At 39.9% G+C, this 72,089-nt stretch overlaps 1 protein-coding gene across 1 annotated transcript; it reads right to left on the bottom strand.

Moving 5' to 3' along the window:
* Positions 1–16,000: 16,000 nt before the first annotated feature.
* On the bottom strand, positions 16,001–39,089 carry RGMB (repulsive guidance molecule BMP co-receptor b). The gene is made up of 3 exons (XM_059063494.2): positions 38,460–39,089; positions 32,842–33,350; positions 16,001–19,409 (listed from the first exon to the last, which is right to left on the bottom strand). Exons 1-3 carry the CDS (start codon positions 38,605–38,607, stop codon positions 18,741–18,743), a joined length of 1,326 nt encoding a protein of 441 aa, XP_058919477.1. The 5' UTR covers positions 38,608–39,089; the 3' UTR covers positions 16,001–18,740.
* Between the last annotated feature and the right edge of the window lie 33,000 nt (positions 39,090–72,089).

Raw genomic sequence — 72,089 nt, 5'->3', positions numbered from 1 at the left:
GAAAAAAAAAAGAGTTCAAAAGTTTCAAAAATAAAGTAAATGGAAGTTTTATAAGTCATCACTGAGGAAACAAAGAATTGCCCTTTGAATCACTTTTGCAGTTGTTTTCCATCTCCTATATACTATATACTCACCACCCCCAAACCTACCTCAATTTTCATGCTTCTGTACCTTTGCATGTACATTTCTGGGTCCTAAAATATATCTATTAGCAAAGTCTTACTTGTCCTTCAATTCCCACTTTATTTCCTATTTTGTTTGTAGCATTTTCACCATTTACTTCTTAAAAAAAAGATATTTATTTCATTTTGAACAGTTTTTGTAAACTAACAGTGGCTGTGGGCCACTTTATAGCCAAAGTTTAGCCACTAATTTTTAGGCAGATCAAAAAACAAGAATTCATCACAGCTTACAAAAGGGGAACAATACTTAAAACATGAATGATCTTTGTTTCAAACCATGAAGAAGAATGACAGTGTATACAGTCTTCATGAAGGTAGCACAATGAGGTTCCACATCTGGGGTATTTCTTATTTTGATCTCTATTTTAACTGGATTAGAAAATCACATTTGTGTATCATGAAGAATGGGAAAAATGTTTTGATAATCAGTTTTCCATGTTTGTATTGTACATAACATTGAAGTTAGATTGCTCACTGAAAATAACTTTCATCACTTTGCTGGACACTGTGTAGATGAGTTATTACACTGAAAACAACACCAGCAACAATAAAAACCTATAAAGTTGATTGCTTCAACATATAAAGTTGAACTTATAAGTTTCATTTAGCTCTGAAACATTTCTTCATGCTCTGTTTTAGCATTTAAGTAGAGACAAGGTTTGTACTGTAATATATCATTGATTTCATTCTCTGAAGGATGAAAAAAAATCAAGTGCTTGTAAACAGTCAAACTCAGCAATGCAATGATTTGAACCCAAATTTTGTCTTCTTAGGAGAATTTATCTTCAACATTATTTTCATTCAAATTCTTATTTTCAACCTTAAGTCTTGTGGAATTTTGGTCTTGAATTATTAGATTCTGGCTAATCACTAGAATAATAACACAACATGAAAGTAAAAATACTGTCTTCACTGACATTTTCATTGTCATGATGAAGTGTCTTATTTCATCTCTCCTTTTACAAACTCATGAGAGCAACTTTCCCTTCAAAAGCCAGTTTACTGTGATATGTAAAAGCAGAATCATTTACTTATTATTTCTTCACATAACATGAGAAAAAGCAGTTATAGTCATCACAACAATTTAATTATATTAATAATTTTCACAACTTCATTTAGTGGCAAATCATGATTGAATGTCATATATTCTACATAACTGTTCTCTGTAAATAAAGCAGTGGGTAAATTTGCATTAATGTATAAATTATTTTCAATTTACGTCTCTTCCTTCCTGCATATCAGCTGGAGTGTTTTGATCTACATTTATACTCTGTATCAGAGGGTCAGCAAACCCTCTGTAAATGTCCAGAGACTTAACACTTTAGGTTTTGCAGGCCTAAATGTAGCATGAAAGTAGCATAAACAATATAAAGACAAAAGCGCTTGTGTTTAAAAAAAAACTGTATTTATGAACACTGAAATTTTAATTTCACATAATTTTCACATATCAGGAAATTTACTCTTAAATTTTTTTTTTCCCATTTAAAAATATAAAAGCTACTGCTAGCTGGTAGGCTAATAGGTGGTGAGTCAGACTTGGCCTGTGGGCTATAGTTTTCTAACCCCTGGCCCATATCATGGCTCAAAAAGAAACCATTTAACAAAATGAAAAGTCTGTTCTTATGTAGCCTGGGCTTTCAGTAAAAAGCAAATAAACAGTAAATCATCAAATACTTCTAGCTTATAAGTATCGCATAGATGCCAAAATCTGAACCATACTTTGACCACTGGTGATCAACAATGAAGTAAACGATCTACTAGCACCCAGAAGAAAATGATTGCTCACCCACATTACGTTCCATTCATATTATATAACAACTAAGTGTCATTTGAATAAAGAATTTTACCAGTAGCCATTTGTTCATTGGCAGGCACATGAGAATATTTAATTTTGGTATTCAAGTTTCATAATACATTTGTTATGTCCCATCCCAGACACTTTTATTCTCTTGGTACAAATTGTAGCCAAAAAGATCTCAGCTCAAACTCAATTTCTCTTTTAAAAAAGTGTATATTCATAAGAATTCATGAGAGGGTGTGTATATATTTATATCTTGATTCATGTCTTTCATCAATTTTAGAAAATATTCAGTAATTATCTCTTTGAATATACCACTCTTCCATTCGCTCTAACATTCCCTTCTGGAACCTGTGTTTTACATATGATGGACCTCACATTCTATCAGCATTCCTCTTAAGCATTCTTTAATTTTTTTTTACTATAAACTATTTTAAGCATAAAATAGAGAAGTTATAGAAAACAATACAACCCACAACAGTAAGTCAACTTTGTCAGACCATAGCATTTTGCCATATATGCTTGTTATACATATTGTTGAGAGATAAATTACAGATCTAATTGAAATCTCCTGGATACCTTCCCAGAATCTTTCCCTTCATGCCTCTCCCAAGTTGACAATGATTGACTTTTTAATATTTTTGTTCACATAACAAAATAATATGTCCTAAAATTTTATGTCAAAGTTAAATATTGCAGATGTATCAATCTTTTTTTATGTAGTTTGCTTCTTGTGCTTTTAGTATATGGTTTAAGAAATTCTTACTTAATTTAAGGTCATGAATCAATCAATCTATATTTTCTTCTCAAATTTAAAAAGGTTTTTCTTTTAACATTTATGTCTTTAAATCATCTGGAATTTATTTTCATCTAGAGTGAGGTAAGGATACAATGCCAATTTTTGCATGTGAATAAGCAACAGTTCAAGCACACTTTATTAAATACTTCCTTCTCTTCTCACTGATTTGAATGATCAATTCCATTATATATCAAGCTCCTATTTATGCTGGGGTCAACTTCTGACCTCTATTCTGTTTTCCTAGCTTATTTTTCTCATTCTGAGGTAGTTTCACACTGTTTTAATTGTTATGGTGTTATATAGTTATAGATAGCTGGTAATCATGCTGTTTGGACATGCTTTTCTTCCGAATTATTCTGCTTTCTCTCTAATAAAGCATACAGTATTGACCTTTTTTGGTTTTAAAGTCTTCACAGCAACAAAGGGTAGGAGGTATATAAATATGGATAAATATCAGTCTGTGATATTGGTCATTAACCTGCTTTCAGAAAAAATTTCAGCAGTTATGTAATGAATAGCATTATTTTGCATAGTTTTGTAAAACTGTGATTGATTTTACAAGACTAGTCACTATACAAGAAATCCCCTAGGGCTATATGTCACTACAGACAAGTGTTTTAACAGTTAATGCACTGGGACTGGTGGCAGTGGATCAATTTTCCAATAAAGTTCATTAATCTTATATTCATCATCGTACTTAATCACACTTTTCTTTATTGGCTGCTTGTGCAAAATCATTACAAGTTTAATTTTCCTTGCTCTAGCTTATGAAGCTTCACTTTCTATATTCACCCTGGAGTTCTGCTCCCTATCTATATTTCCACTTTTATTCTTAGTTGCAGTATTTATACTACCATTTTCATCATTCCTTTTAATCTTTAAAGAACTGTTTTTAAGCTATGGATATACTTTGAATTAGAATGATAGCAATGAAGAATGAAAGTTTAACAGATTTAAGTGATGATACTTAATTGACTTGAAAATACCATGAGCATTGAGATAATATTTCAGTTTAGTTGAATAACAAGCAAGAGTTTCTTGATCAAATAGTCCAAATAGCACATGTACAGCCTCTAAAAGTTTAGAAATCATTAAAATGTAATGAGATTTTAGCAAAAATTATGATTAATATTACATTTCAAATTTATAAAATATATGCTAACAGCTGTACTGTGTTTCAGAGAAGTAGAACTTTAACAATCTGCAGATAATGAACTCAGATAATTACATATGAACCAATAAGACGCCAGGTCTCCACTCAAAAACTGGCTGAGATGAACAACTTGGAATCACCCAGGCCTTTCTTGGTACCTGGTTTCTCCCATTCCTGAGCATTTCAGAAGAGCTGCCGGGCAAACTGACTTGCTTCCCACTGGTATCTACCTTTACCTTTATCTGCATTGGGTGTTTCTTCACTCTGGTAGATGAGTGACCGTTCCCCTATTCACTTCTGACTTACACCGGCTTTAGGAAATACGGATTTATTTTAGTATCATCAAAAACTTTGTTTCTTTTCTGTTCTCATTTTTGGGCTGATTTTAAAGTGGATAACAGGCAAAAAGATTTTTTTTTTTTTTTTTTTTTTTTTGCCATTTTGTACCTGGTAATGAGATTAGTCTTGTCTGAGATGATAATGCCTCTTTCAGCCTCTGAATTGTCCAGAGCCAGACGCAAGGGTGTAATATCAACCCAGCAGGAGAGGAGCACTGCACTTTGGGAGTAAAGAACTCATTCAAGTTTACTCAGCTAATCAACCCAGATGTCCGTGATTTTCAATAATTCAAGAAACAATTTACAGCTGCTGCACTAAAAACCTCCAAAAGAATCCTTGAAACAATCATGGAAAATCTGTTCCTCCGTTCTCAGGAGTTTTGGAGACTTGGGTTACTTATTCTCAGGCAGCTAACAGCACTATTAACCGTAAGATAAGATGAACGACTGAGGCCATTCACTAGGGCTTGCATGTACTATAGCCTGCTAAATAAAGAGGTGGGAAACACATCCCTCAGAAGGCCAGGAGGAAGTGTGCCAGGGAGAAATCGCTGCAGCGATTCCCCACCCAGGTGTCTCTGATTAGCTGTTAGCTGCCTGATTAGATCACGGTGTGTCTTAAGGATCTCAAGAATACAATAAACACTTTAAAATCACATGAATGTAAGCATACACCTCTATCTATATCATACACCTCTGGTATATTTGACACTGCTGGGAAATAAGGATACATTTAAGTAAATTTTCCAGTTAATTTTATTAGCTAATTGTTTATGGATTGCAATATATTTTCTTATTTTCCAAAACAACTTTGTGTAGATTAAAAGATACATATGATAACGAATCTCTCAGTGTCAGTTTTTAATGATCTATAAATGGATATCACATAGCGTAATTATGAGAAATAAATGAGTTAATTTTGTAAAGGGCTTAGAACAGCATCTAGCGCATGACAACTTCCCTACAAGTTTTTAATAAATGAAACAAACTATAGAGCAAAAAGATATACATTCAAAATAAGTGAAAAGGATGAGGCAAATGGAAAACAAAAGGTATAGAAAGAAAACACAGTGCACAAAATAACACCCATGAAATCCCTTCAATAGTGAGAAGTCTTAGCTTGCGCTTTCTGGTACCAAGGCAAAAGCAGTCAGTTATATGACTCACAGAGCCCATAACTTAAAAAGAGATAGTCTTATTCCTTATATTAAGGACAGAGAGACTGCATCCCCAGGTCCTAATATCTATTATTTCCACTAAGTTTCTCACAGTTAATAAAGCAATGGGTTTTACTGAGCTGTGTCGCATCACTCCATTCAGACACATCAAGCAATCCACTGACAGCAATCTGAGGCTGCAGCAAACCTGCAGAAGGGAGAGCACTGGGGCAGTGATGCGCTATCTTTATGGCCTGGCTTAGTCTCAACAATTTTGAGAAAATTGTTAGGAATGAGCAGATAGCTTATCTTCCAGGCCTCAGCTATCTAAAATTAAAAACAAAAGGCAGGGGATGGAAGTCGAGCTCGGGACATAGTAAGCACTCGATGTCTATTTAATAAATGAATGAATTGAAATCCTTTATTGCAGCCATTTTTATTGAAAAACTTTATGTAATGGGCAATACACATTCTGCCTTCTTACTGGAATTCAAACTATAATTTAACCTTTCCTTGATGACTCAGTTCCACTGTACCGGAACATCAGTGATGGCCTCAGGGGATGTTGAGATGCTCCCACGCACTGATTTAGAATAATGTATCTTTTATTCTGATGTACACTTTGAAGTTCTCGCTTTTGCATCCAAAGCAGTTGTCAGGTTTATTTTGGTTATTGCTAGCGTGCCTGCTTCTACCAGTCTTCTTTCTTCCTTCTGCATATTTGTTGGTTTTCTTGTGATGTTGAATAAGAAGTTGGTTGATTATCATGTACGAATTGCATGTAAAATAGAAGTAAATAAGCCCTGAGCAATGGCTTGAGATTCTTCTCTGAGTAAAATGAGCAAGATTTTGTGTACATATTCTGTAAGTTTCCTTTAGTGGCTCAGATGACTTTTTATCTTCCTATTTACTCTTGGCTGTGTTCTGGATAGCTGAGTTTTCTAGATAACTGATCTTGGGACAAATACATTATTAATCTACACAGGATACAGTATTATGCTCAGAAAGGTGTCAAAGGGAGAGCTGTCTTGCAAAGCATTTCACGAGAAAGAGATTGCAGAAGTGTTGGTGGGAAATTCACCTTCTTATACATAATAGATTGGTTAAGCAAGAGCTGCAGGTGAATGGGGACCAGAAAAACCAGGCTGTAGCACTGAGTCATCCAAATGAAGGAGATAGAGGCATTGAAGGCCCAGGGCCTGGAGCTTGAATGTTCTAGATACCCGTCTGTACCCATCTGCAACATTGTTGGCCTGCCCTTGGGGCAAGAGTTTGGGGGTTAGTCAATGCCTCTTTCTGTCATTTTCATACCTCATAGGTGGAGTGAAAAGAACATTCCTTTCTTTTCTGAAATTTGGGCAAGTTGCATCCAATTTTCATTTAGTGACTTTATTGTCTACCCTAGACATTTTTAGGAACCTAGAAATATTTGGGAATGGTACAACAAAATGCATGGACCATATAACACAATATAACCTTAAGGAGTTCAATTTTAACAGCATGAACAAAGTTAACTGAGGTCAGTTTAGTTTTTTAAGTGGATCAGTGTAGTTCAGTAAACTTGAGAAGTGGAGTAAGATTCTCAAGAGAACAAGGGATGCATAGTCTGTAAAGAATAAGCAAATCCTTGAGACGTTTTCCTGACGAAATGGTACCCCACGTACTACTGATACAGTCGAAAAGAATGCACTAAGGGTATTTTAAATCTTATAAAATTTAGTCCACACTCCCTACCTATTTGGACATATTTTTCTTGCCATTTTAATCAGATAATCATTTGTTAGCAATTGAGTTTGTTGATACTGTTGCCAACTTGATTAATGAAATGGAGTGTTTGGAACACTGACCCATTTATTCCTCTAAAAAACAAACCATTTATCTTTGTTTCTGAAATTTCTTCCCACACTTCCACCACCTTGGTCCCTATCCAGTTCTTCCCAAAGATCTAAATCCATCTTTTTCTTGTAAAAACTGGGCTTCATAGTGGCCTATCATTGCATTGTGGACTGGCTTGTTCAATTTACTGTAAGGTCATGTTAAAACAACATTGTCCCAACTATAAATAAATTGCTTAAATTGAGGTCAAAGGTAGCCCAAGGAAGTAACCTTCATTGAGCCACCTGAGCCCACTTCCAGAAATTCATTGACCTACATACACAACACACGTTCACAATCGATTAAAAGTGCCCTCCAGTGAACTAGCCTCTTGCTACATTCTTTGTAACCTCATCAGAGAGCTTGGGGGCTATCAGGACTATCCCTACTGATAAATGGCAAGGCACATGCTGGGGATGGGACCTAGGAAAGGACTGAATCTTTGCTCTCCATCGTACCAAAAAGTGAGACAGGAGGAAGATCTTGTCAGGAAAAAGTGCAACTTTCTAATACCTTTATCTCTCTTCCTGCCATGCCAGAACCTGTGTATTAACCATCTGGGATTTTCTAGGTCCCCACTCAGGTACATTTTCTTTTTAAGAAGACTAAAAGATGCAGGGACATAGAAATTTTTACGCATTGGGAGAACATTTGGGGGTTTTCCAAGCCTATCTAATGACCATATTCAAACATGAAGAGTTAACAGTTTAAAAAAATTAACTTATGTCAGTTATTGTGAAAATTGTTCATATTTCTCTTTTATATGCAGCACTATGGAAAAATGTTGAGACTTTTACCACAATCTTATCTCTACTGATGGTAAACAAGAGATGCTTGAACATGTTTCTAAAGTAATGCAGGTTAAAAGGCAGCCTATGCAAAATTAATTCTGAATTTTGTGCAACTTATTCTGGTAGCCATTTGGGGGAAAAAAGCCAAAAACCAATAACACTCAAAAATAAGGGACACATCAACCACTGCTGAGACTAATCATGAAGAAGAGACAATATTTTTCTGCCCTTTGGCATAAGTTGTAAATTCCAGGAAGACATGGTTTCTGGATTATAAGCTTTTATACAGTCTAAAACACTTAACAGTATCATAGAGTTGATTTCAATAGATTAATTTCTGTTTGAATTGATGAAGAGCTGAAAGGACTTGACACTCATAGATAAGCATTTAGGTTTATTATCACCGAAGACTGTCTGGATGTATTATCTTGCCCTGGATATTAAAGACTTGTTTCTGTGCTACTTGGGGGTGTGGGTGTGCACGTTAGACCTACACTAGTATTTGTCTCACCATTGGTGAGAAGTTCTTTCCCCAAATGTGGCATTTCCTTCTTTCCCTTAGGAGAGAGTAGATGGGAACAACCTTGCTTGTCAGACAGATAATGATTTACTGCATTTGAAAGTTTTAATGCTAGGTAAACATAATTTGGGACTTCCCTGCTGGTCCAGTGGTTAAGCCTCTGTGCTCCCAATGCAGAGGACACAGGTTCCATCCTTGCTCAGGGAACTAAGATCACACGTGCCATGTGGTGCAGCCAAATCAAAATTAAAAAAGAAAATTGAAATGAAACATTGCTCAAAACAATGACTTTTCTATCTGTGGCAGATGATGTTTTCCAAAGATATATAAAGCTAACTCTAATCCCACATTATTCTACAATGTGGTTTTGATACTCCCTCATCAAGAGATAGAGTTTATTTCTCTATGTTTCTAAGTTTGGATAAGCCCTGTGACTGCTTTGACTTATGACATACAGTCGAAGTGAGGCTGTGCTAGTTCCTGGTGCAGCCCTTAAAAGTGTTTGATTTCTCTAAACTGCTTTTGCATCATGCTCTCTCTCCATGTGCTCCCTCTTAGAGCCTCCATGCTATGTATGAAAAGCCCAAGTCAAAGTCACACGGAAAGCCACGTGCAGGTATCCTAGTGTCCAGCCCAGCTTACCTCCCAGCGAACAGTCACCTCTGACTGTCAGCCAGTTGAGCGGGCCATCTTGGATGTCCAGGCCAACTGAACTTTCGGATCACTGCATCCCTGAAGACTGCTAACCACCACTGCATGGGAGATCCGGGGAAGAACCACCCAGCTGAGCCCAGCCAATCTGTAGAACCATGAGAGAAAGTACTTTACTTTATTGAAATTGTGGATTGATATTATAGAAATAAGTTACACTTGATATATGAAATACATATTAGCCCATTTTAAAACATTTCATTTAAGGTTGAGCACTGAGTGATATGATCACAGCCCTGTCCAACACCATCATTGCAGCTTTGTGAGATCCTAAGCAAAGTACCCTATTAAGCCATGCCTAGACTCCTGGTCCACAGAAAATATGAGATGATAAATGTTGGCTTATGTAGGTTTTTTGCTAACAATCTTATTCACATGTAATACAACTCGCCCATTTAAAGTATACAATTGAAAGGTTTTTATTCTCTTCACAGCATTGTGAAACCATCACCACAATCAATTCTGTAATATTTTCACTACTCCCAAAAGAAAGCCCATATTTTTTAGCTGTCACCCACCTTTCCTCTATTCCCTTAGCCCTAGGCTACCACTAACCTACTTTCTGTCTCTATAAATTTGTCTGTTCTAGACATTTCACATAAATGGAATTACACAAACAAAGGTGAGCACTGAGGGTTGAACATAATATTCCTTTTTGCTAAACTGTAAGTTCCTCTAGGTAAGGAAATATCACTATTCGGACTTGAATCTCTAGCATTCAACAAAGTTTTGAACTTAGTAGATACTCAGTATACGTTTGTTAAATGAATAACTCTTCCTTTTTATACCACACTCAGTCCAATTTTCCTACTCATTAAGATTCCTCTGCAATGTCAGTAAGTTATTTTATAAATTGAATTCATAATCCTACCCCATGATTGCCAAAGAATGTAGTTCTGATGAGTTGACAAGTTTTGGCACCTTTTTGTCAGGTGATTAGTAATGTTGAAACTTATGTAAGGTTTTATCAATGTTATACACAGGCATATGTATTTATATAGGTATTTACACATAAAACAGACTAAACATTCTTTCATTTTTGACCCCACTGATTCAAATAAGGGTGATAAACTTCCTTTTTGTAATAATTAATTAATTAATAATTAAGCAAAGTGTTTGATAAGTAAGATTACAGATGTACTATTTACTTTCTAATGACAATATTCTCAAATATTTTAGATGTCTTGTTAGCAAACAATTAAAATGGTAATTTGTAGTATTTACTATTCATAAAAGGTTTGTTTAATAGGCTGTTTAACCAGACTTTGTTAGCATTTCCTTTCAAGCAAGTACTATAATTTAATGTAAACCATACAGCAACAGTAAAACATTACTGGGCTCGAGCATCATCTCACTGGCAAGTGTGGGCTTTCTGGTTCCAGTGAGCCTGGACGTTAACGTAAGCTCCACCCCCCACTGCTTGGTGATCACAGTCTAACAACTCAACCTCTCCCCTCAGTCTTCTCACATCTCATGGAGTTTGCAAGGTGCCTGCATTGTGTCTGAGACATAATAAATGATCAACAGCTATTAGATCTCTGTTGGATGCAGGACTAGTCCAGCTCTAGAATCAGCTCCTCCCCTTTCACACAGCCTCCATCTTGATATTCCTAATAGGTAAGTGTCAGAAAAAGTGGTTACCATAAGCTTGAAGTCTTCTTGATTATAATAATCACATCTGTCAGCTTATTCTCAACTCCTCTGGTCTTTGTTTCTCCTAATTTCAGTCCTAGCTCTACTCTTGAGGGATCATTAAGTTGAATTTCAGCATATCTTCCTCCCTCCCTCCTTCCCTCCTGCCCTTCCTTTCTTCCTTCCTTCCTTCCACAAATACTCTATTAATACATAGTGAGTGCCAGTCTTCTCTAGGGATGAAACAGTAAATAGTAAAAAAAAAAAAAAAAAAAAAAAAATCTCTGCTCTTATGGGGTTTACATCCTAGCAGGGGAGACAAACACATAAACATGAAACACAGTATACTGTAAGATAATGAAGAAATAAATCATGCGGGGTTTGGGAGTGGAGAATGAGGGAGGGGGTATCATTGTGGATGGGGCAGTCATGGTGGGCCTCTCGAGGCCTGAATAAAGTGGCCCATACCATCAATGCCCTAAGAGCTCTCAAGTGCCAAAACTTCACAGAGGCCTGTTGTGTAGTGGAGATGCCTGCTGCCATCCTGTGTTATGCTCGCTTACCTGGCTTAAGCTGGGCCAAAGAGATCCCCAGTGAATATGAACTCTCTGTAGGTAGATGGAACCAGAACTCTGTAATTTTACCAAGAGTTCTTGTGAAGTAGAGGAATCAGCCTGCAGCGTGAGAGAAAAGAAAAGGCTTTTAGAGTCAGAAGCAGAGATGAGACCCTCACAGCTTTCCAGACTCTGTTTCCCTCGTGAGCCTGGCGCCATTCCTGCCCTAGATCCATAGGATGTTCTATAACTTACAACAAGGCCCTCTTTTCCCCTTTTGTGCTTGGTAGTTTGAATTAGATTTTGTTGATGAAATCAGGCTCTTGATTCCTTCTTACTCCCTCCAGTGCCCGAGGGATCTATAATAAAATGTAAAAGCAAATATATAACAGACGGATGTGAAGGTTAAGTTTATATGCCAATCTGATTGGGCTAAGGGATGCTCAGATAGCTGGTAAGACATTATTTCTAGGTGTGTCTGTAAGTGTGTATCTGGAAGAGATTAGCATTTGATTCAGGAGACTGAGTAAAGGGATCCATCCTCAGCAATGTGGGCAGTCATCAGCCAATGGGGGGCCCAAGTGGAACAAAAAGGTAGAGGTAGGCAAATTCTCTCTTTTCTTGAGCTGGGACATCCAGCTTCTCCTGCCCTTGGATGCTAGAGCTCTTGGTTCTCAGGCCTTCAGGCTCTGGGACTTAACACCAGTGGCCCCCGGTTGTTAGGCCTTAGGACTCAGACTGAATGACACTCAGGCTTTCCTGGGTCTCCAGCTTGCAGACAGCAGATGGTGGGACTTCTTGGCCTCCATAACCATGTAAGCCAGTTCTTATAAGAAATCTCTTCATATATGTATTCTATTGGCTCTGTTTCTCTGGAGAACCCTAACTGCACAAGGATATCTGATTCCTCCATGTCACTGCTCTTCTTCATAACTACTTCAAGCATCGCCTGCATTTCTGTATCTCTATTCCATGTTTTTATTTGCTGTCTACAACTTTTCTCAGTCATCCCTCCTTCACCCTTTACTTCTTTGTCACTTTTTCCATTTTCTCTTTCTTATTTCTATTATTTTTGTAGTCTTTTTCAACACCTTTTCTTTTCATTAGCTTTTTTCTGTGTGGCCTTTTTATTGAGTGATTCCTCTCCTCTCACTTCTTATCATTTGAAAAAAATGCTAACATCAGGAAGCAGAAACACTTGCTCAATCAAAGACTGTTAGCTGCCATGTTAGGTCTCTTCTCTTTCCTTTCTCCATTTTCTCCTACAATCAATTCTGAGAAGATAGGAATGTGTTCATTTGGCCTAGTCTGAACAACTAGAAGAGATCTGTGGGTAAGAGTTCAGTTTACGTGTGAGTATTGAAGGCCTTGCTAGCAAACCTTCTACATGCAACCCAATCTATGCAAACACGGCAGTGTCCTTTCCCAAAGTTGGCTACTCTCTCCACTGGGACTCTTACTTGCTGAGATATATAACACATGACCAGAAATCTCTATCAATTATTTCACTGGTAGCAGCTTTTCTTCAGAGTTCTTCCAGTCCCCAGGCCATCCTGAATCCCTGAGCTTCTGTCCAGGTCAAGTGGTTGCTCACACGTCTGGATTACTCTCTTAGTAGAGTCCTGAAAGAGTCTACACTGAGATTTTGCGGGGGGACGGGTCTGTAGTGAGGAGGTAGACAGGAGGCATCTGGGATGCACAGCTCTTGCTTTTGGCCTTACCCATTCCCCTAGGAGCCATGGTACAGAGTTCATCACCCTCGTGGATGTGTCTAATCTCAGGGATCAGCAGAACTCTGACCCAGCCCTAAATTCTGGAATGTTCACAGGGGCCTACATGCAAACTTAGTTCTAGAAATAGCTCAAGAGTTTGCCAGTTCCTAAAAGTAAACACACAATTCTCCATCTTAGGTACATTTTTATGTAACATATGTTGAGGGCTAGTTCTGTACTAGGTGCAGTGCTGAGCACTTTAGATGTGGTAACATATTTAACTCTCATAATGAATGTTTGAAGTGTGAAGTTCTATATGGCTTGTCAAATCTAATGCTGCACGCCTAGTAGAATATGTGGATTTGAACTCAGAACTGTGTGACTCCACCATCCATAATCCTGACCGCTATGCTATGCCACCTCCCCTAAGGAAGAGTATATAAACACATGTTTACGCACCAATGAACCTGTGATAATGGCCCTGTGGCTGCAAATGTAATCAGGATGCACTCCATATTTGTCATTCTGGTTTGTGAGCTCTTCCTGTCCTGTTGCCACGTTTCTTCCCAGATCCCTAGATAAACTTTCACCTCTTTCCCAGCCTCTAACCATCATCAAAATTTCCATCTTGACAGGATACTGAGAATCTTATATTCTGTGCTATCCCAAGTTATTTCACCGCTCTTTCCTTTTCCTTCCCAAGAAGGAAGATGAATATCCATGCGGTGACTCTGGTGCAGAATCTTTCCCTTGTACTTAGAGTGAGCCAATCGATAGCTCCCCACTGACTTCACTGCAGCGATGGCCAGCAACGCATAAACGGCATTGTTATTTGGCAGATCCAAAGGTCTTGGGAGAAAATGAATTTATCGTCCCCCTCATCCTCCCCTTCAGTGACTCCTACCTTACTGCTTCTTGTTCGAAGCCTCTGGAAGCATCATTTCCCTTGGTAATGCTACATTATTGATTGAGATAATCCTGGTTTTTAAAACGTCATTTAAGGTAGGTACAATTCATACTTGGTTAATTTGTGTGTGGTTTGGTCTATATCCAATCTGATAGCAGAATGTTTACTTTTTTTCCTTCTTCTGGAGTTGGAGTTTTCATTATTAAAATAAAAAATGGGTCCTAGAACTGTCACCCATGAAGAACTCTCAGAAAACATTGCCTGGTTGCTTTCTTCTGGCTAGAGTTTGATGGACCTACTTTAATACATTTTATTTAGTTGACAGGACTGGTTTGTTCAACTGGTTTGAACATCATTTTAACGAGACCAATGGCATACATTCTACCTCTGTAGGATCTGTTAGTATATTCTCCTGGGGCTTGGATGTACAGTCTCTTTATAAATCCACACACTGCTAACAAGGGAGTGGAGGCACACAGACATCCCCACTCCAAGCACATACCTCCCAGACATCATGTTTAGGGCACAAAGGACTGCGTTAAGCATCGTGCCTACGAGAGATACTTGGGGAAAAAAGAGAAGTAAATTCAAAGGAAAATACCATCTAAATAATAATGTGAATATGACTTGTCCATTTAAAAGACACACAGAAAATAGATGGAAGCAGAAACAATATGGTGAGCCTAGGTAGTGAAATAACAAAGAACTGGGAACTGCTTGCTGTTTCTTGAATGTCTTGATTACATTCTCTATGAAGGAGGGAGATGTTCCTTGGTTACATACAAATAGATAACTGTTTATGGGAACAGGGGAAAAACTGTGGCAAAGTATCTTTGCCCAGAAAGGGCGGCAGCAATCCAAGACTGTGTTAGACCAGGTGATTCCAGACAACAGGATGCTGCTAACTGCTGTGGGTACCAAAAAAAAATTTTTTTAATAAAAAAACCAAAAAAATAAATAAAGAGAAAATTGAGATAACTAACAGGATTCTTAATATTTGTTAGTCACCATCTGCAGTTCAAGACAATAACGACCTCTTTTTAAGATTTTTGGACAGCTGCTCAAGTTTCAATCCCTGAAAAGCTGGAGGTCTGGACATGAATATAGTGAAGAATTTTTTATTTTTAAGCATAGACCTCACTGTGACAGATTATTTCGTAGTGTTCATTCAGTACACACATAAGCACTATGTACTCAGTGGCTGTTAACACTGTCATCCTACTTCATGTGTGCAGTTCAGTTGACATAATTTTCCTTTTTTATTTGTTCTGAACTGCCACACATAAACACTAAGCTTAAGGATTAACTTTCTCTTTAAGAAATGATTATATATGTTTCCTCCAATCAGAATTTGCTCCATTTAATATTCTACCTAGTAGCACTAACAGTGCTCTTCTGTTCCTTCAGTTGGGGTTTAATTCTTTTTCAAGCTTTCCTACCCTTTGGCATGTTTCGTGAACAAAGACTAACTTACAATCTTGTGATGTCTCCTTCTGGAACACCCAGGAAGTGGGGATTTACAAAAGTTTCCAAAGCCAGAAAATCCTGCCCCCCAAGATCCTCCCCACCAGGACTAAGTTGTTGCTATCCAGGCTGCCTTCAAAGAACCAAATGCAGGTCCCATGTCTATAGGGGCCCAAAACTAATACTAAAGACAGACCTTTGAGATAATACTGACTTATTTGCAATTGCTTAAAATTTAAAAAGGAAAAACCACAGTAGTGATATAGTTTAGAAAATGAGTCTGTGGACAAGTTTTACGACTTATTGTCAGTAACCATAAAGGATTTCGCAAACACACCCTCACTCTCCCTTTCTTCTGCTATTTCTCGGCTCTTCCAGCAGGTGTCACTATAATCACAGAACAAACATTCCACAGGATGGTATGTAACTTTATTTTTCTACCATAATAATTTAAAGTATTTACACACTGCACACTCATTGTTTTACACAGATACTTATTCATATACCTATGAACCACATCTTAAGGTTTCTTTGCAAAGACTCTACACACTGTGGGAGTTTCCAAGCATAACAAAGAGAAGGACAAAAAAATGTTTCGAGTCTTTTAAAGACAGCCACGTGGAGCATCTGTGAAAACCAGTGTTTTCCCACAAGTTTAAGCTCCCCCAGAAGACATTTGAACAGCTACATCCTACCTATGTGTTAGTATGACCCGACACTCTTCTGGTTAAGGAGGATTTCAAAAACCAACATGTGCAAGTAGCATTTTCTTTAGACATTCTACAAAAGAAACTGGAGAAAATAAACCAGGCCCTTCTCTAGAGAAATAACCTGTATTTCTGAAACAGTTATCTGTGGGGAGGACCTCAGTGTCATACAGACGTACTGACTATAAAGGGAGAACAGCTAAATACACTGTTACTAATAATAGTGATGTAGAATGCTTTTAAACATCCTTTCCAGGTAAATGATATGGCAAAACAACCCAATTTTCTTTTCCCAACTATTAGCAGAGGCGGTTGTTTTGCTTTCCCTGAAAAGGACAAAGGTATGTTAATCATATACACTCTAAACCCAGACACTGTAGAAAACGTCTACTGTTTTTACTTCACTTTTAGACTATCTGCACAAAAATAGTGGTTAGAAGTACCCTAAATATTTTTCCTTCACTCTACTCAATTACATAACAAAATTACTAGCTAACTATAGCTTCTAACCTGGCACACGATTCTGTAAGTGAACAAAAGAAGTCACGGTTCAGAGCTGATGGTAGGTAGGCCCCCCGGTTCAGCTCTTATACAAGGATAACAGGTTTGGGTTTCAACTCTCTGTAAGCAGGATGCCTTCATGATTTTCCCAGACTGGCCAAGATTCCTCTCATATACCAGCAAGATGGTCGAGAGGAGGTTTGCTACCTCTGGATGAACCCACATCTCCATCCTGTGACTGATAGTTCACGAAGAAATAGAACTTCAGAAAATGACATCCTCTTTTCTGCCAGTCTGGGCCTCTGGCAGCGCCACTCATCAATAGGACACGGCAAAAGGAAGAAATTACCTGGCCAACTAAAACTAAGCACAATCTTGACCCAAATTGCTGTGAAATTTAAAGTTCACTAACTTTTGTTTGCATTTATGTAAATGATTAGGGTAAAGTATAAATATTACCACTAATTCTTGGAACCATACATTTACATTTTAAACGTAACAACATAAACCTACCTATGCTGGAGTTCATGTTCTCAGTTAACTGTTCTTTCCTTTGTTGGTGGTGTTTTCCTTTTGCAAGAGGTGCCAACAACGGAATTGAAGAGGCAAGGAGTTTCTCATGTAGCTTGGTGAAATTACTATAAAGTAAAATGACTAAATAATAGTCACCTACAGATGTTAAGAAGGAGAGTATCTGATTAAGTCGAGAGGCCACCTGGGGTGCAATACTGCCCAGTGCGAATGTCTGGACTAACCAGCACCCAGAGCTAGCTACATACAGAGTCAGGCCAAGGAAGCATTTCTGTCATGAGCACCCTAGTCCACTTTGACAGATGTGTCAAAGGCTGTGAGGAAGACCTCAGTGTGGAGGGCAAGGAAGAGGAAAACTTTGTGATGGGATCTGGGCCTTGACAGTAAAGAAAGAATCTAACAAACCCCAGTCCCTGGGATCCCAAAGTGAGACTGAGGAGGGCTTACTGGGCGTGAACACAGGGAGCAGTGTGTTTCTGAGCCCAAACAGCCAAGGAAGAGAACGCTAAGAATGTGGGTTTGTACAAATTACAGAGATAAGAAAGAGCAAGGCACGATCACTCAATTTATGTTTTTGCGTTTTGTTCGTTCAATGTAGAATAGAGTTAAAAGAGGGAAAAGCTACAGTTTAAACAAGGACACGGGATGACAAAAGTCTGAGAGCTGCCGGGGTGTGGCAAGATGCCTAGTAATCACTAGCCCCTTCTGACCTATGAAAACAGCAGTTTCATTCAACCTACCATACTATAAGTGCTCAGATATAACAATCCTAGTTAATAAGAACTGTACTAACATTCTCCCCGCCCTCTGAAAACATGACAGCTGTAAAAGAGGGAGAGGGCATCCTAGAATCAGTGTTTAACAGCCAAAAGCACCTGGAGGGGGGGTTAACTGTCCGTCCACATCGAGTGAGGGCAGAAGAAGAGGGTAAGGACCCAGTTCAAAGGACCGAGGCGGCTGCACCAGGGGGCGGCAGGTGAAGGCTGCGTGCGTGGGCTGAGCAGCAGTGGGAAAGGACAGGAAGAGCTACAAACAACGTCGCCGGTCATCTTCAAAGGGAGCGCTGCGGACGGTGTCCGTGCACGCATACTATATACATACTAACCAGGTACACACATAAATATTTAATATATAAAAAATAAAGTGCTTTCTAACAGGTCCCCAGGCAGGGACATTATAAAACATTTCACAAAACTGCAAAACAAAATCGATACAATCAAAGAACACTACATCCAACAGACGTGAAAACAGTCAAACACAATATGTACAACCAGGTGGGTGTCCCAGGACAAACATCCTGTCATATACATGGTATATACATATATACTCTTTTACTCAATATATTATGACAATATATATTTTAAAATTTTGTTATAGACAAAAACAGAAACAAAACAAAAGACAACCCCTACAAAAACACAATAAGGATGGAGCACGCGAGGCCTAGACTGACAGACAAATGGCTGTCTCCACGGGGAGTCCCGCGGCCACTGCTTGGGAAAATGTGCCAGCGTTCCTTCCTGGGGTGCAGTGCCGCCACGTCTTCCAAGGCACTGTGGGCTGCGGCAGTGAAGTTTGCATCCCCCGTGGTGAGCAGGTCAAAGACACAGGACTGGAAATAGATGTCCTTCACCGGCATCTTCTCGTGGCATTGAGCGTTAGCAGTCTCCAGTGTGTAGCCAGGCCAGGCCTGGGCCGAGGACGTGTGAGGCAGGCTGTGCCCCAGGATGGCAGACACCTGGCCCTGCCCGTCATCGATGCGCTCACTCAGGGGGCAGCCGTTCACACACAGCTGCAGGTCCTGGCTCTCCTCGTAGGACATGGCCAGGTCTTCAGGCATGCGGACGGCGAGGGTCAGGTAGCGACCTAGCTGCCGCACGAACACCGTGGTCCCTATGTAGCGAGCATGCATCTCCACGTAGCGGCCGCTCTCCCTCTCCACGATATGCAGGCTCTTGATGTCGCCGTCCCCTCCGCTGGTGCTGCCATCCACAAAGGCAGCTGGCAGGTCATCTGTCACAGCTTGGTATACTTTCTGATCTGTACACTCACGGTGGGCTTTGAAGATGATGGTGATCTGTGGGAAGGAACGCGTACAAAGTTTAACACGATGGGAGGGATACAGGACGGTGCATCCTTGTGTGGCAAGAGCTGCGTTCCATTCTGCAGTTGAATGGCTAGAGACAGAATCTCCAGACTAGGCCTCTTTGCTTCTGCCTTGCAAGTGAATGGTGTCACTGTTAGGGAAACTTTTTAAAGTCCTATGTATTTGGAATGATAATTTAACACAGATCCGGGGAATGTGCCTCAGGAAAAAATTTTCATTTTCCTAAGACAGAACAATGCTGTTGTTGGGATACAGGCAATTTGTATTGGTAATTTATATCTTGTCTCCTTCCAAAAACAGATGAGCTGTGGTAGAGCTCTGAGAAAAAAACGATTCCGTTCTCAGTTATGCAGAAGCTCTAAGTGGCTTAATTAACAATAAACCTACCAGAACTTTGATTTCTAAAAAGTTTCTCCCTTGGACGCTAACACCATATCCCATGACTTATCACTACAAACTTACTTATAAACACTGAGGGAGGAAATGGGAAGCTGAGGAGGGGGCCATCCCAGCAACAGCTACCAATCATGTGCCTCAGGAAAGATTTCTCTTAAGTCCCTTAATCAAATGTTTCACATGACTGACTAATCGCTGTGACAGCAAACTCACTTAGCAAATGCAGCTCCCAAGCACTGGCAGAGACTAAATACCCTAAACCTAGTTACAGCAAATGTTTTCCCCAAACAGCACGAAGGCCCTTCGACTTCTCAGAAATCTGCTCCCCAGTCAACTCTCAACCCTCCAAGTTAAGCAGACAATTCATGGATTAAAAACTACTGATAATACAAAAGCTTCCCTTTAGTGAACCGATTTTATTTCCTTAATTAGAACAATTATTTTAAAAAATGAACCTTGAGCACCTTTGTCTCCAACATCCTCAACATCTCTGCCGCAGGGGATGGGAGGAAGATGACGAGGAAGAAACAGGGCCTTCTGGGTCACACAGGTGGGAAAACGGTCCCCAAGGGGAAAAAAGACTATGCTTTGAGATCTGAGTTACTGTCAATAACTGAGGTAACAGCTTTTTTTTTTTTTTGAGAACTATTTTATTTTAAATTAATTTTTACTGGAGTATAGTTACTTTACAATGCTGTGTTAGCTTCTACTGCACAGCAAAACGAGTATAGTTACTTTACAATGTTGTGTTAGCTTCTACTGCACAGCAAAACGAATCAGCCATACATACACACCTATCCCTCCCCTTTTGGACTTCCCTCCCATTTAGGTCACCACAGTGCATTAAGTAGAGTTCCCTGTGCTGTACAGTATGTTCCCATCAGTTTTCTATTTTATACATAGCATCAATAGTGTATATGTGTCAATCCCAATTATTCTTTCTCCTTGAAGAAAAAAAAAAGTATCAGGTGACTTCAGTCAAGGAGGGAGGTAGACAAGCCAAACACTCTACAGATTTTTCTGGATGGAGGGAACCTTCCACCTCCTGCAAAGGGGCTAATCAAAACAATAGACCCTTGTTAAAAAGGCAATGCCGGCCCCTTCCCACCCTGCTCTCTACAAGTCCTCACTACCACCCTCAAGTTTATGTCCGAAGGGCTTTTTCCCCAGCTCGGCCAGCATTTGCTCACACTATTTAATTCCACATGTTACCACCAGTGTTACCTGACTGGAATTTTCCAGCCATTTCATTTCATTTCAGCCAGTTATAAAGCCAGATCTGAACCAGCTGCACTTTAGCAACTGGTTAAATTCATATCCGTTGTTTGCAGCTGCAACTAAAAGCCAGACAATGCACTATGAAAATGCTTGGTTTTCTCCCTTCCTAATTACCCTGAGCCACAATTTAATTTCATGACCAGCCTTCTCACATTTCAACACCTTCCTAACAACCTGAAGGAGGTGTACCAGAGATGATTTCAGGAAATTTGTTGTGCATCCAACCATACGACCTTCCAGAGCGAGTGGGATTTTGGGCTAGATATCTAATGGGACTATAAAATAGATTTATTTGGTGGCTCTAAAGACAGTTTGACAAGTGCTTTTTTAAGGCAAGCTGGGATCCCTTGGAGGTGAAAAAGATTTATTCAAGTAAATTCTGCACCTGAAAGAGTTGAGTTAATACAGACGGCTACAATAAGAGTAATAGACTTTTCATACAGCCACTCTCATTTTCAACTAGAACATCCACACTCAAAGGGTAAATGAACTCTTCTACAACAGCTAGGCCATTTGTCCTTCCAGTCTAACAAACCTCAAATTTAAACCAACTTGGCATTACCTGCAAGAATTAAGTACTTTTTAGTTCACCTTAGGAAAAACACAGAGGCATTAGTTTTGTTGGGACAACACACCAGAGAGATCCAATTCCAAACAAGTTTCCAAAAAGGCAAGCAAGGGTCAATATTAAGGTGAGTGGAATAGTTCCAGCTCTCACCAAGTCCACCAATTCCAACTCAGGAGTCATTTCAAACACTCTCATGTTATTGTCCTCTGCTATGCCTGTGACACTGACAAGTTCTCCCATTACTTCTAGAAGATCAAGTAAAACTTAAAGCTTGACCTCTGCATACTATCTACACTTACAAAATATTCCAGTTTACCTAATGGATTTTTGTCTGTCCAATTTCCTACGAGCAATTTTCTCTATGAGACAACGAAGCTGGTATTTCTCTTGTTGTTCCTCCTTTAGGTGAAATAATTCGCACAGAGCATATGTATAGAATTAGCCCTTGAATCAAGATGCTGAGGGTAATGAAGCAACCTCAAAGCATGAGAGAGGTTTCCTGAGTGGTCCTCTGTAGTTTAAGTAGGTACTGAAGAGATACCTAGAGATATAATCAATGTAGTAGAAAACACTAGGTAACAGTTTCACATGACTTAAGTTTTGTAATGTAATTTCATTCCTCATACAATTAATTACAACTCGAGGTCTTAAAAAGCAGGCACTCAGCCATGAAGGGCCAGAAATTCATTTTCAGATTCTGTCTCCCTCTTCAGAAAAAAAACCCACAAAATTTATTCACTCTCAATAATTCTTACTTTAAAAACACTCAAAATTTAATTGGAATGTTTGGTAATTCTACACGTTTTATATTTCCAACTAGCAGCTGTCAGAGAGTAAAAACAGGACATTCAAAATTGTATTCTAAAGCTCTCAAACAGATAATTTAAAAACACCAGGTATGCTGCTTACTTCCCCCATCTATGAACTGATCCATATGCTGTAATAACTCAATTTGGCACATCTGTTCTATGCCACACCATTTATTATTGATGGATGGCATTTCTGTGCATTTAAAACACCAGTGCCTTTTGTTAAACCTCCCCCGCCCAGCCCCTCCCAACCCTCACCTCAGACAAACTACTCCAGTCCCCTCATTCATTTTTAATGTTTCATTCCCTGAGATCTTTACCACCCAACGGGTCTCTTAGGAAGAGCAAGATAGCAGCTACAAATCAACCTATCCACACAAGTAAGGCAATAAGGATTTAAGGTTTGCTGTGAAATACCAATATTTAGAGGCAGCTGCCTCTCCTTTCCACCAGAAAGTTAAAAAAAAATTAAATGAAAAGGATGTAGCCCAGAGAACCAGGCATTGTCTTGGCAATGCACAGACAAAGTTTCCCCCGGCTCGACAGCCTTGAAAAGTGCTGCACAGAAGTTTTCAAACAGTAGAATTCCCCACAGGCTGTGCACTTAACTATTTGTGCTTATTGTATTTTGGAAGAAATATTTATTGGTGTTTAACCAGGCCATCTGGCACTGCAAGTGCAGGACCTTACTAGATTTCTCTAATACCAGAACTGGACTTTAAGATCAAGGGACTCCATCTCTTGGATTAAGATGGGCTCGCAAACCAAACTGAAAGTCACAGAAATCAGCCTGGAACATAGGGAAACAATTCTGATATGTACCTAATTAAGATTCTGCTTGTGTTAAGGAAGCTAAAATTAATTTTATTTCATATAATTAGCTGATACGTCTATTTCCTCAGATCCTCTGGGTGCAATTATAGGTTGCAAAAACAGACGACTGTGGGAGAATAAGAGAACACTGTGCCCATGGACCCTTTGCTCGTACCAGATCAGTGGAGTACAGCCTCTACACTCAGTCCTCAAGGCTGAGCAAAACAAGAAACCATTCCAAGAGCACATGCTTCAAAGAAATAAATACACGTGCTCTATCTCCAGCTCTAAAACACATAATCTTAACTTCAGAGGGTCAGTTTTTCTAAATGTTGAGAAGTCTGAGCCTAGGAAGCTCTGAAGCACCATAAGGAAGTATCTCGGCTGGACTGGGGAGAACTCTGGAACTCTCTCCCTTTTGTGGAACAGGAAACAAAAGCATATTCATCTAGAATAACTTTCTGTTTGAACAGTTTCATACAAAACCTAGGAGAGTATATGTATCATACTTAAGGAAAAAATGTTGCACTGGCTAATAACTGATGTCATTGATAATTTTCCTGAAAAACTAAGAAAAAAAATCTGTCAGGAAGGTGTGAACTCGATGAACCGAATGTAATTTTACCATTGCGACTCCGCCTACATATCAGCTATCTACCTATAGGAAATCTGAACTCAAGATCTACAAGAGTATAGTTTCTTAAGTAATTTCATTGGACTAGGACAAGATACTAACAGGAAGACAATAGTACATGTGTTTAAGAGGAGGGTGGCAGGTTAAAAATCTTTCTCTAGACTTCTTTTAAGTCCTGAATGAGACTATAAAAATCTCCTACCTTCTAAGGATATCAAAATAGGTTTCTCTATGCTCATGAGTCTCTTTCCACAGAGCTCTGTTCTAGGAGCATTTACAGGATTTCAGAGAAATGGAATGGATCAGACTTATTTATTCTTCAGTGTTGCCCTAGGTAATACATGCAGGAAAAAGGGCTGCCTTGGCTGCTGGAGGGGTTCTTGGCAGCAGATGGAGAAAGAAGAAACCAAACCAGAGGGAAAGGACACCCACAGTTGACGCTGCTAGGGTGGTCCAGGGGAGAAGCATTAAGCTCAGTGGCTGGAAAGAGCATGTGAGAGAGAAACGGAAGCAGGCCCAGGGATGACACATAAAAGGGACAGGCAAAAAAAAAATGTCGACTTCCAAAGAGCAATTTCTGTACACTTAAAACAAGGAAGGCTGGAAGTAGAAATAGGCTCAGAGACAGGGAAATTGGCCAGCTTCCTTGTACAGACCAGAGCTGAGTTTGGGGAGGAAAGGCCTCTGGTCCTCACAGTCTTGGCACTCAAGAGAACTCCAAAGGGAACTTCTTGTTTGTTTGTTGTGTTCGGACTTTGCATTGAGGAGGCCAGCAAATGTAGGAACTCACTATGCTACTAGATGCGAAGTTAGATATGTGTGGACAGTATTGGAGGCCCACGCTGCCACTGCTTTAGACCAGAGGCTAAAAATATTCTGAAAGGTGACAGCCAGGGCCAGAGGCAGTAACTCTAGGGGCAGGAATCTGCCCTAGCAGGTCTTGCTTTCAGGGATCTCCCTCCTAATTGGGGGGAGTGGGGGTGGGGGGTGGGCACAGGGCCACAGATCCCCAGGCTCTAGCAGGACCTTGGGCAAATGCTCTGGGCCTAGGTTCAGCACAGCTGTTTCCCAAACCAATGGGGATTAGGAAATCACAGCCTCATTGATCATTTTTCAGTTTTGGTGATTTAAAATGCAAAAGGGCTTGAAGGTCTCCACAATACACTCACACTCTGTCACTTGTAGGTTCAGTTTCAGGTTCCCAGGGCTATTAAAAAAAAAAAAGCAAAGCCCAGGAACAAGGTGGTTAGAGGCAGTGACCATATATTCCAAGAAGCCAGTTAACTAGAAAGTTACAAAACAATATCCTTCTGTCTTCATTTTCCTGAGGCAGGGAGAGGGGAAAGCATGGACACCACATAAATGCACATGTGTGCTTATGTGTGTACTCACACACACCTTTAGACGAAAGATTAAACCCTGACGCCCTTTTCAGGGGCACCTGCAGAGTAGATGGGTAGTATTTAAATGCTGTCATATCAGTTCTATCCACAGTCTGCATACTAAGTTCCAACACTGAAAGAACCCCACCAGCAGTAGCGAAGGTACTTTGGGCTCCAACTCTTAAAATAACCAGCTAACTGGGACATACAGAGCTCTTCTCTCCACAGACCCAATTTCACCTGAAGTTCTTTCTAGACCCAACAGCATCATGTTTTCACTACAAGGCTCTCCAGCTAAATTCTGCATCTTAGATGGGTGCTGCTATTCTTGTTAGTTATTACTTACCGACAAGCTGAGCAGTTTAAGAAGTCCTGAAGTTACCCCACCCATGAGAACACAAAATTCAAAACAGTGGAAGAGCAAGTTCTACTACAGTCAAAACAAATAAAGACAAAATGGGTAAGGTAGCATTTTTCATTGTTCAACACTGTAGGTAACTATCCCACATTCCGCACAGGCAGAAACTGTTTGGTTAGCATTAACTGAAGCCAACACAAAAAGTACCAACCATCCAATGTTTCCTTCTTGCCCCTTCCTCTCAAAATGTTAACTCAAAGAAAATTTAACAGGGCAGAGAGAAACATCTGGAAATGTGACAGAAAAACAAGTTCTAACTCTCAGCTGTGCATCAGACTTGGCCTCCTGCCTCTGGTTTAAACTATGGAGGAGTGTGGATTTGTTTTAAAGGAGTAGAGGCCCACAGCACTCGTGTGAAATCCTGGCTGGCTCAGGCAGGCGTTGGGTTAATTTCACTTATAAATGGGGGATTACGAAGGTCCTTTTTGTTCTTCCAAACCACATCTGGGACAGAGGGAGCAGCACAGAGAGATTCAAAATATAAAACTGACAAGATACGCAGACACAAATTTTATACATTTTTAGATAGTTTCCACTAACATCTTCCGTGTTTCTTCATTCTATTCCAGAGAATAGAAAGATGATAAAAGACTCATTACCCAGAGTACATGGATCTGTATGAACAATATAAAGGTGTATCTTGTTTGGAAAGTACAGCATAAAAAATTACCAAGACAGGCCCATTTTCACCTTACAAAATGATCTTTCACACTTACAGATACATCATGGAGCTAATAATTTCTACTTCTTTTCCTGCTTCCTTTGCCCAACATATACTTTTACCTCCAGGCAATCTGCTGAAGTTTCATATAGTTCTATGAAGCAAAGTTGAATAGTTTCTGGGCCTGAGACCTTACAATCCAGTACAAACGAGAGCTATGCAGGAAACAGAAAAGGACAAATAGGAATACTACCACCTGGAATTATAGCTGATTTCTGCTTTTCTAAAAACTATTCTTTAATGTTTCAATATTACCTCTATAATAAATAAATTCAGGGAGGATAAGGTTATCTAATACATGCTTTCATGTGTCTTAAAGATGAGATGGAACCCTGAAAAAATGAATTTAACTAAGAACTGGTGACACTGAGGGTCAAATTCCCTAGAAAGCTTTCTGGTATTAAATCAAAGATCAACAACCTTTCAACAGTGGCAGCCAGGGTTCTAGAGTCTGCTACGGTACACAGGAGTGAGGAGACCTGGGTGCAGGTGAGGGGCCACCTGAACAGTGAGAGGTGAAAAGTGAGACTGTGACAAATCCTAGGAGTAAGAACACTGACCTGTGATGGTGACCAGTGGGGACAGTCAGGTGCTGGGTACAGCAGCCCATCTTTCTGGCCCAACCTCCTGGTCCTTCCTGACACCCGAGACAACTCGCAGCACTTGGAACCAGCTTATAATGTGGGCCACCAATGTTCTAAAAAGAAACTCTGAAAATGGCTATTTCCCCCCCACACACAAACCCCACAATTCTCCACTGACTGCTGCAAAGTTTAGTTATATGCTTAGACTGAGGCAGAGAAAACATTCACCTCTGCATCTCCCATGCGCAATAGGCCATTTAATGCTGGGTGTTTCAAATGCAGCACCACATTATACATTTTATCACAGAAATGAATATAGTATACGAGCTGGGAGCTACAATTGCAAACTTCTTTCCCATCTGTTCTGCAATATGCCTCAACTGGTGTTACAACTTTTTTTTTTTTTTTTAGCGTTTCTGCAAAATAAGGAGGACCATGACAAGATGCAAATCTTAAAAAGATGGCAAGAATTAGCTGCATAACAGACAATCATAACAAAACAAAGAGCAATCTCAGATTTTAAGGATTAGTTACAATGTACCTGCAAGACAGCTTGTGCTCTCTGGAAGGAAAGGGCTCTATATTCTCAAAGAAACTGCCACTTGTCCCTTCTGTAACAATGTTGCACGTAAGCACAGTGTCCATGTATTCAAAACACAATCCGGCAGAGGGAAGAAAGAGGCATCTTCCTTAGTCCACAAAAATAAGTATGATCTGGGCTTCCCTGGTGGCGCAGTGGTTGAGAGTCCGTCTGCTGATGCAGGGGACGCGGGTTTGTGCCCCGGTCCGGGAGGATCCCACGTGCCGCCGAGCGGCTGGGTCTGTGAGCCATGGCCGCTGGGCCTGCGCGTCCGGAGCCTGTGCTCCGCAGCGGGAGGGGCCACAGCGGTGAGAGGCCCGCGTATCACAAAAAAAAAAAAAAAAAAAAAAAAAAAAAAAAAAAAAGAATGATCACCACTGTGTAGCTCACATTGTCTCCATGAAGATACTACAAACATAATTGGTTACAAAAATTTGGCTAGAAAAAAATGCACTAGGCCCAGGGTCAAGAGAGGACAGATTTCCAAACTGTGATCCAAAGATATGCCTAAAAGACGGTGGAAAGCCTTTGCAATGCAGGCGCGTCTGGCTCTGATTTTGTAACCAACAGAGAATGACCAAGAACATTGGTTTACATGCCCACATTTGGTTGTCGAACAACAGTTCATGCTAAGGGGCATCAGAAAAGAGCAAAGGATCCAATCATGCTCTAGGACCCTACAAGTGAAGGCAACACCTTGGGTTATACAGTTTGATGAAGATAGTAAGCAAAAATGGGTCAAAGGGACTAAGTCTTCCTGTATCTCTAGTATCATCAACCAGTGGAAGTTTTCAGGAAATTTCCCAGAAAGTAGCTAGAGTTTGAGACTTAGGGATAATTATGGACTTTCAAAGACAGGGTCTCTTGCCATGCTTTGGATAGGCACTGAAAGCTACTGCCCATGGGGTCACTGGGAGCTGGTGGCCCATGGCAGCAGCAAGAATTTACAAGGCACCTCAGAGTACCCGTTCAACAACCACCTGGCTTGGTCAAGCACAAAGAACACACCTCTTCCCCAAAGTCAAACTGCCTGAAGGTAAACCACCTTCTCTCACTAAAGGATGAAGTACAGAAAAATCTGAAGATCTATAAAAGGACCTGCTGTCATCTCAATCTTCCCTCCTACTTGCAGTTTTGTTTCACTGAGTTTGAAGAACAGCATACAAAAGCTAGAGTGATGAGAAAGGACATGATTATGTTAAAACAAAAGAAAAAACAAAGCAAAGGTATACCAATTATTTGTACAAAATAATTTTTTAAAATATTGCCATTGTTTAGGTGTGTAATACATTCATCCTTGAAATTTTTTGGAAAATGAATCATTTTAAATGCACCTGAGAGATCCGTGCTTTTAATACATGTTACCAGGAATACATTTGTAAAGTGCAGAATCCTTTCATAAAATAATTTATACCAAATCACCTTCTGTAATGGTGATATAATGGCATATACAATATACAATTCTTTATTAAATCCACATAAACAGGGATACATAGATACACAGAATGAAGTAAAAAGGAGCTGAGACTGAGAGGCTGGCAAAGCGAATGTGGAAGAGAAGGTACAGAAGCCCAGCATCCGCACAGATGACCTGGTTATTTACTCGTGTGAGGCCCAGGAGAGATACTGGCATTGTGTCCCCTCCCCCACCCCCAAACAGAAAACTGCTTTTCCTCCCACGTAGCCAGCACTGCCAGTTCTAAGCCTGCACCCTCTCTCGTCTCTCTCCCACAGACTGTTTGCAGGCCAGAAGCTGCCCCTTACAGCCAAAGGTGTAGAAGGTGGCCCAGAGCTGACATGGATCTCAGCAGAGGTGTGCAGGTGTGCCAGGAACCCCGGCAGCCCCAGGGTGGGAAGAGATGAAAAAATAGCCCTGGTCTCCCCTTTAGGAACACATCTAGCTGGCAAGGTGGCCAACCATACAGACTCCTGGGAAAGGATCCCCAACAGGCTGGTGGAAGGCACAACATAAACCCAGCGGCCCTGAGAAGGCACACCTGCACAAAGCATGACCGACGTTTCCCAGGGAAGGGGGAGAGAACGCAGACAAGGGAAGATGAAGCCAAACTGTCAAGCACTGCAGGTCTTGCTGCCCTACACTCACTGCTTGCCATGTGGATAAGGAAAAGTCTTAGCTAATAAATAACCCCTTGAGTATACAGGTGACCCTGCGGTTTAGATTTTTTTCCCCCCAAGCTTTGTCTTTTCATGATGAGGTTTGAAACGTGGGTGTTTAGGGGGAGGTAGAGCTCACAAAGATAGCCTTGAAGATGACTTGCTTAAGAAGCCAGGTTACCAGGACTGAGTTGCCTTAGGGACTTCCCTGAGCAAAACACCTGAGTCTAGTGCTTCAGTTTAGTGCTGAAGGTGGTGAAATGCATGTTGCTTAAATACTATAATTTCGGCATCACAACCAGCCGGCCTCTATGATATGACATCATTGGTCAGTCTTTAAATCTAGTGACACTGAGCACATAGGTCATTAAAAATGCTTGACCACAGGATGGCACAGTATCTGCAATGTGCAGTGCTGGGTTATCCAATAGCTGGTCTATGTATGTGTTTAAGGTCTCAGTAAAGCTGGGACTCATATAAAAAATTCTTCTTAAAGGTTTTTTGAAAACAGTATTACAGTAGACATCAAGGAAAAAAAATTAGATCTTTTTTGGAACTTATTTCTTATGTACTTTTTTGTCGCATTGTTTTTATTTTTATTGTCATAATTCTTTCAATGCTTAGAATTTTTAAAGTTTTATTTTGGCCCTGGGTTGGTAAAAGGAAATTGCAGTGCAAAATTTTAGGCCTTTGTTTGGTTTCACCAGCAGAATCCATACCAACATGGAGACAGGCCCTCAACAGTAACCTTCCAGATGCTTTTGAGGGCTTTGGAGAGAGTTACAAAAAGAAGGAAAAAAACAACTACTAGAGGTCATAGAGTAATTTGTCGCTGAACAGCATGGTCACCAGATGTGGGGAAATACTTTCCAATAGTGCAATTAAAGACCAAACATTCTCACTGTCTGCTTATGTTAGTGGATAATTTTTCCCCTCTCCTTTCTGGAATGGGTAAAATCTTTGATCCTTACCAAAGTGAGGGAAAAAAAAAATTGTATTTATTTATTTGCTAAAAGCTATGAGAGATTCAACCACAACTGAAATAGAATGATCTAAAGTACTTCAGTGTCAACTTTTCCATTTATATACTGTTAATACTCATAAGGTAACCAGTTGCCCCCAAATATTTTCAACATGATCAGTAAAAAGTATAAAATTTTGAAAGGTTGAACACCAAACAGAAAGTGACATGTGACTGGATGGTAGGCTTGGAAAACAAAACTTTGGGCTTGTGAAAAGAAACAATATAGCTGACCCCTGAATAACAGGAGGATTAGAGGCAAAGACCCCTGTGCATTTGAAAATTCATATATAACTTTATAGCTGGCCCTCCGTATCGAGAGTTCTGCAGCCAAGGATTCAACCAACCATGGATCGTGTCGTACTGTAGTATTTACTACTGGAAAAAAATCCACGTAACTGGACTGGTGCAGTTCAAACCCATGTTGTTCAAGGGTCAACTGTATTTTCCCATGCACACAGCACTTATTAATCTCAAAAGTATCATTTGAAGGATACCACTCCAAGCCCTCAATTATTTACACAATGATTTTGATGATTTTATACATTCCTAATGGAACTGTCTTCTTGAATTTTCAGTGTTATATCTTTCCAAAGACTATTCCCAGATTTTATATCCTATGACTGCAATAATGATGGATTTTTTGCCCCTGGCTTGTCTTATGCTTCATAATTATATTAACTTCATATCATAACATACAGCAAATACATATTTTAATATACAGATAGGAAAAATTATTTGCATACTTGTAAAACACAGAGGAAGAAAAGTTTAAGATGTAAGATTTGGAAAGGTAAGCTTGGGCTTTATTGGGAGTTGAAGTGTAAATAGTTTTAAGTTCCCCTAAGATGTCTAGACCGATGTAATAGTCTTTGTTCAGAGGAATGACTTCTAATCTTAGATTTGTGACACCCCTGGGGTGCCTCCATACATCTCTGGAGGTGCTGTAAAATTCCCTCCACAAAATGTCAAGTAAAATAATGTAAATTCACTTAATAACAATGCCACATATGTTTGGAGGCAAGGGAGGTGTCCTGGAATCAAAAGAACAGTCGTAAGTATTATAAAAGCTTGTTCCCTGTCAATTATATTTTAGTCTAAACCAACTGATGAAAAGATAAACAAAGAAAATCAAGCAAGATGAGAAAACCTGTATGTGTGATTTTGTGGTTGGACGAGACAGTGAAGGAGCTGCTTACTTGGGACACTATTTTCATGGACAACCCTTTTTGACTGCTTTATTTATTAACACCTGAATCAGCTCGGACTGGCAATTGGAAAGCCAGTCATAGCTCCTTTCCACCTACTTGCACTAAGACACTGGTGCCTTAAAATTGGCTTAGAGAATCTCTATTCAGTATTAGTTTCTTTAAAACAAACAAACAAACAAACAAACAAACAACAACCACAGACACTGGCAGCTAGACAGGGTAAGCTTAACTTAACTATGTCAGTTTTCCCCTCAGGCTGACTTACATTTTTATCCTGAGATTACATGGGGTTATAAATCACTGCTCTGCAATATCCAATTCTTAACTTCCTTGGTCACCACTAGGTTAGGAACTTAAACACCACTGTGGGCTTGTCACTGAGAAGCTGGCTTATAGCCATTACATTTTACTATAGCTTCCAAGTTCCCAATAAAATTTCCTGATGGATTACTGCCTCTGGCTTCACAGCGTTCTTTGTTCAGAACACCCATTTCAGTCATCTGATAAATCTGAACATGGATTTCTTCAAGAGCCACACACATCTGCACTTAAAAATGACACCACTGAAAAAAAAAGAACTTTTTTTTCATTAAACAGGCCTGCCTTTTCCTTAGAGAAACCAACTTCAATGTTTACTTTTTATTTTCCATATCACTGCCTATTTAAATTTAGACCCACATTTTACATAAGCCCTAGAATTCCTCTGAGAAATTTTTTTACCAAGTAATTTTCATTTAATCCTTCATCCACCCTGTGTGCCAAGATGACCAAGAGAAGCTCCTTTTAAACTAGGTCTTTTGTACCACACTTCAAAAGTTGTCTGAAGAATCAAACTCTGAAAGGTATAGGAAAGAAGAAAAAAGTACACTTGCCTTATCTGTAGCAGTAGCACTGGATCCAGGGACCACGGGCACATTCGTCACTTGAACTGAAAGATAATTATTATCTATGAGTGGCCAGGCCCCTTCCACTTTGCAAGTCTGGAAGTGATCCTTGAAAGTTCTGAGGTGAGGATCTCCGAACAAGCCACAAAAAAGGTAACTGGGAGGGTTCTGGTCCCCTCCCCTGTGTTCTCTGGCTCCTGCGTGGCTATGATAGTTACAAGGGTCATGGGTTACTTCAGGGTTTGTGGAGGATGTGGGTCCGTCCTTAGAACAGTTCCTCTGGCTCATGAGGTCACTGATACCCAACACAGCAGAATGGTATACTAGGTTACCACGGCAGGCTTTTGAAGTTCGCTGGGTGCAGCCGGCATAGGCACGGAGAGCCTTGCAAAACTCAGAGTCAAAGCCATCAATGGCAGAGTTCAGGTGTGAAGTCAGGGACACAAAGTCCGTGGTACATTTCTGGATTCGACATTGGGCTGGCTGTTGGCAGTCACCTATGAGAAAGGAGATAAGAACAAACATTTTTTAAATGCTTCACAACTTCCTGAGCTACATGAGAAAATGACATTCTCCTCTGGGAAATGTTTGTTCTATTTCATATACTCCTATTTTAAGAAGGCCTTCAGAAATAGGGTTGTATTGTGCTTCTTGGCCTCTGATAAAGTAAGCCACTGGGAGAAACACTGCATGCAGCTAGTTAACTTGAAACTAAAGCATGGGCCATTGTGAGTAAACAGGAGTCTAGCCCAGTGTTCTTAGGGTAAAATTACAAGGGAATGATAAATGAAATATTTTATCAACTTTGCTATTGTTTATAGATTTTGAGAAAGATGTCTTTGCTTTAAGACCAAGTCAAAGATATGAACTTTGTTTTGATTTTGAAAACTGCATAAGCAATTTGCTTTGGAAATCACTGTCTATGCACAAAAAAAAAGCCTGCACACCTCAGGGAGGGGAAACTCCTAAATTACAGCATGATTAGTTAAAACACATTTACCCGATTCTACTATGGCTACAGGCAAAGAATATCAGGAAAAAATCCAGGTATTAAGTTATTCTGCATTTCTTGAGGAATGTTTATCAACAAATTGCATATAAATTAACACAATCTCCTGGTTTCTATCAATACAAAGTGTAAATGTTCCCTTAAAAAAAATGAAGTGATTGATTTGACCAAGCTAGGTATTCACTTATCCCATAACATCAATCACACTAGGATTCCAGCTCCTAAACAGTTCACCAGAAAAAGTACACTAAATCAAAAAGTACATAACACTGACAGGTGATTCCACCAACTATGTTTTTTTTCAGAAACAGAACCAGATACACAATTATTAGAGTATATATAAACTACTTTTTCCCTAAATCAACAATTCACATAAACTTAATGATTTATTCATATTAACGTAATGACTTAAGTCAAGCTAAAATGAAGTAATGAAAAATCATGTAATTACTGCCCTACTATTTAAGAAGTCAGTTTGCAAATTATGGTTTGCCCCAGCTTCTCATATAAAAATTTGTAAAATCTCTCAAAGCACAAAAAACACAATGAACTGCCAATACTAGGTCAGTGGTGTGCACTAATCAGTTTAACACTATATTCCTTAAAATGGGAACACCAGAATTACTGAAAAGAAAAACAATTTTCTTTATCATCCACCTCAAATTTTATACAAATGAACTGTAATGTGTATTTGTATTACTTGCACATTCTTTATAGGTCTCTCAACCATGGAGGAGCCTCAATGTCAAGTCTTAGGTTCCTCATATGAGAAATGAGTAGGTTGTTCTACAGTAAACTCTGTGATCTTTTCTAGGCATAAAATATCTATTGTGGTGGGGGGGAAATCAGTCAGTAGAGTATTATTAAATGTATAATTATTCAAGATTTAGGCATACAGAACTTCAGGATAATATCAAGATTTAGTACTTTATCTGATAAAGACTTAAAACTAACTCTAATAATCATCTTAGAAAGATATTTTAATCTTTTCAGTAGTAAACTGCTTTTAAATCTGAATAAAATAGCCTGTAATCTCTGCTCATGGCATCAGCTGGGGAAACAAAGGGTAGGAAATGACAACCTCTTAAGGCACTTCCCCAACCATTCTTAAATTTCAAACACCAAAAAGGGAAAAATATAGTCAAGACTGGATATTTGATTTAACACGAGTGAAAGAGAACATTAAAATATTTTAATATTTTGGAGATATGAATTTACAGCTATCACTAAATCGCACTTAAAAAAATCAAATACATCTTTATGTGCTTGGTTCCTTTTATGTTTACTCATTCCAAAGTTGATATTTATAGAATTCCTCTCTATAAAGTAGATCAAATCATTTTTCAACTATTTTTACTCAAAAAAACAAAAATGCAAACAAAAAATACAACCAACCAACAACCCCCCCAAATGGTATTAAAGCTATTTTACAGATGGGAAAATCAAGACAAAGGGACACTAAAGGTCTTGTCCTGGCTGGATTGTAAACAGCTAGCATGAAGCCCAGAGCATGGTGCCTTTCCTCAAATCCTGTTTTCATTCCTCCACATGTCACATCTCTACTAAATGCCTGATTCTCAAGACAGTACTTGATAGCTTAAAAAAAGACGTAACTATAGTATTTCTATAAAATCAGCTTCACTGTAAGCAGTAAGCAAGAAAATAAAATATGGGCCAAGATCACTCAGTAATGAACAGTTCTTGGACAACATATAAATGACAGCACAAGAACTTTCTGCTAAACTTGCAGTGCCTATTCTTTTTTATGGCCTATAAAATCTAGCCAAGCATACACTTACTAATAATTATTTCAAATAGTCATAAAATATCAGAAGTAAGACCAGCATGGAAATGCAGATGCAATTGTTCAGAAAGAAAGAGAAAAGCAGAATTTAGATTCCCAGCTCCTTTTTTGTTCCTTTCCTTCCTCCCCCCTCCCTTTTTCACAGCAGGTGGGTGCCAATTCCTTTGAGAAATCTCACATAAAACAGAATTCCCTGGGTTCCTTTGTTTTGGATGAGGTTTCTAACAGGCTTTTTGAATAGAGATGATGGGAGGGAGGAGGGCTAAATAGAGAGAAAGTGAATTTGGGTCAGCAGTTTCAGCCCCATCACAGGCTCCTGTATAATGACTAATTTGCAGCATACACCCAGAAACATGCAGGCTTCATGAATTTATAATGACAATGCGCACTTTGCCTGTTATAGGCGGTAAAGTAAGCCTTCTGTCAAAATACCAAGACAATGTAGAGCAGAAACAATTTCAAGGATGCAGCCAAGAAGGCCATGAAGTGTATGAGTAAGCAAGAACTCCCATATTGGATCTCCATTCAGGAAGAGCAGAGGTGTGCATAAGGAAAAAAAAAAAAAAAAAAAAGAATAAAAGTATTCTTTTCATTTCCCAAGGGCAGAATTCAAAATCTGCAGCTACAGATCTATTTTTCAAATCAGATCATCTATGATGTGACAGTATTTTCATTCCGGTAAATGAAACTTACTAAGGGATTTGTGGGTCTATAGCTTTCATTAATGATCCAGACATAAAGACCTCACCATTCAAGACAGTTTCCTCAATGTCTGGACTGCATGTGTGAATCTGCAGCCCAATCACCAGTTTATAATAAAAGAAATCAGATAGCTGAAGTGAATTAGGTGAAATGCAGAGCCATATGGGGTGCAGAGGCAAATTATATGGATCCAGGCATCAAACATATGGTAGCCCATCTGTAAAGAGCACTCGGCTAGGCTCCCTGCTCTGAGGAGAAACAACTCCTGCATTTCAATAGCACTGCTTTTCAAAGAAATCTCTCAAAAAGGAGCCCTCTTTTCTATAACCAGATTAACTGCTCCATTCCAACAAGCTGTCCACAGATATCACTCACCACAGCAACTCTGGGTAGAATCTAATGGTGACTTCAGCGTGAGCACATTAGGATACTGAGAGGAGTTTCACATTCCAAGATCTTGAACTAAGGCACCTTAATTTTCTAAACCTTTAAACCAACTTCTTAAGCCTTTCATGGGCCAATGAAGAAATCTTCAAGGACCACATTCCAATCCTGTTATAGGACCCAATAGCAACTAAACGATATCCAAGTAGTCAAGAGGGACACAGTCCTGCCTACCACTTCAATTTCCATTTCAAGAAACCTACACTTTGACATTATGGACACTTATTTTTTTTCGCACAAAACCCTCCTGAGTAGATTTTTTGACACGTCATAAAAAATTTTCCATGTAACCATAAGCAAACTGACTTTATTTTCTAAGGTTCTAAAGTCACTAATTTAAAACCTTAATCATTGTAAAACTTGCTATTTACACTCTCTATTAAGACCTCGGTCTGTTTCCACAAGTGACAGTGTTAAAATGCAGCTGTTACATCACAATGCAAAGTTATGCAAAGTAAATTAAGTCGCCTCCTCCAAATGCCACATTTTTTCCCCACTACTTAAAAGATCTCCTGGATTTTTAACACTGCTGCTATGACTTAGTAAATAAATAAAAATTACTCCGTACAGCTGGGTGGCATTAAAGTTCAGTATTCTCCAGATCAGAGCGTTGTGACTGCTGTCCTACAAATACAGGACAAAAAGATCTCGAAGGAAAACTTACCTAATGCTCTAGGTGTTCTCAAACTAAAAGATAAGTTATCTTTCAATTTGGTATTAAAAAAATTCTTTGTCTAGACCTGCTTCTAGAAGTGGTACTTATTTGTAAAGAGGGTCCTAGATTTTTTCCCCAGCTTTACTGAAATGTAACTCACATATAACATCGTGTTAATGAAACGATTTTAAAAAGACACGTAGGTTAAAACATGCTAAAAGGCTCATCTTCGCTAAGAAGAACGAAGAAGGCTTACTTCGTTAAGAACAGATTCCTCACCGCTGCTTCCATAGGGGAAGCGCCAAACCTCCAGAAGGCAAGACATCTGTCAACCTCTCCTGGAACCCGAAAACACGCAGCTGGCCACAAAGCACGAGTTTTTCCAAAGAGGCTAAAAGCTGAATTAAAAGCAGCTTTCGCAAATATGAAAGAAACCCCAGTTTAAAAAAGTTTAAGTTACTTCGAGATTAACCCCCAGGTTTTCCAGCTCTGGTGAAAATCTTTCCATCTGGTGCGATTTCTTCGTCTCGTCGCCACCCCCAACTCCAGAGAAGCAGCACAAGGCTCCTAGTCACCCCACCGAGGAGGCGGCGGCTGCGGAAACCTGATCCCAGCCTGACTTTCAGTAAACACCAATGCAGAAAGCAATAAACCATCCGGAACATTTGTCTCGGGTCCGCAGCCCCCGCCCGCTACATCTTTGATAAGTGGTTGTTGGAGGGGAGATTTATCAACGGTCCGAGCAGAAGGCGGGGAAGGCGGGAGGGAGGGGAAGAGGCCTCTCCTCTGCGCCTCGGGCGCTCCGCTCGGTCAGCGGGTGTGTTCCTGCCGCCGCCCCGCGAGCCCAGCTAAGGTGCATGGCAAGGGCTGGTGAGGCCTTTCCCGTCGCGCCACGCCGCCTTCCGCCCCGGCAAGCGCCTACGGGACCGGGGGTGTCGGGGAACAAAGCACTCGGCCCTAGAGCTGGCTCCCTTCGCGCGCGCGCCTCATACCTGCGTGAAGCAGCCCGAGGCTGAGCAGCAACAGAAGCAGCAGCGCCAGGGGCGGCGGGCAGAGCCGGGGGCGGGGGCGCTGCTCAGCCCCGGCGGCAGCGGCGAGGGCGGCGGCGGAGGCGCAGGAAGATGCTGCTCTCAAGCCCATGCCCGTCCATGCAGGTCTCGTGGGCTCCGGCGAGGGCGGCGGCGCGGGCGCCGTGGCGGGTCCCGGGCCGTGGCTGCGGCATGGGCCGGAGGACGCGCCTCGTTTCCTCTTCTTCCTCCTTCAGGCCCGCGTCGGACACGGGCCGCCGCCACCGCCGCAGCGAGCAGTGCGCCACGGGCGGAGCGAGTTGGCGGCGGCGGCAACAGGGCGCAGTAGCATCGTGGCGGCCGGAGACGGCGGCGGGCGGAGGGAGAAGGGGAGGGAGAGAAGACACAAAGACCGTGAGCGAGTGCGAGGCCCGGCCTGCAGCGCGCGGGCGCCCTGGCCGCGGCCAGCGTGGGCTCACCGGGCGTGGAGCTCGGGTGTGGACGAAAATGAGGAGCAGCCAGCCCCAGCCAGCGGCCGCAGCCGGCCAGGATATCTTTGCGCGTCAGCGCAGCGCTCAATCAATCTCAGCCCCTCACTGTCGCCCCGCCCGCCCTACACCCGCCAATCCGAGTCGTCCTCACCCTGGCCTCGCCCCTCCCTCTAGCCCCATTGGCTGAGAGGCGGGCGCTCTGGGCCCAGCCCGCCACTCGTAGGGCCCAAAGAGCCCGCCCCCACCGTGCCTCCTCCCTCTTTCGGCCTGCCCCGTGTAATTCGAGTTCCGCGTCCGCCCGCTGCGAGTCCTGTCCTTCGCGCCCGGGTCCAGCCTCCTTCCGGCTCCCTCCTCTGCTCTCCCCTCCACCCACTTCTGCGATTTACTGTTTCCTTGCGCCCAATAGAAACAGGCGACAGCAACTTTGTCCTGGCGTCGTTACAAAGGCACTGGCCTTTGACCTCTCCTTGAATTAATGTGATCAGGTTCAACCTCCCTCCATGACTTTTATTAAAATTTTTTTTTTTCATCACCCCCACTCTGTCCCTCCAGCTCCAGCTACGGCTCCGGCTCCTTGGAGGAAGCGGGCGCTTTTACCCTGAGCCTTGCGGCAGGTCCCTTCGCAGCCAATCACATCTGCGGAACCGCGTTCCTAGCCTGTTGCGGACTTTTGGTAAAGCTAGCACCCAGTCGCGTTGGAAATCCGAATGTGACCCACGGTCCGGAACAAATCGGATGGGCTGGGAAGGTACCCGCCAGCTCCTGGCGGAGTTCGCTGGCAGCTGTGCGAGGCTCCGGTGTTCTTGTTCCTTTGACATTTCCCGTCCTGAAAGCTGCGGGGAAGGATCTGAAAGCGGGCGAACTTCAACGTGTTCGGCTACAGTGTAATTAGATTAATGAGGATAGTGAGTTTTTAATGCAGTGTAGAGTAATTATGCCATGATTTCTTGTTGCTCAGTGGCTTTTCCACAAATTTTCATCGTCTATTAGCAAATTAACTCAATGGCAGGTCGGTTTCTACTTTTGCGATTGAATGGATCCAAAAATGAGGGAAAACCAACTGTCTGCCAGAAAAGAGGTTGCCAGTGGAGATACAGGAAAGCATGTTGTGAGGTTGATGATAGGTTCTAATTTGTTATGAGTAGGTGTGAAGTGGTATCTAATCTCAAGAATGGCCTCAAAGGCCGGAAGCCACTTCGTACTGCCCTTGTCTTTGCCCTTCTCCAAACGGCAAAGGGCTGCCATTTTAAATTCACTGATATCCAAGTCACAGTCTGCAACCTTACCTGCTACATTACTTAGAATCTCTAATTAGGAATTTCGTATCAACCACGGACACGTTAATATTCCACATGTTAAAAAGTGCTAATCGATGGACCAGGATAATTGAGGGCAAACCTTCCAACGCTTCAGCTTACTCATTAGATGCATTCTGAATTATACAAACCACTAGGTCCCTAATGAAGGATGCCTATCTATTTTTACTGCAACTTTTCATTACTTACTTATTACGTACTATGATGACTCAAGAGGTAAACACACCTTTCACTGCCCAAGATATAATCCAAACCTTGTGTGTATCTATAATATGCTTAATAGTATCTTCAGAGTTGCCTGGATAAATGACTTTTTTGGGGGAGTTATCTGATATGATTTTTAGATGATACTGTGTTGTAAATACTGTTAAATCAAAAATTTACTCTCTTACAATTACTACATATTACAAATGAAATGAAGTTAACAAAATACTGGTAAGTGTCTTTTAAATAGTAATCAAATGTGAACACTATCTTTCAAAGTATTTTGCTAGCAAAGACTGACAGTAAGATGTTTCTTCTTCCTTAATCCAAGATTTAATTCGACCCCTATGAAAGAAGCATCCTACTTTATTGACCACACTTTAAAACATATAACCAAGAGTTAAGGATCAAATTCAGTTTACTTTGAGTCTTTTCACTCCTGATTTTCTATGATTTTCCCTCCTTTCCTCTTCTCCCTCCTACATGCTGCTCCATAAGTACACGGATGCTTTAAATTTTATCAACAGAGGGCACCCTCGAGTCACTGCAAATCCTGGTGTCCTGAAATGGAGCTGTTCTTTAGAGGAAAAACTTCATTTCTTCTAAGGCACTTTACTGCTCCTCTGTTGTAAAATTTGACAAGCTTAATATTTATACGCCTAACAATTCACTTTTTATTGCTGCATAAGTGTTCAGCCTGCTAGAGGAAAATGTTAATTTTCACAATTAAACCGCAAGGTGGTTCCTATTTTCAAGACATTAGTCTAGTTGACACATCGGCGGGGTAAATTCGGACTGTTAGCAAGATCCCGAATCACCTTGGGAAGCAAGAGCGTGGTGAATGGTCACTTACAGCGCATCCACTCCCGCAGCTAGTATGCTGCAAGTTAAAGAGGATTTTAAGACTCTACAAAGAAAAATCTGGGGAGGGAGCTAGAACACAAACATAAAATCGATGACTTATAAAAGTTTTTATATTTTAATCAGAAAAAAATCGTGAAGTGACAGCTTGCACAACTCACAAATCCACCGTTTCTTGCCACTTGTACTCTTTCCTCCTGTGTCTTTGTTTTCAGGGGGAAAAAAAGATGAGACTGGAACAGTATAATTAGGGGACACAGCAAAGCATCCGTGCAAAATGGGTAGAATTAAAACACATGCCAGCAACATTAATGGATTCTAAACAAGATGTGGTTTCTTCTCCTGAACCTTTACATGATGTCTTAACTGTTCCCCTGTTAATATACAGAATCTCCATTTCCAGAAATCTAACACAAGGTCTCTAACAGATCACCGGGGACAGAGGAGCCAGGAATCAGACCCGGGGTTGCGATTTGTGCAAAACCCATTTTAGAGTAAAGGCTACCCAGTCCACCCTACGCGAGGCAGGGGTGAAGGAGCACGGAGTCCGACAGCCCAGCGGCAAGCAGCTTGTGTATTGTACTTACATCATTCTTAACCCTTCCGCTCCTGGAGGGGGCTTGGCGGGATCAGGGGATCCCTGAGCTCCGGAACACGCAGGACCTGGGTGTGAGAGAAGAGTCCCAGAGCCAGGGATAAGCGCTGCGCCCCCGGAAGGAGAGGGCCTGGGGCGTGCGTGGGGCTCATCACCCGAGCGAACACAACCGGCCCCCGCGATCCCTTCGGGCTCAGCCGCGGCTCGCACCGCTCAAAGCGGCAGGTGCAAAAAGCATTTGGGAATCGCTTGCCAGCGCGCGGAGGTAATGCGCTTCCTGTCCATTTATCTCAGGAAACCAGCGCAGCCTTCCCTTCCAAACAAAATTAACCTCTCATTACCCAGCCACTCATTCCCGAGAAGGCCTTAAAAGCTTTACCAGCTCGCTAATGTATTTAAGCTTTTCTTCCAGGCAAACGCAGCCGCTGCCGCGACTGCCATCAGCCCCGGGGGTTCCTCTGAGCTCCGCCGGGAGCCAACCGCTTACTTCCCCCCAGCCTCCAGGCTGGGAAACTCTGGCCAACCCAAATCCCAGTTTGTACTAATGGGCTGACCCGACACCCCTGAACCGATTTCATGCCGGAAGCAGCCCAAACAAGTTCCCACTAATTTCACAAGAGCCCCTCGTATCAAGTCCTCAGCTCCCCTATCCTCAAGGAACGGGGGAGGGTACCCGGGATGAACTTCAATAGCAAGCTGTCCCCGGGGAGTGGGCGCTGACTCCCCTTTGGAGCGCCAGCCCTGTTCGCAGCGGGGACGGGAAGCACTGATCAGGGGCGTGGGGGTAGTGTTAGCTAGGATCCAGCCGATTCCAAGAGTGGAGAAGCAAAGGTGGGTCTACGTCTACAAGGGTCAAGAAGGGGCCTTTTGGAGGGCTGGGGTTTTCTCACCCCGGTTCCCGAGGCTGGCAGATTTATACCACACAGGTGGACGGAGACCTAAACAAAATAGTCCCAGCCGCTGCCTGCCGCTCGCCCCCCCACGTCCCTCTGGCCCACCGCAAACTTCAACAAAATAAACAACTCACCACAGGCATTCCCTTGTCTGCAGCGCGACGCTTGCCAGCTGGGAAAATAAGCCGCAAGCCACGCGGCCGGGGCGCTGAGGGGGGCAGCGCGGCTCCCGCTTCTCTTCCCCAGGTCGGGGCGGCGGTAACCCGAGGCAGGAGGGAAGCTCCGCCTCGGGGGCTCCTCTCCCTGTTCCCCGACTGCTGCGTGAGCGCCCGGCGAGCGGCTGCGCCCTTCCGGCTGCCGCGATGTCTCCGCTACCTCGGGGAGGGGGCGGGAGGCAAACCCCTCGATTCCATCTTGCTTTCTCCAAGCTGCTCTCTCTTCCCTCCGGAATCAGAGACAAAACCTAGGGGCCTCCACCCCACCCCTCCACATCTCCCCCTGCCGGCACACCCCGGATCTTTCCAGCGCGGCTGCGGAGTGGCAGGTAGCGGTATCCCAGAACCCCAGCCCCCGGCTCCCGCTCCGCTGGCGCCTCTCGCACGTACACCTCCACCCCTAAGGCCTGCACAAAGAGCCTTTCACGCTGCCAGCGCCACCCTCCGCGCCGCCCTCCAGACCGGCCGCATTACTTTTGCCCACCCGCGGCACCAGCCCATTCCCGCCTGGTGAGTGTGCCAGCCTTCGCCGGGGCAAGGCGGCAGTGAACGTGTGCAGGTTGTTCCTGCTCTGCGCTTCGGCACAGGCACAGATGCGGTCCCTTGTCCCCCCTTCTACTGCTTTCTCTAGCTGTCCACCAGCGGCCACAAAATGCATTCCCTCCTTTGCATAAATGATCTTTGAGTGTCTTCCTAGTATGTCTAAACTGGGGGAGAGGGGCAGTAGTGGTCCTCTGGATTTTTGCCGAAATAAGGAATCCAGCGACCTTTCCTGTCTATCTAAATGTGGCTTGAGTTTGCAGCTTAAGAAAGCCCAGGATAACGATTTGGGAATTACGAGGGGAGAGAAGGTTGAGAGAGACATTAAGACACAGGTGAGGAAGTGAGTTATTAAGAACAAGCCCACGCAATGTTCAAGGAAAGAATCACTTGGGTAAGAGTAGAAGGTATGCAGGGCGAGAGGGAAGGGACTAGCTGATCTTCCAAAGATGAAAAAGAGCATCACAGGTATTCAGCAGTAGCTACTGTTCTGTGCGAGCAAGGCCTGGGGGCGAGCGGGCTGCTTCTCTTTGTCCAGGCAAATAAATATTCAAGCGTCTTGACCTAGGTATTTCACTTTTTGCCTCCTTAGGAGTTTCTCCAACCCTCTCTAGCTTTTCTTCACCTTCTGCTGCCCCCACTGTTTATAGTTTCTCGGTCTAACGCTAGAGGCAGCATAGGGCAGTGTAAAGAGGGAGGAATGGGAATCTAGTGAGGAGGGTCCAGGAAGAACTCTCTGAATAGGAGTCTTAGGCAACTGATGTCTTTGGACCTTGGGTCACTATCAAAATGGGTGTGTTAGGGGCAATGGCCGGGTTCCTTCTGGTTCTGAAATCCTATGACGAGAGACATCTCCTCGCACCCTCTCTGTAGGTTCCCTTTCCCCCTTTGAAGCGTTTACCCACCTTGCTTTATCTTCTCCAAATGCCAAGCAAATTGAAAATAAAAATACTGGGGATGTGTCATGGTAAACGTAAGATACACTGAAAAATGCTCTTTTTGCTATTGAGAATTAAAAAAATAATAACCCTCAGCTCCTGGTCCACAGAAACAAGGAATTTTAATGTCCTCTCTTGCTTGCCTTTGAAAAGCCACTTCAGCAATCAGCAGAGCAGAGCTTTGATTTAGAACGTAAAGGCAAGTCTCCTGTGTTTTTCTTTTTCCTTCCACCAACACAAAGACAAGCTGCCACATAAAATAATGATGAACAAGAGTTCAAAGCAAGACCAGAGAGCCAGCCCAGAGGACGTTTTCTAATGCAGCCCCAGTCCTTCACCACTCCCCTGCTAAACCTGGCTTTGGAGAGCACATAAATAGTAGGCAGAAGCTGCCAGAATTCCCTTGCCCCCGCTTCCCATAAATATTGGTCAGTGGAATCTGTACTGTCAGTCATCATGTAAATGCATTCATCAGATATTGTCAGTCTTCATGTAAATGCATTCATCAAATCAATACACTAAATTTTTCCTTAGCCTCATGATACTTTCCAGAATTCTCAATTCACTTTGGAATCTTTAGCCTTAGTTCTCCCTCTGGACAACCTTGACTGTTTTGTGTGGAATCTTTCCTGTAACCAAGACAAAAAAAGGTGAAATTTCATAATGAAGGGCTAATTTTCAAACTACAAATCTCTTGCTTCTTCAGTTTTATCAAAAGAATTTTAGAATTGCTTAGCTTTCATAGCAATGCACACTTTAAAAGTTATATATTAAAGAGAATTCTTAAGTACACTTTCATTGGGGAATATAAGTTATTGTTTAAACAATAGTGGAGAAGCATTTTCAACTTTTAAAATTCTGTTGCTTTCATTTGTATCAATCACACCCACCCTCATAACTGTCACATTCATATATGCTAAAAACAGTTATATTTCTTATTATATACACTGTATGTTCCACTAGTAAAAGAACATGGCTTATTTTTTCCTCCCAAAATTCTTTATCTTGCTCAATGCTCCATAACTTTTTTCTCTTATTTCATTTTAATCTTTCTTTTTTTTTCTCATACCAACCAAAATAAACCAAAGACGGGAATAGAAAAGGGACAAAAAAGTCACCTTCAGTGTTTGACTTAGCATTTCTCTACTGACTGTAAAGAAACCTTCTAATGATTCAATGTGTATTTGCACCATCCTCTGAATTTCCACTTAAACATGATAGAACTTCAGCTTTTAAAATGTTCGGTTAATGTATACATTCAACTCTCCAGTTGTCAAGGTCATAGTTTGCTTACTTTTGATATTTCTAAGTTTTTCCTTTTGCAAATTGGAAGAGTCATCCCAATGATCAAGCACCAAATGAATCCATTTTTCAGTATTTGTTTTTCTTTTTATTGCATGTGTTGTACTTCTTTTCTAGTTTCACATTAATTAATTTCCTTTATTTACTCATAATGTTTGAGAATTATTATTATTGATAATAAATTACACTATTTTAAATGTTAGTAGCACCAATAATAAGATTGGTAAGGAATAGAACATATATAAAATAATGCTGGGAGAAAATGCTGTTATACTTTCTACACGTGATTAATTTAGTTAAATGTTATTGAAGTTCATCAAGATCTTTTTTATTTTTACAGGATCAGTGTTTAAATTGAGTGAAAACTTTATAAAGGATCTAAGACCTACTTCTATTTGTAAAAGGGTGAGAATTTGCTTTGCTTTTTCCCTCTATACAAAGATGTAAGAGAGCTGTCTTGAACCATCAGCTCATGTGATGGTTGAAGTAAAGAATTCTGGTAAATTGTAAATTTTAAAATGAAACCCCTGGACACATAGCTAATGAACAAAGAAAATTTTTTTAAAAATCCTTCAGAAGATGAAAACTATTACATTCTATCAGCAAGGCAAGCCTGATTTTTTAGAGAAACCCTGCAATTCTAAAGTATTCGTACATACGTATACAATAAAGTAGATAAATGAATGTGTATTAAATTAATAAAGTTAATATTCATGAAAACATATGTGATAAAAAGAAAGTAGACAATAATCTCCTTGAAGTTCTAGGAAAAAAGCTACAATTTTGTGTGGGCTTGCTATTAGAAAAGCTCTTGTCATGAATCGTTTAGCCATCCAGCACAGTGTAAGATAGTAGAACATGGAACAGCAGGGACTGACCTTTTCCCTACTGTATTTGTAGATTTTTTTCAATTGTAGTCATTATAGACACACGCACACACACACACACAAATTTTCTAGATCTTGTAATATGTCTTTAACATTTAAAAAAAAATTTATATAATTTTAAAGGTTATTTTCCACTTACAGTTATTACAAAATCTTGGCTATATTTTTCATCTTGTACAATATATCCTTGAGCCTATCTTATACCCAATAATTTGTATGTCCCACTCCCCCACCCCATATTGCCACTCCTCCCATCCCCACTGGTAACCACTAGTTTGTTCTCTATATTTGTGAGTCTGCTTCTTTCTGTTCTATAGAACATTTGTCTTTCTTTGACTTATTTCACTTAGCATAATGCCCTCCAAGTCCATCTATGTTGCTGCAAATAGCAAAATTGTGTTCTTGTTTATGGCTGAGTAATATTCCACTGTATGTATATATCCACCTCTTCTTTATCCATTCGTTTATTGATGGACACTTAACGTTGCTTCCATATCCTGGCTATTGTAAATAATGCCACTATAAGCGTTGGGGTGCATGTATCTTTTTGAATTAGTGTTTTTGTTTGTTTTTTGGATCTGTACTCAGCAGTGGAATTGCTGGGTCATATGGTAGTTCTATTTTTAGTTTTTTGAGAAACCTCCATACTCTTTTCCACAGTGGCTGCACTAATTCACATTCCCACCAACAGTGTATGAGGATTCCCTTTTCTCCACTCCCTTGCCAACATTTGTTATTTGTGTTCTTTTTGATGATAGCCATTCTGTCAGGTGTGAAGTGATATCTCATTGTGGTTTTGATTTGCATTTCTCTGATGATTAGCGATGTTGAGCATCTTTTCATGTGCCTATTGGCCATCTGCGTTTCCTCTTTGGAAAAATGTCTATTTGGTTCTGCCCATTTTTAATCAGGTTGTTTGTTTTGTTTTGTTTTGTTTTTTGATGTTGAGTTGTATGAGCTGTTTATATATGTTGGATATTAACCCCTTATCAGTCATATCATTTGCAAATATTTTCTCCCATTCAGTAGGTTCTCTTTTCATTTTCTTGATTGTTTCCTTTGCTTTGCAAAAGTTTTTGGTTTAATTAGGTCCCATTTGTTTATTGTAATATAAATCTTAAGAGGCAAAATATATATCCTCCAAATATTCACTTTCTTTTACATTACATTTGCTCTATAAAAGATAAACTGCAAGAAGCTGGAAAAGAACCTTTTCAGAGAGGTAAAAAATTGTGAAGTTACTCGTCTGTGAACCAATTTAGACCTACCATGGTAATTCATAACTTCTTTTAGAGATGAAGTCTCTATTCCCACACTCACCTGTATGTAGAGTAGCAAGAGCATTATAAAAATATGACAGAATGGAATATGCCAAAATCCTTAAAATGTCATGAAATCTATGACATTTGGGAAATTGGATAACCTCAATTCTAATAGCCAATATTACCAATTAAGAGTTTAAATAATAAAAAAACTAAGTGGGGCTTCCCTGGTGGCGCAGCGGTTGGGAGTCCGCCTGCCGATGTAGGGGACGCGGGTTCGTGCTCCGGCCCGGGAAGATCCCATATGCCGCGGAGCGGCTGGGCCCGTGAGCCGTGGCTGCTGAGCTTGCGCGTCCGGGGCCTGTGCTCCACGACGGGAGCGGCCACAGCAGTGAGAGGCCCGCGTACTGCAAAAAAAAAAAAACAAAAACAAAAAAAAAAAAAAAAAAAAAAACTAAGTGTATTCTAATATATGAATGTTATGTTTATACCTACCAATATCAGAGAAAATTTCAAGGAGATATATTTTAATTCAACTTAATAAATTGAAAAAATAATGGGACCAAAGAAATCAGTGTTCAAATAATCACAAATACAAAAATAGTATTTTCCTTTTTCTTCTTTTTTTTCTCATATTTCATCATGCCATCCTTTCAAGTTGTCTAAGCCACACAAAGAGACTCAGGCAGTGTTTGTGCCAGAAGTAAGGTTAGATTGGAGCCTGAGAATGAACTCAGGGATGAAAACAGTGCATGTTCATCAGAAGTTTGAGTGAAATAAATCTGGCTGAATTCAGGAGTGGGGCTTATTTCACAAGAAGAGTAGGAAAGGATTCTCAGAGGACAGGCTCTTGCTGTTGAGTTGTTAATGTGCTCTTCAGCTGTCACAGCTGGGACTGTCCATCAACTAAGAATGTGAGGAATGCATGACTGGTGCAGAGATCTATGTGAAATAGATGAAGTTTCCCTTTCCCTTGCCCCCTGGTAGGGGTGCCACAAGGGAGATGGGGGATATCCCCCCAGACCCCCCGGCAAACAATCAACATCCAGGATACTTACTCCTTGTTACAGAAAGGATCACGCACAAATATAATTCCTTTCTTTTAATCCTTCGATTAAGCAAATGATTTTTGAGCACCCACCAGTGAGACTGGCAATCCTCTAAATCCCGGGGATACTGCTGAAAATAATTCAGACAAGGCTCTGAAGAATGTACATTTGGATGGTGGGAAAATGAACAGGTAAACAAGTCAATAAACAAAATAACTTTAATAATGCTATAGAGTTTAAGGAATAGGGTGCATGTTAGCAACAAGGGTGAGAACAAGTCACCATTAATGGAAAGGGCTTTCTGAGATATCATGGAAAGGCCTGTAATAATATGAGGGAAAGGGTTCTAGGCAGAGGTCAGGGTCTCAAGGTATGAACAATCTTGCAGTGTTCAAGGAATGGAAAAAACTATGGCAAAAAGTATTTTATCCGGGAGAATTTTTAGCAATCTAAGGCAGAGTTCTTCGGCACTTGAATGAGGGAGACTTCTTGGTTGTTCCCAAACCTCAGGAAGGTAAGAAATAGAAGAAGCATTTATTTAATTAATTACTATTAGGAGTGACACCTTGTGTCTGACTCTGACGTAGGTGGGAGTGGGTGTGCTCTAAGTGCACCCTCATAACCTCTCTCTGAAGCACAGATTGTGTTCTCATTTTGTAGATGAGGAAATTTAGATTGAAAGATTGAAAAACCTGCCCAAAGATACATAATAAGTGGTTGGTACAAGATTTGAACCAAGTTTTTCTGATTCTAAAGTACAGTTTTTTTCCATTAGACTTCATTGTTCTATGTTATTTATGGACAGTCCTGGCGTTAGAATGCACAGAGATTCATCATAAAGTTTTTGCGCCACTGACAAATAAAATGAGTGTAATTAATAGAAGAATTAAAAGGTGAACTAATTGGGAAAAAACATTAAGGATTACTTTTAGAAATTTAAAATTAAACATGTAGTCCTCTTCTAGCCCAATCAAGAATCTCTCCTCAGTAGTGCAGAGAGCCAAAGATTTTCTTAACTCATATTCTGCCACTCTATATAGCTCTTGTCAAGACATGAATGAACATTCTTCACTTGATTAAATGTCCAGTAGCCTATGGCTTGATCACGGGAGTATAGGTTTTGATGCACACTCTTTCAATGGGATGCCTATACGTTTCTAGGGAATTCACAAGCAGAATTATCTTATGGACATAATCGTGCCTGTTTCACAACGTAGCTTGTGCCACTTCCTTAGTAAGGGCTGTGCGACTATGGAAATGCATGAGTGGTGTCCATGGTTCCAGGTACACAATAGTAGTAGTGGTTTCCTACCACATCCAGAGCCTGGAAGGAACACTAGAGGTAATTATGTGGAAAAAGTCTGATATAATCACAATGGAAAATAATCCGAGTTATCAACGCACAACTTCATTACTGCACCCATTATTACTTTTTTTTTTTTGCAGTACGCAGGCCTCTCACTGCTGTGGCCTCTCGCGTTGCGGAACACAGGTTCCCGACGCGCAGGCTCAGCGGCCATGGCTCATGTGCCCAGCCACTCTGTGGCATGTGGGATCTTCCCAGACCGGTGCACGAACCCGTGTCCCCTGCATCAGCAGGCGGACTCTCAACCACTGTGCCACCAGGGAAGACCCCCATTATTACTTTTAACAGAGAGCTAGTACTGTTTTATCCACTGTTCATTCATTCAGTTGGTTATTGAGCCAATCAATGTTTCCATAAACATTTATTGAACTACCTACTATGTGTCCCTACTCTTCTAGGCACTAGAGATATATCGGTGAAAGAAAAAAAGAGATAAGAACTGACAAATATATCAATGAATGAATCATAAAAATCCTCCCACCTAGAAGGAGAGACAGAAAATAAACATAAACATGAGGACATTGTAGAGTATATTAAAAGGAATAACATGCTCTGAGAAAAATAGAACATGATAGTGAGATGTGGAATGATGGTTTGTATGTACAATTTTTAAAAGGGTGGTTACGGTGGGCTTGGCTGAGAAAGAGACATTTGAGCAAAGACTTGGCGGAGTTGATTGAGTGACCCACACACAGCTATCTGAAGAGAGTTCAAGGCAGAAGCAACAGCCAGTGCAAAGATTCTGAGGCAGGATCATGCCTGGCAGTTTTGAGAACGAGAAGAGAGGCCAGTTTTGTCAGAATGGAGTGAGCAAGGGAGAGTTATGAGTTTAGATACATTATGGGGCCCCAGATCACAAAGAACTTCAAGGCCATTATAAGGAGTCTAACTGAATTTGGGGACCCTAGGAGAATTCTGAGCAGAGGAACGACTTGATTTGAATTTTAGGAGTTCACTCCTGTAATTTTGCTGAGAATTTACTATGACCAGGCAAAGGTGGAAGCTGGAAGTCCACTGGGATGGTTATTTCAATAATCTATGTAAGAGACGATAGCAGGTCAGACCAATAGTGGTAGCAAAGGAATTGCTTAGAAGTGGATTGATCCTGGATATATTTGGATGTTTGAATCAAAAGGCTCTCTTGATAGATCAGATGGAGATGTTAGAGAGTAGTCAAGGATCCCTCTAAGGCTTTTGGCCTGTGGCACTGTCAAGATGGATTGCCATCAACTGAGCTGAGTTGGAATAGGTTGGAAAGATAAAATGCACCAGTTAAGGAGATGATTTTATTCAGTCTGTTGCAATAAGGAGAAAGTTCATTAATGAGGACCATCTCAAAAAAAAGGAAGAGGGCTTGAGGGAGAGGCAGGTACAAAATGGAGTCATCAGGTCATCTTATGGGAGTCATGAGGAAGGATGGAGAGGGCTCTTTCTCATCTGATTCATTTGAGGAAGAGTGGAGGTGAGTTATCTTGATATATTTGAGGGCAGGGTGGTGCTTCATGGTTAGCCATTTCTTTGAACACAAAAGAGTGGGAGCAGAGGGCTCAGGTAAAGTTAAATATTGTCTGTGAGGAAAATAAAGAGTTTAGTTTTGGACTTATTAGGTTTAAGATTTCTGTTAGATTTCCTGGTGAAAATCTCTTCAATATTTCCTTGCCTGACATCAAGATGTTTGCTGTATCCAGCCCTGAATTCTCACACTACATGTAAAAACATGTAATTTGAATAATCAATTTTATTTCGTTTCAGTAAACAGATGAAGTCTCTGAATTATTTTTTCTTATATAAGTATTTTTGTTTCTAACAGCCTTCATATTACTAAAATTATTTTAATGAAATTGGAACCAAATTTTCCTTTATCTGACACTTCAGACATTCCACATCTCAGTGATGGGATCCATGGATCACGAAAGACTGTAGGGTACTGGCCATGATTGATTTCATATTCATACCTACCTATGTGTATCATACGTTCTTTCCCCTGTAGGTCCAGTAAATTAGAAAAAACATGCCTATCTTTAGTAAATTTGCCTAAAGATACATGAAAACCTTTTTGATATCTATATACAATAAAATACATAAAATGGTTCATTTGATTATAGTGTTAGAGGTTAATGGTCTGGATTTTTCTCACATGTTCTGCCAACACCTAGAGTGCCTCATGTTTCGTATGAAATTCAGGACAGCCAGTTTGATCAAAGCAGTCAGAGAAGTGGTAGGAAAAATAGGCCTTTTGGGGAAAGACTAGAAAAAAGTAGATTGTAAATTATATGTATATGGAATGAGAAAAGAGTGAGGATAGAGAAGTTTTAGGTAGGAAAGAACATGTTGAGTTTAGAAATCTTAAAAGTTAAATTTAAGGAACAAAAGATAAAAAGAGTTTGGTCCAAGGACAAAAGGCACTTGTGAAATGTTATAAAATATTATAAACAAGCTTTGTTTGCAGGTTTGGGAATCTGATTTAGACTATCCCCTTTATTTTGGTGAAAGAATGACTTGATTTTAAAGTAATCCATAGTTGGGATCTCTTCTGTATTATCTGTTTTTGGCTTTAGAAAGACAATAATTGTAACTAAATTCTATTAATTAACATAGGAAATTAGCTCAGAAACCAATATAAACTTCACTATTATCTCACTGAATTCTCATAACGATCTTACAATTTGATACCATTATTTTCTGCATTGTACAAATAGGAAATTTAGAAGGTGAGGTAACTTACTAAGTCATGCTATCCACCCTCCCCTCCCCCCACCCCCCACCCCAGGAAAAAGAAGGAAGTTGAAGAGGTAGGATTCAAACCCACGTCTATGACTCTAAAGTCTCTTATAGAGCTGCCATATGATCCAGCAATCCCAATCCAGACAAAACTACAAGTCAAAAAGGTACATGCACCCCTATGTTCATAACAGCACTATTTACAATAGCCAAGACATGGAAGCAACCTAAATGTCCATCGACAGAGGAATGGATAAAGAAGATGTGGTACAAATATACAATGGAATACTACTCAGCAATAAAAAAGAATGAAATAATGCTATTTGCAGCAACATGGATTTAGAGATTATCATACTAAGTGAAGTAAGTCAGAAAGCGAAAGACAAATACCATGATATCACTTATATGTGGAATCTAAAATATGACACAGATGAACCTTTCTTCAAAACAGAAACAGACTCACAGACACAGAGAACAGACTTGTGGTTGCAAAGGGGGAGGTGGAGTAGGAGAGGGATGGATTGGGAGTTTGGGATTAGCAGATGCAAACTATTATATATAGAATGGATAAACAACAAGGTCCTACTGTATAGCACAGGGAACTATATTCAACATCCTGTGATAAACCAGAATGGCAAAGAATGTAAAAAAGAATGTATACATAGGTAAAGCTGAATCACTTTGCTATACAGCAGAAACTAACACAACACTGTAAATCAACTATACCTCAATTAAAAAAAAAAAAGACTCGGACATTACAAGTCAATCTTTCTCTTTTATTTTCTTAAAAATAACTCAAGAGAGGGCAGACAGCAGAAGCAAGAAGAACTACAATCCTGCAGCCTGTGGAACAAAAACCACATTCACAGAAAGACAAGATGAAAAGGCAGAGGGATATGAACCAGATGAAGGAACAAGATAAAACCCCAGAAAAACAACTAAGTGAAGTGGAGATAGGCAACCTTCCAGAAAAAGAATTCAGAATAATGATAGTGAAGATGATCCGGGACCTCAGAAAAAGAATGGACGTAAAGATGAGAAAATGCAAGAAATCTTTAACAAAGGCCTAGAAGAATTAAAGAACAAACAAACAGAGATGAACAATACAATAACTGAAATGAAAACTACAGTAGAAGGAATCAATAGCAGAATAACTGAGGCAGAAGAACGGATAAGTGACCTGGAAGACAGAATGGTGGAATTCACTGCTGCGGAAAAGAATAAAGAAAAAAGAATGGAAAGAAATGAAGACAGCCTAAGAGACCTCTGGGACAACATTAAACACAACAACATTCGCATTATAGGGGTCCCAGAAGGAGAAGAGAGAGGGAAAGGACCCAAGAAAATATTTGAGGAGATTATAGTCGAAAACTTCCCTAACATGGGAAAGTAAATAGCCACCCAAGTCCAGGAAGTGCAGTGAGTGCCATATAGGATAAACCCAAGGAGAAACATGCCGAGACACATAGTAATCAAACTGGCAAAAATTAAAGGCAAAGAAAAATTATTGGAAGCAGCAAGGGAAAAATGACAAATAACATACAAGGGAACTCCCATAAAGTTAACAGCTGATTTCTCAGCAGAAACTCTACAAGTCAGAAGGGAGTGGCATGATATACTTAAACTGATTAAAGGGAAGAAACTACAACCAAGATTACTCTACCCGGCAAGGATTTAATTCAGATTCAATGGAGAAATCACAATCTTAACAGACAAACAAAAGCTAATAGAATTCAGCACCACCAAACCAGCTCTACAACAAATGCTAAAGGAACTTCTCTAAGTGGGAAACACAAGAGAAGAAAAGGACCTACAAAAACAAACCCAAAACTATTATGAAAATGGTCATAGGAACATACATATTGATAATTACCTTAAATGTGAATGGATTAAATTCTCCAACCAAAAGACACAGGCTTGCTGAATGGATACAAAACCAATACCCATATATATGCTGTCTACAAGAGACCCACTTCAGAACTAGGGACACATACAGACTGAAAGTGAGGGGATGGAAAAAGTTACTCCATGCAAATAAAATCAAAAGAAAGCTGGAGTAGCAATACTCATATCAGATAAAATAGACTTTAAAATAAAGAATGTTACAAGAGACAAGGAAGGACACTACATAATGATCAGGGATCAATTGAAGAAGAAGATATAACAATTATAAATATATATGCACCCAACATAGGAGCACCTCATAAGGCAACTGCTAACAGCTATAAAAGAGGAAATCGACAGTAACACAGTAATAGTGGGGGACTTTAACACCTCATGTAAACCAATGGACAGATCATCCAAAATGAAAATAAATAAGGAAACAGAAGCTTTAAATGACACAGTAGACCAGATAGATTTAATTGATATTTATAGGACATTCCATCCAAACCCAGCAGATTACACTTTCTTCTCGAGTGCGCATGGAACATTCTCCAGGATAGATCACATCTTGGGTCACAATTCAAGCCTCAGTAAATTTAAGAAAATTGAAATCATATCAAGTATCTTTTCTGACCACAACACTGTGAGATTATAAATGAATTACAGGGTAAAAAACATAAAAAACACAAATACATGGAGGCTAAACACTACGTTACTAAATAACCAAGAGATCACTGAAGAAATCAAAGAGGAAATCAAAAATGCCAAGAGACAAATGACAATGAAAACACGATGATCCAAAACTTGTGAGATGCAGCAAAAGCAGTTCTAAGAGGGAAGTTTATAGCTATACAAGCCTACCTCGAGAAACAAGAAAAATCTCAAATAAACAACCTAACCTTACACCTAAAGGAACTAGAGAAAGAAGAACAAACAAAACCCAAAGTTAGTAGAAGGAAAGAAATCATAAAGATCAGAGCAGAAATAAATGAAATAGAAACAAAGAAAAAAATGGCAAAGATCAATAAAACTAAAAGCTGGTTCTTTGAGAAGATAAACAAAATTGATAAACCATTAGCCAGACTCATCAAGAAAAAGAGGGAGAGGACTCAAATCAATAAAATTAGAAATGAAAAAGGAGAAGTTACAACAGACTCCACAGAAATACAAGGCATCCTAAGAGACTAATACAAGCAACTCTATGCTAATAAAATGGACAACCTGGAAGAAATGGACAAATTCTTAGAAAGGTATAACCTTCCAAGCCTGAACCAGGAAGAAATAGAAAATATGAACAGACCAATCACAAGTAATGAAATTGAAACGGTGATTAAAAATCTTCCAACAAACAAAAGTCCAGGACCAGATGGCTTCACAGGTGAATTCTATCAAACATTTAGAGAAGAGCTAACACCCATCCTTCTCAAACTCTTCCAAAATATTGCAGAGGAAGGAACACTCTGAAACACATTCTATGAGGCCACCATCACCCTGATACCAAAACCAGACAAAGATACTACAAAAAAAGACAATTACAGACCAATATCACTCATGAATATAGATGCAAAAACCCTCAACAAAATACTAGCAAACAGAATCCAAGAACACATTAAAAGGATCATATACCATGATCAAGTGGGGTTTATCCCAGGGATGCAAGTATTCTTCAATATACGCAAATCAATCAATGTGATACACCATATTAACAAATTGAAGGATAAAAACCATATGATAATCTCAAAAATGCAGAAAAAGCTTTTGACAAAATTCAACACCCATTTATGATCAAAACTCTCCAGAAAGTGGGAATAGAGGGAACCTACCTCAACATAATAAAGGCCATATATGACAAACCCACAGCAAACATCATTCTCAATGGTGAAAAACTGAAACCATTTCCACTAAGATCAGGAACAAGACAAGGTTGCCCACTCTCACTACTGTTATTCAACACAGTTTTGGAAGTTTTAGCCACAGCAATCAGAGAAGAAAAAGAAATAAAAGGAATCCAAATTGGAAGAGAAGAAGTAAAGCTGTCACTGTTTGCAGATGACATGATACTATACATAGAGAATCCTACAGATGCCACCAGAAAACTACTAGAGCTAATCAATGAATTTGGTAAAGTTGCAGGATACAAAATTAATGCACAGAAATCTCTTGCATTCCTATACACTAATGATGAAAAATCTTAAAGAGAAATTAAGGAAACACTTCCATTTACCATTGCAACAAAAAGAATAAAATACCTAGGAATAAACCTACCTAGGGAGACAAAAGACCTGTATGCAGAAAACTATAAGACACTGATGAAAGAAATTAAAGATGATACCAACAGATGGAGAGATATACCATGTTCTTGGATTGGAAGAATCAGTATTGTGAAAATGACTATACTACCCAAAGCCATCTACAGATTCAATGCAATCTCTATCAAATTACCAATGGCATTTTTTATGAAATTGACATGTATACACTGATATGTATAAAATTGATGACTAATAAGAACCTGTTGTATAAAAAAATAAATAAAATTAAATTAAAATATTAAAAATAAACCCAATAAAATGTACCTTGATGGGATTTTTTTCTTTCTTATTTTTTGTTATCCTTCAGAGGATGTTTCTAATCAGGAGGGTTAAAAGCCACAATGTAATTTGACATTTTAAATTGGATAGGAGAAAGAACTCTGTTATGTACCTTTTATTACTGTCTTTTGTTCTGAGAATAAGAGGTAATTGACAGAACACTTGAAGCTTTCCAATCATCTACCCTCCCATGTCTGGTTTGATAAGTATGTAGTTTGCATATACATACTATAACTTAGAGCTGTAAGAATTCATGCTATATTGAGGTGAATTGTGTCATAATTGTTTTAGGGTTTTTAAAAATAGACTTGATTTTATCATAACTGTATAAATTCTTAACTGATTCAAAGAAGAGTGCTAAGCTTGGTAGTTTTTTATATCTACATTGTAGACAGTTAATCATGTATTATTTTGTAGTTCCTGGACATCAACAAAAATTTTATTTATTGACTAAATATGTTTATAGGGAAAGTAGAGACTTTCTGGTTTATTATGTTAACACATATTATTAATAAAACTAAATAATCACAGAATGATAGAGAAAGGAAATGAATGATGTCACATCAAAAATATATGGAATGTAATATATCTGTCAGCTTTTTTGCTATGGGTCTGAAGAATGAGTCTGAAGGAAAGATGTTATTCAGTAAAATGCTTATTGAGAAACACTTGGTGCTGGAAGAGCAATTCACTTTATTTTCTGTTTATTGTTCTCAAGTCTCCACAGTTTAGTAGCATATATTTTTATTAGTTTGCATTATGCAGCATGTTCACAAGAAAGAGACACAAAGATGCACTGAAACAAAGCAAACAAGAAAGTGGATAGGCAGATACACAACAGAAAAAAGAATTCAGAACATTTGAGATTTTACTAAGTAGGGGAACTGTTTGCATGCTGTAGCTAAAATCTATGAGAAAGAGAGAATTCAAAATTTAGCATAAGTGTCTCTTTGTGATAACACATATCAGGGCTAGTTTCAGGGTTCCAGATTAATTTCCCTCTCACGAAAGCATATTTGCTGGGCTGCCATTGTCATAGTTCTTCTTCTCAAAATTAAATTCCTTTTAGCTAGCATTGTCCTGTGGAAAATATACATAACAGTGTGCCTAGATGGAATTCAGAGGAGAACAAAAGATATGAAAAGTGTTCCAGGTCATGAAAGTCAAACATAAAGACTGTGCTCTGAACTTCAGAGCCTATAATTCATGTGTTTTTTCCTTATTAGATAGCTCAGTGGATCTCAAAGTGAGATCCTGCCTGTGTGAGCAGCTTCAGTATCACCGGAGAACTTGTTAGAGACGCAAATTCTCTGGCCTCACCCGGGATCTACTGAATCAGAACATCTGAGAGTGGGGTCCAGCAACCTGTGTTTTAACAAACCCTCCAAATGATTCTGGTTCATGTTGGGCCCTTGCTAATTCACAGTGTAGCTCTTAAAACAGCAGCAAAGGTACCAGTTGGAAACTATTAAGAAATTCAGATTCTTGGGCCCTGCCCCAGATCCAGGAAATCAGAATATGCATTTTAACTACATCCTCAGATGATTTCTCTGCCTGTTAAATTTTGGGAAGCACAGGGCTAGCCATTCTCTCATGGTTTTCAGCCTTGAGTGCATAATGAAACCACCTGGGGATGTTTAAAAACTAGCTCCAAGGCTTCCCTGGTGGTACAGTGGTTAAGAATCCACCTGCCAATGCAGGGGATACAGGTTTGAGCCCTGGTCCGGGAAAAATTCCACATGCTGCGGAGCAACTAAGCCCGTGCACCACAACTACCGAAGCCTGAGCGCCTAGAGCCCATGCTCTGCAAGAAGAGAAGGCACTGCAATGAGAAGCCTGCTTGCCGCAACTAGAGAAAGCCCACGTGCAGCACCGAAGACCCAATGCAGCAAAAAATAAATAAATAAATTTATTTTTTTTTTTAAAAAAGGCTACCTCCAGAGATTCTGATTTAATTGTCCTGGGATGTTGTCTAGACACCAGGGATTTTTTTTCAAAGCTCCCTGGATGATTCTAGTGGGCAGGCAAGGTTGAGAACCACTGCTTTAAGCTCTCAAACAGAGTTTATTTACTTTTGTTTTTGACAAGCGTCTTTATATGATTTTCAACCTTGCAGGACATCTTAATCTTCAGCTACATAGTAGAAGAAGAATATCCCAGGTAAGAGAGGTGATTATTTCACTTTACTCTGAATGATCATATCACACCCAAAGCACTGCCTTTAGCTCTGGGCTCCCTTCTGGACAAGAATGTAGAAAAACTAGAGCATGTTTAGAGGGGCTGGACCAAGAAAAGCGATGCAAATCATTCCTGTGAGAAATGGTTACAGGAATTTATAATGTTTAGGCAGCCGGAATGATCTTTTTAAGCATAAATCAGATTTTATCACGTTCATGCCTGTCACTTGCCTTTGGATTTGGAAAGAAATCTAAGCCTTTTACCAAGTCCCTACATGATCTGGTGCTGTGTACCTCCTCCACCTCACCTCACACTCCTTGCCCCTCCCATTTCTCACCTCTGCAGCCACTGTTGTGTTCCTAGGTCACTTTGAGAGTTTTCTCATCTGAGAGGGAATTCAAGTTCTGTCCCTTCTGCTTAAAGTGCTTTTTCCTTGGCTTTCCCCATGGATGGAGCTTCAACTTTCAGGTCTCTACTCAGATACAGTGCTCCCTCATGTACGCAGTCTCTCCTAGTACCTTTCCGGAACAAAAGCCAGGTTAGGTTCTGCCTGATAACTCCTGTGATCTGTAATTATCTTGTTTACTTATTTATTTTCTTGTTTATTATCTTCCTTGCTAGAATGTGAGTTTGATGAGGACAGGGACCTTATTGGATTTATTCATTACTATAATCCCAGTGTCTAGAGTGGTGTCCAGCACAAAGTAGGGGGTAAATAATAATTCACTGAATGGCTGAAAAATGAAGGAAAAGAGAAAACTTTGGGTACCATGATAGTTATTTTCAAATATTTAAAAAACTGTAACTGGAAAGGAGTTCAGATTTGAATGGCTATCACTAAAACCAAAAGATGAACATTGTAAGGGGACTAATAGATTTAAAAAATTCACAAAGCTTAAAGGAGCAATAGGCAGCCAGAGGAAGAATTAAGTTGTCATAGTAGATGCGTACAGGATTCAGCTGGGTGGCATTCGACAGAGTTGTGAATGAGGAGACTTGAACATTTTCAAGGTGATTGGTTTCAATGATCACTGATGTCCTATTCAATCTCATGACTCTAAGAAAAAGAAAATGAAGGAGGGCTGCTAGGGACAAGTGCAATGTCAGTGTTGAGAAGATAGAGCAGACAGTCTTACAGCAATGGAGAAAGGCAGGAACATTTCAAAAGTCAGGCTCAAGACTTGAAAAGGACTATAATAGAGCCTGATTTTCATGTGTGTGTTAGAACAAACAGCTCTATGCTCATCAGTAGCTCTGAAGGTTACCATTACATCACTGCACAATATCATTCATAGTAACATTTTTATTTTCCTTTTTTAACAGTGTGACATATTCACTGTCATTTTTCACTTTGTAAAAGTATTGTAAATGTTGCATATTTTATTCATCATTTGCCTTTACTATTTCTACGGCTTTTGAGTATACATCATATAAATAATCATTTATGAAACCAATCTTATATGAATATCTTTGAAGTGAAATATTTGTACACCCTTATGATTAGGCTATAAAGTTAAATTCCTAGTAATGAAAATAATAGCTTCATGGGTATTCAAGCATTTAAGGCTTTAATAATTGTTATTTATAATGATAAGTTTGAGTCATTAATATTCTTTGTTTAAAGAGTCAGGTAAAGTCAGTGATTTATTTTGGAAAGAATTCTACCCAACATAATTAAAAGAGTTTGGGTGTGTAAAATTATGAAATCACTTTCAAAAAAAGTCAACTATCCAGCTATGTCTATTCACCAAGGTCCCATAGCCTAGATGCTACACTCTTTGTCTACATTCTTTTTTTTTTCTTTTGGCTGCACCTGACAGCTTGTGGAATCTTAGTTCCCTGACCAGGGATCAAACCTGGGCCATCGCAGTGATACCACTGAGTCACAACCACTGGACCGCCAGGGAATTCCCTTGTCTAAATTTGTTACAGGGATTTATATTGCTTGAATAGAAATGTGTTTAATACTATAGATAATATACATATAATCTCATTGGCCTTATTGGTACTGTCTACTCCATCAGTGGAAATGCACTGCCATATTTAAGTTGAACTCTTTTCTAGTAAGGAAAAAGAGATTATTGGGCTAAAATATTTCACTCATTGCTCTGTACTGTATCCATATATTGAATAGATGTTTCAACCTTCACTTCATTTTGATATTTAGACTTATTCCTCATGTTTCCAGTCAGCAAATCTCATCAGAAGGGTTCAGTGGAAATTCCATAGGAAGACCTGGTACCAACCAAATATTAAGTTTATTTCTAAGGGTAGCTTTACCTCACTTTGGATATTCATCTGTTTCTTTTTTTGTTGTTGCCATATGCCCCATGTTATCATTAAATTTTTTATCAATGAGGTCAATGCTTACAATTGAATTTGGGCAGTTAGTTACTGAATGGCTAATGGAGGTTCTAACAGAGAATTGGAGTCTGACTAATCAACAGGTTCACAGCAGTTAAATTACAGTTTACCATTGCAACTGCCAATTACCTTGTTCAAACTTTGGAGGAGGATTTATTAACCATCTGATAACATGGCCTGTGCTTTTTTTTTTCCCCTATATCATGATAAGATCATCAGGGATCTCTCTGAATCCTCACATCTTCTAGGTTCCATTTAATTATCTGTGTTCTTCACTCTATTTAGTCCTTTGCCAAATTTATTGTTTTTACTTTATGTTATCTCCTAAATTTGGTGTTCTTTTTTCCTGTAACTATATCCTGTAGCTACTCTGTCTCATTCTCATTACCTCTTGCTTGAATTATCAATTAATACAATGTTTACTGGGAATGGAGTTGAAAAAAATAATAATTATTGAGGACTTTCTGTAAGTTAGGCATCATATAGACATGTTTCGAACATTATCTAACTTTTACCACAAATTGTGGAAGTTAGATTATTATTCATATTTTACATATGGGGAAACTGAGGTGCCAAGATGTTCTACACTGTAGACAATATCTAGTTTGCACCTACTTGTGCTTGCTTTACAACTCTCTCCACAGTACCACACACACTATCTCTACAGTTAGTTTGAGTGCCTACTATGTTCCAGAAGTTATATTGTGTAGGATCTGTGGATATGAAAAGAATAAGATATAATCCTTTTCCTGGGTGAGCACATATTTCAGAAGGGAAACAGGCTTATACATGCATAATACAATTCTGAAACACAAGTACATTTGGGAAAGGGTAGAATGAGCAGACTCAGAAAATAAGGAGATGGTTGTGAGGACTGAAGAAAAGAGGAAGTGGTCCTTTTTCTTTGCTGAAACCTGGGTTTCAAAGTAACAACTGACTGGCAGACATATGGTCCAGCTGGATACAGGGCTCAACCAATGCCAAGTGGCACTGTGGTTTCTCTTTCTATCTCTCATCTCTACATTGTCATAGTTGACTTTGACCCTAGGAGAGCTCTCCCTCATGATCAGCAGCAGGTGTTAATTTTGTGGTCTGTTCTTCAAATGCCATGCAAAAGAGTACAAACCTTTGTCCTTGGATTCCTAGAAGTGTCTCTTTTTCTCTAATTGGATCAGGGGCCCATCATTGGGTTAATAAGTCTTTCCCAGGGTAATGTGCCATACTGATTGGCTTAGGTCTGTGTCACACACCATCCCCAAGCTATCTGTGGCAGCTCACCTGGAACCCATGTGCTGAGAGGGAGAATTAGCATCATGGCACTGTTACCAAGAGAAACACATGAGTCCTGCGTGATAAAAACAGCCATTCACTAATGTCATTGTTCTTCACACATGCTGGCTTTTCCAATGTTCTTTTATCATTTCAGACCCAGTTAAATGCACCAATGCCTTCTTAATTCAATTCCATTCAACAATCAAGTACTGAGTACCTGTTTTATGCCTGGACCTGTGTTAGTCCCTGGAGAAATATAACTGGAAAAGACGTGGATCCTACTTTTGAGAAGCTCATAGGCAAGAAAACATTTAACCTCTCTCTTCTTTCAATAACAAATTTATATTTTCTTGTATTTTATTGACATAATTTAATCTTTTGGCTTCATTGGTAGTAGGTTTATCTGCTTTAGATAGTAGGTTTCTGGAAGACAGGAACTTGCCCTTTGTAGCCTGTTTTGTACTAATTCTCATCTTTTCAGACAACTACTTTTCAGTGAAGAGTCTTCCAATGGACATTACTTTTTCAAGGGCTAAAAGGATATTGAGAATTCATGAAGTTTATGTTTAGCTTAAAGTAGTGTCACACACATTGGTAACTAACAGATCAAAGTAATGGACAGCAACCTTCTTTGTGAACCATATTACTATTTAACTACTTCTGTTCTTAAAGCACCAGAGTATCTATTGATACTTTTTCTTTAATCTGTCATATAAACTGTCAGATTTTACATATTTTTATGATGCAGCTCATTTTGTCTTTAAAAATTTAAGAAAGCTTCTACCAAAGCATGTGCCTTGTGCCTTGTGGCATGACCTCCTGACAATCCAACCAAACCTTATCATTATTATTTTTTTTTAAAGAGACTTCAGGGGCTTCCCTGGTGGTGCAGTGGTTAAGAATCCCCTGCCAATGCAGGGCACACAGGTTCGAGCCCTGGTCTGGGAAGATCCCATATGCCGCAGGGCAACTAAGCCCGTGCACCACAACTACTGAAGCCCACGTGCCACAACTACTGAAGCCTGCGTGCGTTAGAGCCTGTGCTCCGCAATGGGAGAAGCCATTGCAATGAGAAGCCTGTGCACCGCAACGAAGAGTAGCTCCTGCTCGCTGCAACTAGAGAAAGCCCGTGCACAGCAACGAAGACCCAATGCAGACAGAAAAAAAACAAACAATAAATAAAAATAAAAGAGACTTCAGGAGACATTACAGAGCCAAGAATTACGTGTTTTCATGTTGATAAACTGTTTATTTATGAAATAGTGAAGAATATTACTTGTTATTAACTATGTAACTTAAACAATGCAAGCTCTCAAAGGAAATGTATTTTCTGTTTGCCTTAATTATTTTTTGTAGCTCCCTGAATCCAGATCTTTGTAATTAGTTCTTACATTCTTTCCAATGTCCATCATGACTTTTTTCCCCCTTGTGTTTGTTAGTATCTATAGGTATAAATATACATATATACATATGTCAGTATGTATTTGTCTATTAAGCTTTATCTGGTTAAAACAAAAACACTGCATTTAGTAAGACAAACATGAACAGTACCATTTCACAAAGAGGGAGCAGAGTTTAACTGATTGACCTGAGATCCCTTAATTAGTCAGTTTCCCAGGTGGCAGTGGAAAGAAGTTTTCTTCTTGATGTATGTTTCATATAAAGGTACTTAAAAGTTTTTGCTTTTTATGTTTATGTGCATGCTATTAGATGCATACAAGTTCGTAAATATTATTTATTCTTTGTGGATTGTTCCTTTTATTATTATACACATTTCTTGTCTTGGGTGACAGCTTTTTTTTTTTTTTTTTTCGGTACGCGGGCCTCTCACTGTCATGGCCTCTCCCGTTGCGGAGCGCTCCGGACGTGCAGGCTCAGCGGGCATGGCTCACGGGCCCAGCCGCTCCGCGGCATGTGGGATCCTCCCGGACCGGGGCACAAACCCGTGTCCCCTGCATCGGCAGGCGGACTTGCAACCACTGCGCCACCAGGGAAGCCCTGGGTGACGGCTTTTAACCTTATTTTGCCTGATATTAATACTGTTAAACAAGCTTTTTACAGGTCTAGTATTTTGATAATATCTGTTCCTTTCCCTTTATTTTCAATTTTTCGGTTTGACTTCGTTTTTATTAAGTTTTTTGAAAGCAAAGTATAGGTTGGAATTAAAGAAAAATCCACAGATAATTGCTATAATTAGAACTTTGCAATTCTTTTTGTAGCAGTTTGTATGTTTGGGCTTATTTCTGCTATCTTACTTCGTATTTTGTGGTTACAATTCTTTTTCTTGTTACCCTCCTTGCTTTCTGTTAGATTGATAATTTTTCCTTATTCTGTTATTTGAAAGCTATAACTTGTATTTTTATTGTTTTAGTGTTACTCTTAAAATGTTAAGGTACATTTTTTTTTCTAAATTGGCCTTCCATTATTTTGTATTTCTATTCTATTCCCTAAACATGACAAAGGTATTAGTATACTTTAAGTATGCATTGAGCAACCTCCTGCAATTTTATTATTATTATTTAGAATTTTATTTTTTACCATTTAATCCCACAAATGTGTTATTTTTATTTTAATATTATTAAAATAGCTGACATTTTATAAGCTTATATGGTTTGTATTTCTTTCTTACTTTAATTTTTAAATTTTATTTTATTAATTTTTTTATACAGCAGGTTCTTCTTAGTCATCAATTTTATACACATCAGTGTATACATGTCAATCCCAGTTGCCCAATTCATCACACACACACCCCACCTGCCGCTGCTTTCCCCTATGGTTTGTATTTCTTTGGGTTATTTACATAAAGTTCTTTTAGTGCAGGTCTATGAATGTTAAACTCTTATAGTCTTTGTCTGAAAATATCTTTTTGTTAATTTCATTACTGAATGTTGGCTTTAATAAGAGGTTAATGATGGTTCAAATTATTGTTGCCCTATATATAATGTATCATTTCCCTCTGGCTGCTTTCAGGATTTATTTGTCATCTTTGGTTTTCAGCAGTTTGAGTATCAAGTGCCATATATAGTTTTATTCATAGTAGTCCTGCTTGGAGATCCTTGAGATTTCTGAATCTGTAAGTTGATATTTTTATTAAATTTAGAAAATTTTCACCATTTTTTATTCAAAATATTTTTCTGTTTTATTCTCTCTTCTGCTGCTATGACTCCACTTACATACATATATATATGTGTACACACATATATATATAATACACATACATATACATACATATATATATGTTTTTAGGCCTTTTCATATTGTCCAACAGGTCCCTGAAGTTCTAATCTCTTAAAAAATTAATAAAAAATGTTTCTATTCTTCAGATTGCATTATTTCTATTGACCAAACTTCAAGTTCATTGGCTTACTACTGTCACCTTCATTCTGCTATTAAACCCATCCAAATATATATATTTTTAAATTTCAGATATTATGTTTTTCAGTTCTAGAATTTCCATCTTTTAAATTTATTTATTGTGCTTAAATTTATTTATTGTGCACATATTTTCCTTTATGTACTTGAGCATAGTTATAATAGCTGCTTTGAAAACCTTGTCTGTTATTTCCAATTTATGATCATCAAGGATTGGTCTCTTTATTATACTTTTCTCTTGAAAATGGATATTTTCCTGGTTGAGTAATTTTGGATTTTATACTAGATATTGTGAAATGTTATGTTGTGCAAACTCTGTTATATTCCTCCAAAGAGTGTTGATTTTTGTATTTTAGCAGACATAACTTGGTTGCACTCAAATTGCAAACTCTGACTTTTGGGAAATCTTAGACTGGGTTCTTTTATCTTTAGTGGAGTCTGTCCAATGCATGCATGTTTCAGGGATTAGCCAGAGATTTGTGCAGAGTCTAAACACAGAATTTGAGGCTTTCCTTCTCCGTTTTCTTTTTTTCTAGAATTCCCCTCCTTCCCACTTTCCAGTGTTTGTGGTTGCTCTGAACTCTGTCCTCTGATTCCTCAGGCAAGAAAGACTGTGTTTTTTCTACCGGAGTTTTAGCCACCTTGTTCAACATCAACTTATTTTTGCCCTCAGGCTAAAAGTTGTAAAAATTGGGAAACTCAACCCTTGCTTTGGTTCGCTCTCCAGTGCCTTCAGGTTGTTGCTTTTGGTATTTTGTCGAGAGTTTACAGTTGTTATATGCAGGAGAGTTAGATGTGGTAAAAGCTTACACATCCATGCCATAAGGGGAACCATGATCAGTTCTTCTTAATATGAACTTAATCTTATATCCTTTGTGCCTACTTTGGTGTCATGATGTCTTGTTATTTCTGCATGGATGATGTACCCTTATTTCTCTCTGAAATCCTCCAAATATTATTTCAAACTCATTTTTATGTTTTATGAAATAAATTCCACTTCAAATATAATTTATTTTTCTCATTGCTTTTTTTCAACTTCTCATTTAAAAAAATTTGTTTTGGGCTTCCCTGGTGGCGCAGTGGTTGAGGGTCCGCCTGCCGATGCAGGGGACGGGGGTTCGTGCCCCGGTCCGGGAAGATCCCACATGCCACGGAGCGGCTGGGCCCGTGAGCCACGGCCGCTGAGCCTGCGCGTCAGCTCTGCAACGGGAGAGGCCACAACAGTGAGAGGTCCGCATACCGCAAAAAAAAAAAAAAATTGTTTTAGAATTTGCAGGCTTATTTTGAGTGCTTTTGTTTTCTCTATTCCCTGTATTATTGAGCTGTTTTATGTATTCTGTTTGTTTTCTTTTCTTTTTTTGGCCATGCTGCAAGGCTTGTGGGATCTTAATTCCCCAGCCAGCAATTGAACCCAGGCCATGGTAGTGAAAGCTGAGTCCTAACCACTGGACTGCCAGGGAACTCCCTGTTTTATGGTTGACTTCACTTAGTTCTCTGGGCGCCCAGTTGAAAACTAGGATTTATAAACATACTTCAATAATATATGGGAGTATGGAAGACCTAGTAAGCAGTTTAGCTGAGCTTCTAGTAGCAAGATTGTACTTTTCCTTGTGCTCACAGCTACCAATAAGCTACAGCCCCCACCAGCAAGTCTGCCAAAGTTTTTCTCCTCTTCCTTTCACATGTGAGAGAACTCACATCAGGCCCTGATTTCAAGTAGTGACACTACTGTCCCCATCTTGCATGAAATACTTTTAGCTCCTCTTCTTCCACAGGAATCAAATTCCCTGTGGCTGTTGCTCTCTTTTGACCTGGATGGAAACCTCCATCTACTCTTCGGATAGCCTGGATATTATCTTTTCTATAAATCTGAGTATGTCTTTTTGATGTCTCTTAGTATTTCACCCATTATTGCTATGTGCTTGGAGTAGATGGTGTTTATAAAGCATGACCTCATTGCAAAGTTTGACCCTGAAGTCAAGACAAGCCCTTCTGTCTTGTCTACTATATGCAGCAATGCTTCTATATATTCTTCTGCTTCCCCATTTTGTGTTTGTCAGAAAATACATTTAGTTTCCTTTCCATGTTCTGCTTAAGCCAGTAGATGCAATCTTATTTGTGTGAAGCGGGCCTCCTGATTTTTAGAATTAAGGTCAGGAAGATGGAGTTAGTGAGTATTTATATGTGAGGTGAGATATCAAGGGGAAGAAGGGATGATATTTTTGAAAAGGAGACATTATAGTTTGGGGGTTAAGATAATAGGATGTGGCCAAGATGGAGTAGGGAGACGCTGTGCTCACCTCTTTCCATGGGCATACCAAAATTATAATTTTTTACAGAGTAACAATTGATGAGAATGACCTGAAGATGAGCAGAAAAGATTTTCTACAACAAAAGGTATACAGAAGGAACCACAATGAGATGGGTAGGAGGAGCAGAGGCAAAATACGGTCCAGGCAGGCAACCCACAAATAGGAGGTTGATCACAACTGCAGAGGTCCTCCCCAAGGAATGAGGAGTCCAAGCCCTGCACTGGGCTCCCCAGCCTGGCGGTTCTGCATCAGGAAGATGAGCCCTGAGAATGTCTGGCTTTCAAGGCCAGTGGGGCTTGCATACAGGAGAGCCAGTGGGCTATAGGAAACAGAGAATCTGCTCCTAAAGGGCACATGCAAAATCTCACACATTCTAAGACCCAGGGCAGAAGCAGTAATTTGAAAGGAGCTTGGATGAAACCCACCTGCTGATCTTTGGGAGCCTCCCAAAGAGGCAGGAGGCAACTGGGACTCCTCTAGGGACATAGACACTGGTGGCAGTCACTTTGGGGAGCTCATTTTACTATGAGGACACTGGTGCCGGAAAGCACCATTTTGGAGTCCTCCTGCTAGCCCATTAGCACTGGGGGCTTACCTGCTTACCAGCTACTCAGCAGCAGTCCCGAGACCCCCTGCCCCTGCCCAGAGGCCTTTCAGCTAGTTGCCCCAGGACTTGGCCCCACCCACCAGCAGGGGGGCACTAGCCTTGGGATCCTCTGGGCCCCACTGCCAGCTGTGCCAGGACCTGGACCCACCCACCAGTGGGCTGGAAACCTCCATACAATGCAGGGCCAGCTGACAGCTAGCTGGGGCTAGAGCTGCATACCAGTGTGCCCACAGTAGTTGGCCCTGCCACAACAGAAGGGCAGGCACAGCTTTCATGGGGGCACCCCTAGAGCATATAGCTCTGGTGATCAGAGGGGTGCATGCTGCTGGGCCCCATAGGATGTCTCCTACCTAAGGAGACATCCAAGAATCAATCTACCTAATACATAAAAATCAAAACAGAGAATTAGGCAAAATGAAGAAACAGAGAAATATGTTCCAAATAAAGGAAAAAGATAAAGCTCCAGAAGAAAGACTAAGTGAAGTAAAGATGAGCAATCTACCCAATGAAGAGTTCAAGGTAATGCTCATAAAGTTGCCTGAAAAACTTGGGAGAAGAATGAATGAACACAGTGAGAAGTTTAACAAAGAGTTAGAAAATATAAAGAAGAACTGAACAGAGCTAAAGAATACACTAACTGAAATAAAGAATACACTAGAAGGTATCAATAATAGATTCGATAATACAGAGGAACAGATCAGGGAACCAGAAGACAGAGTAGTGGAAAGCTAAACCCAAGTAGTAGAAAGCTTTCCAAGTAGTGAACAGCTACCCATGCTGAATAGAAAAAAAAAAGAATTTAAAAAAATGAGTATAGTTTAAGAGACCTCTGAAACAACATCAAGCATACTAACATTTGCATTATATGATGTCCTGGAAGAAGAGAGAGAGAAAGGGGCAGAGTACTTATTTGAAGAGCTAACAGCTGAAAACTTCTCTAACTGGGGAAAGGAAACAGACATCCAGGTCCAGGAAGCACAGAGAGTCCTAAACAAGATGAACCCAGGGGGCTTCCCTGGTGGCACAGTGGTTGGGAGTCCACCTGCCGATGCAGGGGATGTGGGTTCGTGCCCCGGTCCAGGAGGATCCCACATGCCGTGGAGCGGGTAGGCCCGAGAGCCATGGCTGCTGGGCCTGCGTGTCCGGAGCCTGTGCTCTGCAACAGGAGAGGCCACAACAGTGAGAGGCCTGCAACAGTGAGAGGTACCACAAAAAAAAAAATAAATAAATAAAGATGAAGCCAAAGATCATACTAAGACACATTGCAATTAAAATGACAAAAATTAAAGATAAAGAGGGAATCTTAAACACAGCAAGGGAAAAGCAACATCATGGGTAACCACAAACCAAAAATCTGTAATAGATACACACAAAAGAGAAAGGAATCCAAACATAACATTAAAGATAGTCATCAAATTACAAGGGAAGAGAGAAAAAGAAGAAAGGGAAAAAAAGAACCACAGAAACAATCAGCAAAATGACAATAAGTAAATATCAATCAGTAATTACTTTAAATGTAAATGGACTAAATGTTCCAGTCAAAAGACAGAGTGGTTGAATGGATAAAAAACAAGGCCCATCTATGTGCTGTATATGAGGCTCACTTCAGATCTAAAGACATGCACAGACTGAAAGTGAGGGGATGGAAAAAATGCAAATAGAAACGAAAAGAAAGCTGGAATAGCAATACTTATATCAGATAAAATAGACTTTAAAACAAAGACTAAAATAAGAGACAGAGAAGGACATTATATAATGATAAAGGGATCACCAAAACAAGAAGATATAACAATTGTAAATATATGTACACCCAACATAGGAGCACTTAAAAGCAAGTATTAACAAACATAAAGGGAGAAATTGACAGTAACACAATAATAGTAGGAGACTTACACCCCTTACATCAATGGACAGATCATCCAGAAAGAAAATCATTAAGGAAACACTGGCTTTGAAACATATTAGACCATACGGATGTCTATATATTTATATGTCTATATGTGTATGTCTATATTTATATCTATAATGTATATTACTATACATTCTAGCAAGTCCACTTCTGGGTATTTTTCTGAAGAAAACACAAACACTAATTCAAAGAAAATATATGTACCCCTGTGTTCATCACAGCATTATTTACAATAGCCAAGATATGGAAGCAATCTAAGAGTCCATCAACAGATGGATGGATAAAGAAGATGTGATATATATCTACAATGGACTATTACTCAACTATAAAAAAGAATGAAAATACGCCATTTGCAACAACATGGATGGACCTAGAGGGTATTATGCTAAGTGAAATAAGTCAGACAGAGAAAGACAAATACCATATAATTTCATTTATGTATGGAATCTAAAAAGCAAAAACAAAGGAACAAACATAACACAACAGAAG

Source organism: Kogia breviceps, chromosome 4 (assembly GCF_026419965.1).
Source record: "Kogia breviceps isolate mKogBre1 chromosome 4, mKogBre1 haplotype 1, whole genome shotgun sequence".
NCBI classification, from domain to species: domain Eukaryota; kingdom Metazoa; phylum Chordata; class Mammalia; order Artiodactyla; family Physeteridae; genus Kogia; species Kogia breviceps.
The sequence above is the reverse complement of the archived record's forward strand: the minus strand, read 5'-3'. Positions and strand labels throughout refer to the sequence as shown.

Coding starts and splice junctions, on each gene's coding strand:
- RGMB (XM_059063494.2), bottom strand. CDS start 38,607: ATGGGCTTGAGAGCAGCATCTTCCTGCGCCTCCGCCGCCGCCCTCGCC. Junction 33,351..38,459: donor CCTCGGGCTGCTTCACGCAG/GTATGAGGCGCG, acceptor CCTTTCTCATAG/GTGACTGCCAACAGCCAGCC. Junction 19,410..32,841: donor GTGCTACTGCTACAGATAAG/GCAAGTGTACTT, acceptor TCCTTCCCACAG/ATCACCATCATCTTCAAAGC.